General features: G+C 35.0%; 3 protein-coding genes across 11 annotated transcripts; 1 reads left to right on the forward strand and 2 right to left on the reverse strand.

Annotated features, from left to right (window-relative positions):
* Positions 1-2,565: 2,565 nt before the first annotated feature.
* Positions 2,566-9,528, reverse strand: LOC108220782 (lysine-specific demethylase JMJ26). The gene is made up of 12 exons (XM_017394643.2): positions 8,715-9,528; positions 8,123-8,235; positions 7,297-7,390; positions 7,064-7,205; positions 6,583-6,646; positions 5,712-6,486; positions 4,569-4,898; positions 4,002-4,361; positions 3,522-3,594; positions 3,355-3,440; positions 2,844-2,963; positions 2,566-2,714 (listed from the first exon to the last, which is right to left on the reverse strand). The coding sequence occupies exons 1-12, from the start codon at positions 9,378-9,380 to the stop codon at positions 2,649-2,651; spliced, it is 2,889 nt and encodes a 962-aa protein (XP_017250132.1). The 5' UTR covers positions 9,381-9,528; the 3' UTR covers positions 2,566-2,648.
* Positions 9,529-10,709: 1,181 nt separating this feature from the next.
* On the forward strand, positions 10,710-21,880 carry LOC108219993 (lysine-specific demethylase JMJ29). Of its 6 annotated transcripts, XM_017393612.2 has the most exons (14): positions 10,710-11,584; positions 11,700-11,812; positions 12,236-12,335; positions 12,430-12,571; positions 12,954-13,017; positions 13,108-13,870; positions 14,756-15,085; positions 15,274-15,705; positions 16,816-16,888; positions 16,971-17,056; positions 18,941-19,060; positions 19,188-19,249; positions 20,758-20,839; positions 20,924-21,880. In XM_017393612.2, exons 1-14 carry the CDS (start codon positions 10,862-10,864, stop codon positions 21,665-21,667), a joined length of 3,834 nt encoding a protein of 1,277 aa, XP_017249101.1. In that variant the 5' UTR covers positions 10,710-10,861; the 3' UTR covers positions 21,668-21,880. The 6 variants fall into 6 exon arrangements, with proteins under 6 accessions (XP_017249101.1, XP_017249102.1, XP_063950619.1 ...); XM_017393613.2 differs by lacking the exon at positions 20,758-20,839 and having other exon boundaries at positions 20,905-21,880; XM_064094549.1 differs by lacking the exon at positions 20,758-20,839 and having other exon boundaries at positions 18,960-19,060; positions 20,905-21,039.
* Positions 21,881-65,284: 43,404 nt separating this feature from the next.
* On the reverse strand, positions 65,285-67,063 carry LOC108219960 (uncharacterized). 4 transcript variants are annotated; one of them, XM_017393565.2, is made up of 5 exons: positions 66,835-67,063; positions 66,262-66,324; positions 65,984-66,170; positions 65,683-65,890; positions 65,285-65,596 (listed from the first exon to the last, which is right to left on the reverse strand). In XM_017393565.2, exons 1-5 carry the CDS (start codon positions 66,981-66,983, stop codon positions 65,520-65,522), a joined length of 684 nt encoding a protein of 227 aa, XP_017249054.1. In that variant the 5' UTR covers positions 66,984-67,063; the 3' UTR covers positions 65,285-65,519. The 4 variants fall into 4 exon arrangements, with proteins under 4 accessions (XP_017249054.1, XP_017249057.1, XP_017249056.1 ...); XM_017393568.2 differs by having other exon boundaries at positions 65,984-66,167; positions 66,831-67,063; XM_017393567.2 differs by having other exon boundaries at positions 66,831-67,063.
* Positions 67,064-72,089: the final 5,026 nt, after the last annotated feature.

Here is a 72,089-nt window from a genome sequence, read left to right on the forward strand (position 1 = left end):
GAAAAAGACAAATAATTTCTCTGAATTTTATTCTCGCACTAAACAGAATATTAGGCCCTACCATCTCTCATCCCTATTAAATATCATGCTTTATCATCATTTTTATTGATAATTAAAACATTACTTCGTATACATGAATATGGATGACAATACTGAATATAACAAACCGGAGATATAATGAGAAAAATGATCATAAATTTGTATAAAATGCAAAACAAGGAATCATATATCATATATATCGGATATATTTGTTTTTATCTTTTTCATAGGAATAAGATAAATTTTGCATATATAATAAGTGCTCCACATTTTATTTATAAAAATAAATCTTTTATTCAAGAAAAAAGTTACTTTCATGTTTGTTCCAAAAATGAGTAGTTTATTTTTGAAATATAAAATTAGCGAAACATGGTGATTATCTTATATTTATGAAATTATTATATATCGTGCATCACTAGTCTAGTATAATTAATAATATTTTGGGATTGTAAATTTTTATTTCATTTATGAAATCCGAACGAATTTTAACAATAATGCTCCTATTTTATATATGAATCATCATATGTTTACTTTGGAATGAAATGATATAAAAGTTAAACGCCCAGGTTTTTTAAGAGATAAAGCAAGTGAATGCAGGTGAAAGCAAATGTGCTTTTATTTTCATCTCATTTTTGAAGTGAAACTTTTGGAGTGAAAAGATGCTATATTTGCATCCACGTTCACTTGCTTTCCTCCTTTTAAAAAACTCGGAGCACAAACAAGAATGAAAGCTATATAACTTTATTTCATTTTCATTTGTTTTCCTCCCTAATTATAACTCGGGAGTAGGGCGAAAAAGTTAAAAAGCGATTGATAGGGGTCTTCATTAAATATAAAATAATCAAGACACACACATATTTTATATTAAATTTTAATAAAGATGCTTGCCTCCTTAGAAAAAGGAGGATTACAATTTTAATTTTAATTTTGATATCGGACGTGCAATTACAATTTTTAAAGGGATGGATTTTGGATCAGAGTTGACCGGATTAGAGGATTAGTTTGAAAAAATTTTGAATCACGCTAATGAGGTGTATTGAATTGAGATTTTAAAACATTTTTTATGAAATCTGAGAGTATTCGATTGAGATTGTTTAAAATCCATTAAAATCCTAAGCTATTCAATTGATCTTTTAAATTATGCTATAAAATTTGGTGGTATTCAATTAGGATTTTAAGTTATGCTTTTAACATCTTATGGTTTTCGATTGAGATTGTTTAGAATCCATTAAAATCTGATGGTATTCAAATGCTCATAGATTTTTTTAGATTTCATTAAATGATGGGTTTTGTGGCAATCTTCGGTGTATTTTAAGTTGTTTAAAATCCCCCAAAATCCATGAGATTTTGAGTCATTGTGCTTAAATCCTAAAGAATCTGGATCAACTCTGAATCCGCACAAAATCAAAATCACATGTAATCCATAGACTAAGCTACCTCCCCCATCTCCTCTCCTTTAGGGTTTTTCCATTTTCAAGTAAATTAAGGGGTTTCCACTGGTTTTCTCTGGTGGAAAGCCCCAACCCTTTCATTTATTATGTACCCTCGTTAATTTCCTCTCAATAAAATCCAATCTTTTGGATGTTTGCGTGACTCTCCTCTTGGAGTGTGTGTTCTGTCTCTCCTTTTGGAGTGTTTTGTTATATTTTTGTCTAGTTGTGATTGGGTTTAATTTAGTGTAGGATCTGTTGAGAACGAGCTTATTGATATTTTTCATGATCTGCAAAGACTGTATCGATTCTAGGACGGTGGTGATTATTGCAAGAGCTCACATTTCACAATCAAAGATTGTTCATTCTTCACGGGTTTACACTTTCGACATGTTTATAGCTAGTATCCAGCATGTAGATAACTGGGGTGCTTTCGGCAAATCTATAGCTGGTGTCCGGCATATAGATAGTTGTGGTGCCGCTTCTCCAATCTCAATTTATGCAATTGGTGTTTCTGAACATTGGGCTAACAATGATTTTTACGTGATATGATCAATTGCGATGTTACTATTTCCAGAGATATTGGTGCAATTTGGATCGCTTGGAATGTCTTTGATTTTGTTTTTAGCTTCAAGAATTTTTAGATTCTATGTGCTAAACAATCAGGAAACAAATCATCTAATTGTTTTTAGTATGTTATTTGTTTTAAAACCTAGTTGTATCGGTTTTTCCGACTGTATTATATTTAAGTAAATGAAATCTTCTTGCATTTGTAAAAAAAAAACAATCCATTAAAATATCAATCGAATATACCCCCTAAGAGTCGTTCGCTGTTTTCCCGAAACGAGGGTTTATTTCTGGAAAAAGTATATAGAATTTTATTTTTCTTTGATTTTTTTTTGTCGAATATGAAACACCTATTTAATAATTATATATAATCTTATTTTATTAAAAAGTGTATATTTAGAAAAAAATAAGAACTTATATTTATAATTATTTTTATACTAAATTAGTGGCCAGACACTCCATTTCATAAATGGTTAGGCACGTTAGAATCATATATTCTTTGTAAATGAAAGAGAATCTCGTACTCAAATTGGAATATGTATGTCAAAATCTTTATTAATCAAGTGTTCATCGCTTTTGAACACACAGCTTCAACATACTCAATACACTATCTCACAAATGTAAGGTCTGCAAGTCCATCACTGCTTGTCGGATAGCAAAGATAATCATTTTCTTGATCTGTTAGCAAAATGAACTTCACCCGTCAGAAAGAGAAAGAAATTTTACATAGAATTCAACTAGTACTATCACCCAACAGGTTTCTAAACAAAACCAGAGGCACTAGAATATTAAGAGGCAGTTGTATACCTCCAACTTGTCATCTTTGGCACTGTGATTTCGAGGGAGCAGACGAATTTCTTTGGCGAATCGAATGCACTCACTAACATTTTCAGGTGAGACGAATTCCACTGAAACCTTAATGCATGACTGTAAGCATTCAAATATCATTGTGAGAGATCAGTGGATATAGCACTTATCACCATACGTGCATAAAACTAATATAATTCATAGTGATTTATTCATTCACTCATACCTTGAGAAAGCAAAGAATTGAAGGTGTATGAGTTCTACCTGGTGCTGGAACTTAAACATTCTAATTTAAAAAGCTACTCAAACTTAGACATTAGACTTAAACATCAAAGTTATTACTTATGGAATCATTAAATTAAACAGACAAATATCACATGAATATCTCACCCCAAATCAACTCAAATTTTGATAGGCCTAATGGTAGTTCTTAAACAAACAACTACCTGGAATGGGTAACGCTTCTGATTGTTTTAAAACGAAACAGGGACAGGAATATTAAGTGATTTACCTTTAAATTTCTAACTTGATAAGGACATCCAGCTGGTATTAATACTGCATCTCCTAGTTTTTGGACAAATGTCCATGGTTCTATTCCTACACAGCACAAAACATATATTGTAAGCAAATACACACCCACATTTAGCAGTTAACACGCATTTTGTATGTCGGACTAACCATATTCCTTCTTCAGCCTTCTTTTATGCTCCATGCTCAAGTAACACGTCTGGTCATGGATGGGGTGAACCACCTATTTTACCAAAGTGTTAGATACTCATTCATTTCTACACTACACTCTGATAAAGAATTTAAAAAAAAAAATACAATCACATCTAAGTTAATAAGTCCAAATCACTTGTATCTCATTCGAATGAATCTTTTAAACACCAAATATCCAGCCTTTTCTGTAAAATACCAGTATAAATATTATGATATAGATGTGACTATTGACCGCATGAAATTTGAAAGATTCAACATCACTTTATATCCTGTTTCGAAACAATCTATAACAGTGTAAACCATCTTGTTCAAGAACATACCAAGTTACTGTCAAATTATCATCATAGAAAGAAAGACAAAGATCGCTGCATCTTGGAAATCTATACTTCTTAAAACTTTACTGCAGTGCGAAAGAGGTAATCAAGACTGTACTTTTACCTTGTCTAAAGGAAGGCAATATATGTGCCTGAATTCTTTGTAATATTTTCTTAAATATTCTTCCAGTTTCAGAGAATCTTGCCTCCTGAAGATGTCCCATAGAGCACCACCCTCTGGGTGATCAATTCCCTCTATATTGTTCTCCAAAGACGAAGAAACCATATTCCTCGGATTTTCTTCCGATTCTTTGATCTTTTCCTCGTTGTCATCTTGTTGTTTAGATCCCAGGCCCTCTGACTTCACCACTGTCCCGTGAAATTCCATTTCATCCTGGGCATATTGCAATTGTTTTAACTTCTCTATATTGGCCCTTTGATCAGATGTCGGAGTTACTTCTTGAACATGTGTCAGAACATATACCTGTAACATCACTAATGTTCAGTTGGAAAAAACTACAGAATAAAGATTCTACGTATTTTAAACCAGAAATTTACCTAAAAATGATTTTTTTTTTAAATCTTCTGTTGAAAAGCTTTACCATGCAAATCCAAGCTAATTCATGAAAATTGATAATAAACATCGATGTTATGATAAGATATATTTATAACTACTGAAACACAATCATACCGCATCAGACATGTCACAATGGAGCTTCGTCACAGAATCACCACGACCGAGCTCCTGAGTATTTCCATAAGCTATGTATGTCTTAGGCCCCAGATCTGGCTTTAAAGATTTCTCCGGTAACTTGACAGCAAGATTTAAGTAGCCACTGCGTGGATTTGTATATTCCTTGAAGGGCAAACTACTGAGAAACTCAACACAATGACGTGGCAAGTGCTCATCAAATGAACTGGATGGGGGCCAGTCCTTCAGCTTCAAAATTAAGGGCCACCCGAAACTAGTAAATTGACCTTCCTGATAACCATTGAAAAAAAGTCGTGCACTAACATCCAGCTGCACTCCATAAGAACAAGTGACAAACATTTCACAGGTTTGATTATTAGCAATTTACAGAACCCCAAATTCACAAAACAGTTAAATGTCCATATCTGCAAAAACTATTATAGGTGGCTAAAGTCTGGCAAGATACACATTTCATTTGTATGTACATTATAACTATAACAATGACAATGGTACTGCATGATGAGGTGGAACAACGAGATACAGTTCCAAGAAACTGCATGTACATCTAGAATAATAATTGTGATGGTCTGATATAGTGATATTGTTATTACTATCTTATACTTGTAGCAGACATTTGTTTTTTTGTGAGGAATTTCAGATATTTGTTGTATCTTAATAATGAGAGGGAAAAGTGATTTAAGGACAAACTACGATTGCTTTCGTAGTACACATAGATCCTATGGTGATAGACTGATAGTGTACGATACAAGCTGAATTAAACAACAATTCTCTTTATTCTAAAATCATGGGACTACAACACAGTTATTAGAGCTTCATTTAAATGGCCAATTACATTACACAAGAATATATCCGGAAAAAAAATACCACATGAGACATTGCCCAAACCTGAAGAACTCCATAAAAGTGTCATTTTCCTTTAAAGAAATTTTAAAAGGCCAAACATGACTAACCCAATATACTAAAGGGGTGCAGAGAATGTAAGCATCCAATATATAATCACACACAAAAGTAGACAGGACAAGAGTTTCGAAATTAATTTTCTGAAGGATTTGGACAGTTTGCACTGGAGATGCATCAGTTTTTAGTAGAAAGTAGTCTATAAACACGGGAAAACCAACTGACCTCGCACCATTTTAAGCAATCAATGGCAGCCACATCCAGTAGCTGGGGACGAGTCAGGTTTTTAGGCTGACGAAGTGCGCGCCACATGACCATTGGTTCCCAACTTAAACCACATGTTAACTCAAGCACATTCTTGACAATTACAGGTTCGCCTTTGAGCCAATGGTACTGGAAATGACTCAAGTCATTGGCCTGAAGTTGTACAGCAGTTGGACAATACAGATGATGGTCACTGGAACCTTCTCGAGATGCAGCTTTCAGTAAATTCATTTTGTCGATGCCAATTTCACTCTCTGAATCAAAACAGGAGCACTGTTGTCCAGGAGTTTCAAGGAAGAGTTTGTGTTTGCCTGATAGTTCCTCAGCAGCTACCAGCAAGTTGGAAACAAAATCCTTGTCGAAAATACACTTCAATTCTAATATGCCTTTACCGCAACCACCCAAAGTTTTTGGGGGACAAGAAATCCTACCATCTATACAGGGTTTCCACTCAGTTTTTGACTTTAAATGATCCTTTTCACTAGTATCATCGCCCAATGTTGACTTTTGCTGACAACCTTCACCAACAGTTTCATCCAATTTGCATGATCTATGCTTTGGTTCACTAAAACCATGCATGTATGGGGACCCTGGGTCTTTAAATTGCGTTATCACTTCTTCTGGAGACTCTTGCAGGCAGCCATCACGGAACTCCTCACAACATATTAGGCAAAGATCATACTTGCAACTTGAACAGCTTCTGTGGAAATCAGCAACAGAGGTTCTACAATTGTCACTGCAACATATATCCATAAAACTAAGTCTTTAAGAATGCCAGGAAATAAAGGAAGTAAAGCTTCATAGTAACAAGAGACAGCTTCTGTACACCAACCAATACATGCGCTCATCCAACCCACATTTAGCCTTCTTTACTTCTAACTTGGATATAGATACTCCTGTTCCAAAAATTAAATGTTAATATCGATATTTTCCACCATTTCTAAAACAAGATCCAATGCATCAACTTTAAGTCATAAGTAAAAAGAACCGCTAATCTCAAATATAGAAAGAAAACTAGACTTGACAGGAACTAAACTTACATCTAACCAGAATAGCAGCCAAGCAAGTAAAGAGTATAGTTGGACAAACAAGATGATATAGAAAGAAGCAGTTTAATATTTAAACACAGTTAACATATTACTTTGCCAGATAAAAAATCTAGTTGAAATCATTACAGTCAAACAATTTTGTCAAATGAAGTCATGGAACACAGTACTACATAAATCTATGTTTCTTTGTAAAAAAGAAAAACTAATTTTAGCCAGAAGAAAAATATATTAAAGGCACCGAGTATCTGAAGGCAAAGAACTTACCTTGAATCTTAGCTTCTACCTGCTTTTCCCTTATCTGTTCCTCATTGAGTTGTTTCAGGGAGGGAAGAAGCATCGGAATAATATACTTGGAGTATCGAATTTTTTCTTCATTGGTAAACTTTAAATCAGCCATTGACTTGTCCTACGAATATATTTCATATGCATAAATTATATGAGATTTAAATAAAATTAACATCAAGAACTACTCCAGGTGATTAGACCCTGATACCCACCTTTTTCGGCAACCGCAAGCAACTTTTGCAGTTACAGTTGACTCTACAAACAGGACAGAGCCTGGCAAAATCATCTTCAGTCATCTTAGGGTACCTATATAAGACAGTGAGCTACATCTGTCAATTTTCATCCACTGGACAGCATCCGGCTCAAACAAAATGAAGTTTTCCTCGACAAAAAATAGCACAAGAAACAAATTTGCAGAATTTTAATGCTCTTACACATTGGTGGCTGATTGAGTGTTTTTCTAGTGTCCACCACGGGATGCTAAGTCCCCCACATGGCACCTTGAGTACGGAAAACCTATGTTATCCAAGTTGCCTCGGATGCATGCTATTAGGCATTTTTTACAGCCACCACATGCATAATGGTTACTGGTTTGCATATTTAAAAGGCCCCGATTTTTAGTTAGCATTTAACATGTTGTCGCTCCACTTATTAAGAATCAAAGGTGTTAAATTTGATTTGGTGCTCAGTGGCTATATTTTAACGTGCGGCTTTCCTACTTGTGCTAGCTAATATGTTATAAGACTTGAGCATCGCCTATAATGTAATTACTCATGACTTGTTAGTTCCTGATGACATCTCGAGTACTATTGATGTTTTTATATGATTCCTATGTGCTTTATTGCTCATTAGTAAATTATACGTACATAAACCTGTCGCTGATGTTTACAAATAAAAGACACAACAGACGCTGCGTCATATTGTTGTGAAGGTCCTCAAGTGACATGGCTCATAACAAAGCATGCTTTAACGAAATAACACATGTGCACTGGAATCATATTGAACTACTGAAAAAAAAAACCAAGAAAGATAGGGTACCATGTGGTCATGCAGGGAACACAATATCGCTTCCATATACAGTTATTGCATACCACGACCCTGCCTTTGTCATTCCTCTGGCACTGGTGACACATAGTTGATAACGGATTCCCCTGTTAGCATAAACACCCAAATAAATTTGTAAAACTTATAAGCAAAACCCATAAAGTATTAACATAGAAACATGGATTATTGCGTCACCTAACAAATCCCTGTCCCTGTATACGCACTCCTGTATAGAAACATGGATTATTGCGTCACCTAACAAATCCCTGTCCCTGTATATGCACTCCTGTATTAGGTACTTAAAAGTCATATCTCAACTAGTTTTTTTTTCTTTTTATACAATTTGTGTAACAAAAATTAATGATTTGACGTAAATTCTTATGTCTTAGATCCGTATATAATGTATCTGATTCAGTTTGCATGATATAGTTAGTTTTGTTATTGGCTTTTATTATCCAATAATCCCCATATTTTTGAATTTGCTGAATTTCTACACACCCTTTCTCATGCTTCTTAGGTATATATAGACACATAATGTTGAGCATGTAATAATGAGTTATATAACAGAAGAGTGAGGCAAACATACATTCTCATCTGTCATTACGGCTCCCTTTCGCTTAGAACCAGCAGACTTACAAACTCGACTTGTCAGGCCATCTTTCCCTTTTTCCTTATTGTTTGGACCCCTACTCCCTATCTTCTGAATTTTTTCATCATCTTTTCCCATTGCACTATTCTTGCGTCGCTTTGGTGAAGACGGAGCTTCCTTCGGAAAATATCTCTCGTGCTCTTCACATTGGGGGGCCGTAGCCTCCGTATCCACATCATGTTCATCTTCAATCTTCTGATCATCATCCTCAGCACCACCATCATCATTATCATCACTAATAACAATCTCATTGTCCTTATTTTTACTTTTATGATTCCGATCATCATTAGCATCATCTTTACCACTACTACCAGCAATGATCTCCTTGCCCTTGATTTTATTTGCACGATTCTGATTTTCTTCATCATCATCACTACTACTGACAATACAAATTTCTTGACCATCTTTGCAAAATTCACTAGTTCTGCTGATATAATCTCTAACAATGGCATCCAAATCAAGAACAGTCCTTTGATCCACAGGTTGAACACTATCTCTCACAATCTCCTCGCTTTTTTTACCCAAATCGTCAATTCTTTTCATCTTATTTTTGGGTCTCCCTGCTTTTCTTTTGCTTCCTCTTTTGTTCCCGTTAGAATCCATGAGCTTTTCTCTTGATTCTTCACCTTTATGCTTCTCAAATTTCTCACTGTTCTTCACTTATTCGATACGAGAACAAGGGGTTTAAGAGGAAGGATTCCTTTTGGCAGATTTTGTTTTGTTAAACCTAGGACTCTAGGATGGACTTGGTGGCAGCTACAAATGTACCTTATTAAATTTTCTTGTACTAGCTTATAGGTTTGGATGGTAACTGATCGGATGGTTTCGGATATTTGAGATATCTAAATTTAAATTTAAATTATTTTTAAAATCCAAATCTAAATTCAAATCCAATCGGATTTCACCTATCAAATCCAAATCCAAATCCAAATTCACGGGTTTCGGATCGGGTTCGGGTTTGTTCGGGTTTATCCAAAACATGAATCCTGAAATTTATATAGTATTGTAAAAATATTATTTTTGATTTTTTCACCCTTAAATTTCATGATATTTAAAACTAAACTACTTTAATAATAAAGTATTACACATTAATAAAATCTTGAACCGTATTTAATAATTTCTAAACACAAATCTTCACTATATGGAGTATGAAATTTTAAAGCAACTCATTAGTTAAACAAAAAAAGTCACTATAACCCAAGAATATACACATTCACACTCTACCTATATATATAAAAACAAAATTTAGTAGATTTAAAATTGAAAAAAGTATATTAGTATACATATACATATACATACATACATATATATATATATATAGGCACTTGCTCAAATGAGAACTTTCTTAAAATGAGATATGTAAAATTAATTTTATTCGGTTCGGTTCGGTTTCTATTCGGTTTTAAAAAAATTTAAAGCCAAACCGAAATTATATTATTGGTTCGGTTTTTATTCGGTTTGGTTATTAATTGGTTCGGCTTTCAGTGATGCGTTTTCGTTCCGTTTTTTATGATTTCGATTTTAGTTTCAAATTTTGTTTCGGTTTTACTCATTCCTATCATTAGATGCTTCGTTTTCACAGTGCAAAAATTCAAGATACTTTTACCCTAAAATTTGGCCTAAACATGCTCTCCTATATTTAATAATATAATTTTTAATTTTAAGCATGTGTTATAAAAATTGAATATAATTTATCTTTTTCTTAAATGTTTGAAAATAGCAACTAAAATTTGAATTTTCCATTTATATTATTACAACAGATAATAATATCTGATTCAACTTCCTATTTTTATTATCGGGTTAACCTTAACATTTAAAAAATACTATGTATACTTTAAAATAGAATAAAATTGTTTTTTTGGAGTTATTCTTGAATAGTTTGAGTATAGTATGCGGCGAACGTTGGTGTTACCTTAAAAAAAAAAGGAAGCAAATAATTGAAATGAGCATGTACATTGTGTGTCGAGTAAAAGGAGCCTTGCTTTTACACTGATCCCGAGGGTGAAGAAGCCTCAACAAACCCTTCCCCTTACTTTTGTTTCTAACTCGTAAAAGATTCGTTTGTTGAGAGAAAACAAGAGAGAATGAGTGTGTTGCATAAGCATGGTGGTGATGTTGATCGAAAAGAGAGAGGAGGGAGGCCCGGAAAGATGAGCAATGTGGGTTTAGATGGTTTTGTTCAAGAAAAGCAGAGGGTTGTTCTTGATTTGGAAGAGATTGTTAGGGCTTCTTTGAAGAGATGTTCTGATTTGGGTGGGAAGGATATCGTTGTTATTAGTAGCAGTGATGATGATGATGGTGGTGGTGGTGGTGGTGGTGGTGATGGTGGTGGTTGTGGTGATGATGGTGGTGGTTGTGGTGGGAATGTACTTCCTGGGAAGGTGGATGAGGGGGACAAGGGGCTGGCCGGAATGAGTAATGAAAATGATGATAATAATGGCAACATAGGAGGCGAAGCTCCGAATATCGAGGAAAGTGGTGCCCCAACTAGCCCTAGTCCAGGAGGAAGAGATGAAGTTTGTAATAGTGTTAAGAAAGCTAAAGTAAATCTACAAGGCACTGGGATAAGGAGGACTCATAAGGGAATAGGAGGGTATACTGAATTAGTTGAGCAGTATTTTCAGGAGGATGATCAATCGCGGCGGAGAAAACGCAATAAGACTTCAATTATTAAAACTAGGAGGCCAAGTACTAGTAGGAGCAATAAGGAAGCTTGTAGAGGTGAAGATGGTCCGGTTGGAGCTGCAGCTTCTACAACTCCCCATGCTGTGCAAAAGCCCAAGGGAACTGCAAAAATAGATGAGAATGTATTTCATATAAATCATTATTATTATAATTACTATTAAGTTTATACTACGGCTTTTTGGATTTTGCTTTTAACTTAGACTTATATACTATATGTCGGTGTTTATGATTATATAGGGGTATTCACTATCAAATATGTGCCATCAGTGCCAGAGGAATGACAATGGCCAGACTGTGACATGCACTAATTGTAGACGGAAGCGATATTGTGTTCCCTGTATGACGAAATGGTATCCATCTTTGGTGCTTCTGTCTTTTCAGTTTCTATCTTATTTTTATATACATTTGGTGCTTTGTTAGACCATGCTTGTTCCTGGCTATGGGAACTTTAGGACCTAAACAACATTATGGCAAAGTAGCATTTGGAGCAAGTCCATTGCTAGATGCAAAATAGCTATAGCTATTTCTATAATATAGCATCAAAAAGTGTTTTTTGGTGCTAAAATAAAAAAGTTGCACCCCAATGCTACTTTTATTACTAGTTTCAAATTTAGCAACTCAATATGCTTTTGGTATTTGGTGACATACAATGCAAATAATTGTTTTGAAATTATTACTTATATTTATATGTTTCGCAAATACTTCAATTTGTTTCAAGCTGGACGCCGTCCAGTGGATGGAGTTTGACAGGGTGAGCTTAATGTCTTCTGTAGGTACCCTAAGATGACTGAAGAAGATTTTGCTAGGCTCTGCCCTGTTTGTCAAGTGAACTGTAACTGCAAACGCTGCTTGCGGCTAGAGGTCCCCAAAAAGGTTCGGATCTTTGGTTCTCAACACTTGTAATAGCTATTGATTATTTCCGTTGTCTGAAATGTCACTTATTATACTATTATCAATTTATGTGTAGGACAAGGAAATATTTGATTTGAAGTTTACCACTGAAGAAAAAGTTCAATACTCTAAGTATATAATTCGGATGCTTCTCCCATTTCTGAAAGAATTCAATGAGAAACAGAAAAGGGAGAAACAGATAGAAGCTAAAATTCAAGGTATATATTGCTTGACTTCAGAATTTCGGTGGCTTATATATTCATTTTAGTGGCTAAAGCCTTTAAGTAGTCTGGATTTTGGACAAAGAGATGCGAAATTGTATGATCACTGTCTTGCATGAGTTCATATGACTAAGCTGTGCAACTTTAATGATCGTACCAAAATTTTATATCTTGCTAGGTGAGTGTCATCTGTTCATATGTTAAAAGGCTTTTTTGTACATAAATTATCTCGCCTTTGCTTCCATACTTCTGAACCCTTGTTATTCTGGTTAATACTTGAACACCAATATATACAAGTTCAGTTACAGCCAAGTCTAGGTTCCTTCTTATATATTCGATGTATGTTCTTTTAAAGTTAATTATTTATTTGTTTGCACAGGGTTATCTTATTTAAAGTTAGAAGTGAAAAAGGCAAAATGTGGGTCAGATGAGCGTCTGTATTGGTAGGTATGCAGTCCTGTTTCTTGTTAATATGAAGCTATATGTACTTTTCTGGCATTCTTAAAACTTGATTTTATGAATGTTTGTTGCAGTGACAATTGTAGAACTTCTATTGCTGATTTTCACAGAAGTTGTTCAAGTTGCGAGTATGATCTTTGCCTGATGTGTTGTCAGGAGTTCCGTGATGGCCGCCTGCAAGGGTCTGAAGAGGAAGTCATTTTCCAATTTGAAGACCCAGGGTCCCCATACATGCATGGTATAGGTAAACCAAAGTCAAATATAATTAGTGGCAGTGGTGAAGGTTGTCATCAGAAGTCAACACTGGGCATACCAAATGAAACTAGTGACAAGGATCATTTGAAGTCATTAGCACAGTGGAAACCCCATAAAGATGATAGAATCCCTTGCCCCCCAAAAACTTTTGGTGGTTGCGGTGAAGGCATATTAGAGTTGAAGTGTATACTCAAACAGGATTCTGTTTGCAACTTGCTGGTTGCTGCTGAGGAACTTTCAGATAAACACAAACTCATCCTTGAAACTCATGGGCAAAAGTGCTTCTGTTTTGATTTGGAGAGTGAAATTGGCATTGACAAGATGAATCTACTGAAAGCTGCATCTCGAGAAGGTTCCAGTGACAACTATCTGTACTGTCCTACTGCTCAAGCCAGGGACTTGAGTCATTTTCAGTACCATTGGCTCAAAGGAGAACCTATTATTGTCAATAATGTGCTTCAGTCAACACGTGGTTTAAGTTGGGAACCAATGGTCATGTGGCGCGCATTTCGTCAAATTAAAAACCAGAATTATTCCCAGCGACTGAATGTGTTTGCCATTGACTGTTTAAACTGGTGTGAGGTCAGTTGGTTTTTCCTTTTTTAGTTCACTATTGCTCATTGTAACTGGTTGGATAACAGAATAATATGCTTTTATCCCTCCTTATGTATATATACCTGAAAGTTGCGTTTGATGGTGATATTACGCTGTTTATGCTGATAGTATGCTGTTGATGCTGATTTTTCACACATTTTGTTAGAAATATAGGACAGACTGTGATTGCGAAAAAACAAAATAGGTTACTAACAAACCTATTTACTATAACAAAACTGTATCTCTGGCATTTATCTCGTTTAGATTATAAATTTTGAAATTCTTGTCTTGGTTTACTTGTAGTGTGATTATATATCTGAAGATAAATTTTAAGAACATCTGAAGTATCTTGGGATAGTCATGTTCCCCCCTGTGTAATTAATATGAGCAAATTGACACTCTTAATGAGTTTGTTACATGTAATCGACGTTGGCATACGGTTTATATATATATGAAATAATTGGACATGCAAGTAAGAGGACTTTCGGAGAAAGTTCGGGGTCACACCTGTTTTGGAGAAAGTAGGAGTGCTCTACAACTCTCTACACTTTTCGAGTGGAGGTAACTTCTACATATTACTCTTCATGTCCCTGACCCTGCTCTACAAGCGGAACATGATATTCTGGGTATGTTGGTTTCGTTTACATGTAGTTAAGCTTTCATGTAACTGTGTCGTTGCCCCCCTTACAATATTATTGCCAAGTTGTGAATACAACTGAACCCATGAAACCCATAAATTTTGTATGTTTTCAGAAGTTTGCTACTTAAGTTGCTTTTTCAGATTTCCTGTAATATTATTGCAAGTCTTGGGGTCTGTGAGTTGATAATTACTGCAGTTGTCAATTGTTTGTCACTTGTTCTTCTGGAGTGCAGGTAGAGTTTAGTGCAGTACAATTTTTCAAGGGTTATCAAGAAGGTCTAGTTGATAGCTATGGCTGGCCCCAAATTTTGAAGTTGAAGGACTGGCCCCCGTCCAGTTTATTCGACGAGCACTTGCCACGACATTGTGTCGAGTTTCTCAGTAGTTTGCCATTTAGGGAATATACAAATCCACATAGTGGCTATCTTAATCTTGCTGTGAAGTTGCCACAGCAATCATTAAAGCCAGATTTGGGGCCGAAAACATACATAGCGTATGGAATGGCTCAAGAGCTCAGCCGTGGTAATTCTGTCACAAAGCTCCACTGTGACATATCTGATGCGGTATGATATTAATTCAGTATTCAGAACTATAGCTTATCATAAGATCGATGTTGTTATCAAATTTTATAAACTAGCTTCTGTTTGAAAGGTGAATCTTTACATCAGAACAAAAAATATTATTTTTGATGTCAATTTCTGGTTCTGTGCTATACTTTTTGTTCTTTTTGGGCTGAATTTATATGGTACAGGTATACGTGCTGACACATGTTCAAGAAGTAACTCTTAAATCTGCTCATTGGGCCAAGATAGAGGAGTTGAAACAACAGCAAATTGCACAGGATGAATCAGAATTTTGTAGGACAATATCGAAGTTGGAGGAGAGCCTAGGATCTGACAAAGAAGTTGCTGGTATTATTCGTGTTAACAAAATAAATGGTGAAATGATGAGCCAAAACTTCATGGAACACCAGGATGTCGACGAGGAATATATTAGAAAATCGAAAGAATTTGCTAGGAATATGGATGTTGGATCTTCGGATAACAATATAGTGGGGATTGAACACCCAGATGGTGGTGCTCTATGGGACATCTTTAGGAGGCAAGATTATCTCAAGCTGGAAGAATATCTAAGGAAATATTACAAAGAATTCAGACATATATATTGCCGTCCTTTGGATAAGGTAAAAATAGTGTCGTGATTATTTTTTCCATACCACATTAAATTTTTTGAAGTTAATGATTTCCAAGACGCAAGCATGCAGCAATCTTCTTCTTACTTTCTATTATGATACATAAAACATTACTTGAATAGTTGCTTATGTAATTTCTGGTTAGGTTGAAAAAAAATGATTATAGTTTGTACAGACTATCGTTATTATATCTTCTCCAATAGGCTCTTTAAACAAGCTTTTAACTTCAAATATAAAGAAGATGTCTAAAATTAGTGCTCCAATAGGCTCCCAAAAGCTCTTTAAATATTTAAGAGCCTCTTCTCTCTCCTCTTTTTTAAAGAATATCTAGGTGCTCTTAACTTTTTATTTATGAATATAATATACACTTCCCTCCAATTCTATTCACTACCCGCCACTTTTATCTCAAACTTTTTCCTCAAATAAGAATAAAATATAAATAGAGAGCAAGTATAAAGAGGAGCATTGGAGTGCTAATGGGGCAAGTATGTTTCTCATCGTCACATTATTCAATGTATTATTACTAGGAGCCACATATTTTATTATTTTTATAAAGAATGATATAGGAGCCTGTTGGAGATGCTCTTATGTTGTTGCAAAACTTTATTGATGATGTAAAGTGATGCTAATACTTCTAATATACTGACAATTAATAGTCACAAATGTTGAATCTTTTGATTTGTGTGACAATCAATGGTCACATGTGATCAATTTTATATCCCTTTTTAATATAAATTGAGTGAAAATCAGATTATTATGTTTACTGCTACGAGATCATTGGAACAAATCATTGTCACAAGTTGATGAAATTGCCTATGCCATTTTATGCTATTTGTTACGTCACTTGGAAGTAAAAAGATTATCTTCCTGCAACGTTCTCTTTGCTCTTCATCTGAGATTAAGTGTGTACAAAAGTTATTCAAATTAGATACAAGAGCCTTGATCTTGTGAAAGTAGATGTTATAATATTATGTAGTTGGATGTTCCTTCAAATTTTAAATATATTGTAGCAATGCATAAGTATTATTCTGTTATGCTTTAGTTGGTTGTCCCTTGAAAGTGCATTGCTATACATGATTATTTAACAGTTTCAAAGCACAGGTGGTTCACCCTATCCATGACCAGACTTTTTACCTGACTACAGAGCATAAAAGAAGGCTCAAGGAGGAATATGGTTAGTTTGACGTACATATATAATGTGTTAAAAGCTACTTGTGGGTGTGTATGGTTACAATTTATGTTTTTGTGTTTTTTAGGAATAGAACCATGGACATTTGTTCAAAAACTAGGAGATGCAGTATTTATACCGGCCGGATGTCCTTATCAAATTAGGAATATGAAGGTAAATCACTTCAAATTTTTGTCCGTGTTTCGTGTGAGTTCAATAGATGACACATCACCGTGCCTGTCAAAATATAACTTGATTTGGTGTTGTGTTACCGAATATGACTTTATGTAACTTGCAAAATTTTAAGTGGTTTCTTTTGGATCTGTTGAAGAACTAAACATGGTAAAAACCATGTCTGATAAAGCCATTTGATCCCTATATGTTTCCTGTATGAACTTGGTTTAGCCATATCTTACTAACTAGGGTCCTATAATCATTACCATCTATGTAAATTGCACCTGTAAAGAATTGTAGAGAAAAGTTCTGTGGAGACCTATATTTATTTGGAGAATTGGAGAGCAGTTATAACTTGTCAGCCTTTAGATCATTTTAGATCCAATGGTGGAAATTAACCCTAATAGATTTATATACCCACATTATCCATCTCAGTACACTCTCACGCCACAACAATATCTATCACTGGTCATTTCCCCAGCGTGCTGATAAACACCATCACGTTGTGATTCATCGTGTCTCACATTCCATCTTCTCTACTATGTATTTACGGCAATCAATTCGTTTTTTTTATCGACTTTGAAATTTCTTTGAGATCTGATTGTTTATTTTCTAGTAATGTGGCTTATTTTTCAAATTCATTGATTTTCATCTGTTTTTAGTAAATATGCATGTTGGAACACATTGTTTGTACATAGTTTTTCTGCTTTATGAATATAGCTGAACAATGTTTGTTCTGCATACCGTTCTGCTCATCCACAATATATCTTTGCTCGTCCTGCACATTTTTGTATTTGCAGAATAAAATGTTCAGCATATTGTTGTGTTTACAGAATGAAACATTATGCATGCCGATGTTTGTGTTCTTAATGTTGAAGATGTTAATGATCAGGAAAACATTAAAAAAGTTAGTAATTTGAATAATTTTTGAAAATGATGATTCAAAAACTTGTCTGAAAAAATGGAATGCTAGGCGGAGTAGATTGTGTTGGCCGAAGGAGATGTAGTCTACTAATTACATAACCTATTCTATAAAATTTTGTGTCATTATACGAGCAGTACATAGTGTGCTGCACTGTGTTTTGTGTTCCACACATTTATCATTGAATTGTCAGCGGGAGTTGACGACTATTATTCATCATAAAAAAATTGGTAGGCGAAGGAGATGGTGACCGGAAATTGAGTGAGATAGTGTCAAGCTTAGTGGAATAAGGGTATATTGATGTTAAATCAAATGGATCTCATAATTGATACTCCCTCCGTCCCATAATTTGTGTCTCATATACTTTTGCACGAATTATATAATTTTAAAAAAAATAAAGATTCGGATCTTTAAGTTTCATATAAATAAAAGAAAATTTCAAAATTATAATATGTAACTATGTATTTTTTACACCTTAAAATGCCTAAAAGGTCAACAACAGAGACACAAAAATCTTATTAAAAAAAGTAAACAGAATCTTTTGTAGAGGACTGAAGTCTAATTACAGCAGTCCACTTGAACTTGAGTCTTGACATCGACTGAATAAAATAAGATTATTAGCGTAGCTATATAAAGGGAATAATTTGGTCTTTTTTATGCCATATGCTCCCCTTTTGAGATTAAGATGCGATATTCCACCTTTTTGTTGGACGATTACCAGTTCATAACAATAGAATGTTTAAGTCTTTGTAGTAGCTTGTAAAAGTAGAGATTTTAAATTCCAAAGCCAATGGTAATTGTTTTTCTGTGAACTCTTTTACCTTCCACGCTTGCTTTGTTGGGGTGTGAGTAAATAAATAAATGAGGATGAATTTTATACGCAGTCAGTATTCTGTTTAAGGCACATGGGGTGCCCCCTGCTCCATCTGCAAATCCCTAACAATGATATTTGCATTTCACAGTCATGCATAAATGTTGCAGTGGATTTTGTCTCTCCTGAACACGTTCGTGAGTGTATTCATTTGGCAGAGGAAATTCGTGTGCTTCCTCAAAATCACATTGCCAAGGTTGACAAGTTGGAGGTATACAACTATCTTCATATTTTAGTGTCTTTGGGTTTCTTTAGGTTTTTCTGGGTAACTGTACGATCTCATTCCTATTTGAATGTTTTTTTCTTTGGCTACACATTTGGACTTTGTGTTGCAACAGATTAACAAAGTGATATTCTATGCAATCCAACAAGCGGTGAGGGACTTGAAAAACTTACACATGTGAGATTTTAATTCTGCTGGTTATTTTTGTGCCTAATAATATTGTCTTTACTGTGGGATACTTCATACTTGTGTCTTCATCGAGTACTTTTATGGTACTTCATAAAAATTGTGGGGACTAAATCTTCCGTCAAATTCATGTGTTGATATTGTCTTAACAAATATTGTTTACATCTATTTTTACTATCGGAAGATGAGAAGATATTTATATTTATCTGACATATAATATGCATGTTGAACTCAATAGACTAATGTTTTCTAACTGAAAAAAATCGTCATTGCTGTTGTCCAAAATAAACCATAAAAATGACAAAAACTGTTTTACCTGAAGTAATTGTGATCCTTGTACATTTCGCAGTCAGAGGTCATATTACTAGTTGCCCAAAAGAGAGTTTCTCTCCTCCAAGTTCATAATGGCAGGAGTCCAGCCATAGATGGTCCGCTTGAGCTATATAAATCTTTTATATTTTTTAAGAAAGTTTCAAGTAATATACAGTACTCTTCTTGATAAGTGAAAAATGTATGTTAAAGTAGTAGCCATACTGTCTCCTAGCTAAAGGAGGGCACTTCATTTGTCTAAGTAAACCATCTAGGTCTCAGTAAAAAATACTTAGGTATTTTTTTAACTGGATGTAAAAACTAACCTATCCAGAAAGATTATTGATTTATCTGCAAGGCTTAGGCTAGCGGTAGCATTAGCGTCACCGAGCCCGGTGAAGGCAAATGTGTTCTTGAGTATTTATATTTCTTGTAATTAACCTTACCCAGAAAAGGAAAAGGAAAAAGGAATATGGATATCTGCCAATGAGATGCCTTATCCTGTCTGCCTGGACATGATAAATAATTCAAGCGGTAGTCGATCAACCAAATTATTTTCATGGTTATAATACTATCAACTGCAAATGATTGTTAGTAATTTCTATTTTACATGGTTTGACATGTGGTAGAAGTAGGTCATATGTGTGATCTAGCAAACCATGGGATTTGGGCCATTTGGCTGATAATATAAAAAACAGACAAAAAATCTGCAGCAATTTAAAAGTTATTATGGTGGTGAAATCATAAATGCCCGCAGGGCAGGTCATCCTGTTGGAAAACAAGTAAATGGTGGATCATCTTTTAGTTTCCAGTATTCTTGTGTATATACTAGGAAATGCTCTGATATAATCTATATATCTCATCTATATGATTCCCTTCACATAATTGGATCGTTATTTTCCTTCTAAAATTTTCCAAACTGTTATGTTTCACCCGTGGTCCCACCACTTTTTGACATGCTTGCTTTTCTGACCGCATGAACTCCACTTCGATATAAAACTAAGTAGGACAGCGTTATATATTTCCTAACCTGGTCATATTCTCCACCATTCATATGTAATATAGTTTGGAAACTTGCTAATTTGTATTGTTATTATGCAAGGGCATGTCTGATACTGTGAAGATGATTAAATCTTTTGCTTGAGCACTTGTAATTGTAATACTGAATGATCTTGTCCCTGTAATTCCAGTGAAGAAGGCATCCAGACATGTAAAACATCTAATTTTCTGTCTACTAGATCCAAATTTGACTGTGGAAATAATTTTGTTGAGGTAAACTAGTAAATCATTCTTCATATACTCTTTTTGCTTTACCTTCTATTTACTCATCCTCACAGGTTTTATGATGGGCTGCAGGTAGTTCCTCATACTACGAGCTTGAGTCAGCCTGTCAATACTCCTCCTATCTTGCATGCTTCTCCTAACAGCTCTCAGCAAACTTCAAGATCAATTTCTACTGAGACGGTCGGACACTCAAAGCAGTTGGAAGACAGGCTAACAAGTAATTTATCCGATAATATGATTCCTCAAATTCAGCTAGATGAACAGACCATCTGTTGCTACGAGCAGGTGCTGAAAAAGTGTTTATCTGGAGACCTTAAAGATCTTGGTAAAGACTCAGGACATCAAGAGTTTAATAAAGTCTTGACCAGTTTACTGGCTTGTCGAAAGATTCCTTCCAAATTACATCAGGCGTTCATATCTCTACACAACGACTTGCCAAGCTTAGCTAGGAGAGCCTTCGAGCTTAACAAGGTCATAACCCAAGGCATGTTGCACAGGACCACAATGAAGGAACTGGAAAGTTGCTTGACAAAATATCATAGTTGTGAGGATCACCTGCTAAAGCTGAAGCAGGAAAAAGAATATAACATGTCAGAGATTGCTAGGCTTCGGGCCAGGAATCAAGTCATAGACTCTGACATAACCAGAATTGCTGCAGAAGCGGATGCCTTGCAAAAAGCTTCTGCCTCCCAAAGCCTTGAAGTAACCAACCTTGGTGTAGGTACCATAGATGAGACCGCTCTCCAACTTTCTATCGATGAATTACGCAACATGGAGGATGAGTGGAGAAAACGTGCTGCGATGTTGAACTTCTAATCTAATTCTTGCACAACATTAATTTACGTATTTAGTTTGCTTCTTATAAAAAGGATGTGATGCTTCACTGTATAAGCTTCGATACTGGAGTATTGTTGTTTTTTGTTAGAGCCAGTGAAGAGAAATTTTCACATTAATAGGGACTGTACTTTTTGGAAGCCAGGCTGCGGTTAGAAAGTTTCGGTGGAAGAGTATTAATTTTGTTTGAGTGAAGCTTTCAGAAAGTTTAGTACTTTAATTCACTGTAAAAATATAATTAAATATTGGTTGTCTGGCATATAACTTGTTTATATTAAGTCGTCGGTTTTTTCTAATGTGTCACAAACATATGTTAAGTATTGAATTTTATAAATTTAGCTTAATTTTAATTGGCTCGTACTTAATAATGATGGATCGTTTGTAGATACAAAAACTACATCAATCAAAATGAGTTGAATGCATAGAATTTAGTGTTTAGTGCTCACTGGCACACTACAAAGATCGTTATAAGGCTTTTGAACACAGGTTAAAGACACTGCTGCTCTGCTAACTAAATCTTTTAAAGTTTTGGAGTTTAAATGTATGGAGTTTGGACAAACAACTTCCATGCTTCTTCGGCCACTCCCTGTAATTGCTTGCTTCTCGAGTGGCTCCCAGAATTTTTTTTTTTCTTTGGATATTGTTAGATTCTTTTAGTTTGCATTGGTTTTAATTCTACAGTGTGATGTGATCTCTATTGATCTTTTTTATGAAATAATTGTAATTGCATTTAAATTAAGTCAAACATGAGTACATCTAATAATAAGTTGGGAGCAACATCATCGCAGTAAATCTGACATAGAACGAGACACTTATGCTAACAGATGAGTGACTTCATTTGCACAAAACGCACTAACACATCCTCAAAGTGCCAGTAGCTTAGAGTCCATGTCGAACACACACCTTGTAAATCCATAGCCAAGAGAGCGAGCGCCTCTTTAAAACTTAAAGCTTCAGGTGACCATGATCCTTTCACCTGCTTGCTTGCACATAGCCCTCAAGAATTCTCCCTTGTTATTCCTGATGATAACTCCTCCAATGCCAATTGCTCTTGTATCAACAAAAGTGGGTGCATCATCAATGTTAATATTTACCCAAATTCTGTTGCGGTACCTGCCATCTCCAACTGAGCTGCCTTCCAGTAAATTCATTGCAGCATGTGTTGTACCAAACACAGAAACTTCAATTCTACTCCACACCCATGTATTACGGCGGTTCCATATACTCCAACATATTAGTGCTAATAAGACATATTGATCCTTTGTTCCACTACTAACCTACCTTTTAAAATGATCTAGAGTTTGACTCCCCTGGGATGGTTTGAACCCAGTAGGTCATGCCTGTTGAATCCCATACTTTCCTTGATATTAAACAAATCGTTCAGGATAAATTTTTTCCTGATCTTCTATTAAGTCACAAACTTTTATAATTTCTAATTCAGAAGGCATACTTGTTGTAATATACATTTTCAGCACATGGTAACCAGGGAATTTAATTTCCACACAAACGTATCCTCACCCGTGCCAATGTTTCTTCGACATCCTTGCTTCACCACCTCCCAGCTCCAAAAATACTACAGCTTGGATTTTCTCCCAAATTTGCATTCAAGAAATTAGTGTTTGGAAAATATTTTGCCATCATAATACTCGTAACAAGAGGGTTGCATTGTTTAAAAACCTCCAACCTTGCTTCGCTAGCAATCAGAAGCAGGGGTGATGAAAAGGATCATAAAACGATACGAAGAGTTATGAGGACAAGCTGTGAATTTAGTAAATCTACGATCACTTTTAGTCCAAACACATCTGCAGGAAATAGGGAGGTTGTTTGTGGTGTCTCCAGGAAAATACTTAGGACTACCAATGGCAGTAGGGAGATGGAAAAATAAGGTGTTTAGTTTTTTTAACTGATCGAGTTCGTCAGAAATTGCAAAGATGGCAGAATACAAAAAATTCAAGGGCTGGGAAGTGTACTCTTTTGAAAACCACAGCAGATACCAAACTTTTGGATGAACTTGATGCTCATTCCACTTGAGATATGCACTGCGATTCAACGCCAAATGAATGGTGATAAAACATATATTTATATATTCCATAATTTTAGTATTTTATAAATAATCGGGGTTTTACTAATTGATTTGAAGTAATTAATGATAGGAAAATAAATATTCCTAATGTTAGATTAAATCAATCTTATTTGGGTCTAATGATGGAAATTTGAAATTTACGGATAGTCTGCAAAGCAAATCTTGTTTAGGCTATAACTAAGTTCTAGGCATCAGAATTGGATCAGAATTGGATGATTCAACATCTCATGCGAGGATAATGGAATTCTCCGAAAATTCAAGGTGTTCCAATACTCAAAATCCAACCGAAGAAGCTGCCTGCAAACAAGCTTGAAAGTCAGCCTAAGAATTTTTTTTCGATAATCCAACTTATTTTAGGAAACTAGATTTGTTTTTCAAGGAAACCATTAAAACCACTATTATCATAAGATCCCTCTTGTTCCTATTTAGTCCCCTTCGTTTCGAGGGTTTGTATTACAGAGATATCAGATATTGTTTTGTATGTGAGAGATAAAGAGAGATAGAAAGATTTGTGAGAGAATTTGAGCAAGAATTGAAGAGACTCGGTCTAAGTTTGAGATATTTCGTCAAGTTGTATTTTCTTAACTCTATACTCTTGTGACCTGATTTTTCAATTGTTATGGGTAACTAATCCTCTAATATGAGGATTGGGGAGTACTTGTTGGCTTAATATTTGTAGTTGATCTAATATTGTGATTTCTCTGCTTGTGTTAATCTATCATTGAGCGCTTAAAACAGTTATAGGAGTCGCGAACCTATAATTGTATTCATACGATTTATAATGAATCGGGAGAGGATTTATATTTCTTGTTCATGATATGACTAATATTAGGCGAGTTGTGAAACAAAAAATCCTTAGTTCATAATAGCTTATAATTTGGTTTTGATTGATCATGAGAGTGACCTCAAGGTTAAATTATAGGTGTATCTTGGGAGTGAACATTATAAACAAAATAACGGTTGTTTTTAGCAAAGTAGATACTCGTATATCACAATTGATTCACATTCACAATAGCCGGCAAAGAAACCTAATTATTGGAATTTTTTTCATCATTAATTCATACTTTTAATTGCTTATTAGTTTAATTTAGTCGATAGTAAAAACAACATTTTTTTCTCTAAACTTCTAAATACACATTGATTTGATATTGTATTTAGTCCTTCCCTGAAAACGAAGTTTACATAAATTTACTACAACAAATGGCTTGTGATGAGGTAGTAAAAATTATAATAAAGGAGTACGTTGGATGGCTTGGGAGAGACATTGTACTATCAAAGAACTAGAGGGTTTGGATTTTAAAAATTATTTGCATCAGATTAGAGCATCTGTGGACTATCAATCAAGCAATAATTCATAGAGCATCTCTGGACTATCAGTAAAGCAATAATTCATACTGGCATAGTTATATTTATACAGACACATGAGTAAGGATTAGTGCTACCTGATATTCTGGATTAAGGAGCTAACTTAGCTTGTAGATTGTCTTCTCCCTTGAAGCAATGCTGATTAATCTTGATCCTTGCATATTTTCTAGTTTACACATTTCATCTTCTAGAACTCTACGCGAGTGTTTGAGTGTAGCTACAACAAACTTGTAGAGAGACGTTTCAAACTTTTAACAGAAGGAGTTAGTTATATTACAACTCAAAATTCAGTTGTTAAACTAGTGTCCTCCACTTCTCTGAATTCAAATCTAAATTATAGTCATCCAACAGATAAAAGAGACAGAGTTTACTGATTGAATGTGTTTTTTACACTCATATACACATTTGTACGGTGTTTGTTCATGAAAAAAAGATGAATGATCATGATCATGAAGGCAGCACGAGTAGCACCAAAAAGGAATTGAGATGACTTAGTTTCCACCACGCATGTATCGTAAGTTTTTCTACAAAAAATGCAACACTTTACTATAAGTTTTTATTATTTACAAACAACATATTAATGTCAATAAAGAAATAATTTAACTTAAATAATTTATGATCATTTTATCTGAAAAAAGTAATATTAATTATTACTATTAAGTTCAAATAGTATTAGTCGTTTCGCTTTTGTTCAAGTCAAACACGTAATCTTTACAAATTTAGGGGCTAGATATATTATAAGTCAAGATAATCATAAAATTAAAATAATAGTACTTTTTTATTTATTTATCTTTTTTTTGTTTAATATAAACTAGCTTAAAACCCGTGCAATGCACGGGCGGTTATAATATTTATTATTTTATCGTATATATTTCAGATTTAAGTAATTTTATTGAAATTAAAATTATGATAGAATAATGTGATTAAATAAAACTTTTATTTAACAACTGAATAAATTCTTAATAGTTAAATCCTTCAAACAACTAATTTAAAATTAAGTCAAATATATATTTTAATAAGAATGTTAAAATATATTATATTTTTTATATGGTTATAATTTAAGAAGACACATAAACCTATATATAAACGACTCAATCCAACCTTTTAATATTTGGTTATTAATAATATAGAACCGATCCTTAAAATAGAACCATAGAAGTATAAAACATATTATAAGTTAAAGAGAATCGTACTAATAGGAAGAGGAGAGCATGCTGTAATTTTCAATTGATGCTGCTGTATAATTATAATAAGAGGAGAAAATAGGTTACCATGTTTATTAGTGTTCTCAAATCTAAAAAGGAATCCAAGAGTTTTTAATAAGACAAATATAACATGAAGATGATATGTGTTGCAATAAGCCATGAATCGTGGAATTGGTTTTTTCCGTTCGTACCATCACATTTTTGACTTCTATCTCTTTTTTTTTTTTTGAAATAAAAGTACTTGCATTATAATTAAAGTGCTTCAAGAGCAAGATTACAGTGAATAAGTTCAGGAGCAGTAGAGTCCCACTCCTGAAGACCTGACAAAGAACCTGCCGCCTTTGCTAACAAGTGGGCAACACGGTTCGCAGACCTGGGCACAAACACTAATAACACTTCATCAAAGTGTTTCATTAATTCATGACAATCTTCTGCAATGAGATCAAAGTATGATCGACCCCTAGTAATCCTATACTTATGGTTTTCCACATAATACCCTCATGTCATTTAAAATTTAATAGAATTGATTTCAGATTGTAAAATAGATTGGATGTTTGAAATCTGTATTAAAAAATGCATGAAATAGACCTTTGAATCGTGTAAACTGAGCAAAATTGAGTGAGATATTATTTTATCGTATATATTTCAGATTTTAAGTAATTTTATTGAAATTAAAATTATGATAGAATAATGTGATTAAATAGAACTTTTATTTAACAACTGAATAAATTCTTAATAGTTAAATCCGTCAAACAACTAATTTAAAATTAAGTCAAATATATATTTTAATAAGAATGTTAAAATATATTATATTTTTTTATATGGTTATAATTTAAGAAGACACATAAACTTAGATATAAATGACTCAATCCAACCTTTTAATATTTGGTTATTACTAATATAGAACCAATCCTTAAAACAGAACCATAGAAGAATAAAACATTAAAGGGAAGCGTACTAATCCATAACACTAACCTAATTTTTAGTTTTGTGGTTTAATAGACAATAAAAAATATGTTACTATATGTTATAATATTATATATATATATATATATATATATATATATATATATATATATATATATATATATATATATATATATATATATATATGTCTCCCGTGTTAATTGTAGAAGTTCGGTTTTTTCAGTCAGTAAATCTTAAAAAATATAATGTGTTTTAGTTAAAAAGATAATTACTATATTGCTCGATGTTATTTTAGAAAAATTGCGTTTTTTTATTTAGAAAATATAAAAAAGATAACATATTCTAGTTTAAAAGAATAATTAGTTATATAGATAGGCCCGTATTTCGGCCCAAAGCTAAAAATAATAATTAGTTATGTCGATAGGCTTGTATTCGGTCCCATTACCGACCTACCAAACTTTCAATGTTTCGATTTTAATAGTATGTGAATCTTAAAAAAGACAACGTATTTTAGTTAAAAAAGATAATAACTATATTGTTCGATGTTATTTTAGAAAATTTAGTTTTTTTAGTTAGAAAATATTAAAGAGATAACATATTTTAGTTAAAAAGAATAATTAATTATATAAATAGGCCTTATTTCAGCCTAAAATAAAAAAGGAATGATTAGTTATATAGATAGGCCTGTATTTCGGCCCAAATATTGACCGATCAAACTTTTAATGTTTCAGTTTTAATAGTGTAATATAGATTTTGGCCCAAAGTTAAAAAGAATAATTAGTTATACAGATTGGTCCGTACTTCGGCCCAAGTATCGACCAACTAAACTTTTAATGTTTCAGCTTAAAAAGTTTCAGTTTTAATAGTATAATATAGATTTTGGCCCAAAGTTAAAAAGAATAATTAGTTATACAGATTGGCCCATACTTCGGCCCAAGTACCGACCAACCAAACTTTTAATATTTCGGCTTTAATAGTATAGTATAGATAGAACCAATTCTTACAATGGAAACATAGAAGTACAAAACACTAACCTAATTTTTAGTTTTGTGGTTTAATAGACAATAAAAAATATATTACAATATGTTATAAATTAAGGAGGTTCGTGGACCGAATATGAACCGGTTTATCAAACTCGATCGACCAACTGAACTTTTCATGTTTCTGTTTTAATAGTACAATAATATATCATAGTATAGATTTGTAATATTACTCTTAAATTTAGATCAGTGGAGTATTTAAAAATAACGTTAATATATTTTGATCGACAAATATCACCATTTATTTAATAATTATATTATTATATTTATATATATATATATATATAGAGTTAAGTTCTATGGAGTACAAAAAAATTTGGAGTATTGGAGTACAAAGTTTGATAAAATGTAATCTAGTCATCTCAAATTTCAATTTTTTTTGTCCAATAATATTTGTAAATATTTGACAACCTGCACATTATGTTCTGCAACATAAACATCGTGATCAAATGGTAGAATAATTACTTTTATAAATCATAGGACTCTATGTTCTGCAATATAACTAATAAGCAGAACAATAATCTTAATACTTGTTAAAGTTGAAAGATATTAATGATTAATTGACAATTATGTGCAAGACAACTTATAAATGATAGATTATATCAAAATTTGGATAATCAAAGATATTATATATGATCAAACTAAAAAATTATGATTTGTACTCCAATACTCCAATGTTTTTATGTACTCCATAGAACTTAACTCTATATATATATATATATATATATATATATATATATATATATATATAGGGGGAGGTTCAAAAGAGACGGAGCCTAAGCGAGAGACATGAGAGACGTGATTTCTATCCGTCGGATCAGTCTTGATCTTGTGATCAGATGGGATATACTCCATACGGTATAAATACAATCAATTTATGTACAAGGGCAGTACATGGAACGTTTTGCACTATTAAATATCTTATACGTATCCTTAAGTGTATTGAGTGCACAATTATTACAGAACTTTCCTTTATTAGGGAGATAATGAATATAATTTACTCCCATTAATTAATTCCAATCTGATGATATCATTGATCTAATTAACATATTTTAATTATCGTTATATACATATCAGTCATAAGATTTTGTTAATTGTATTTCCATAATTAAAAAGATTGAATCTTTTATTGCCATCAAATTCACCGTTACAGTTCCATATAAAATACTATTCAAATTGTTTCCATGTATGTTGAGATCTTAGAAATATTACCATTAATGATACATTATATGTACGTCAATAATGCATATTTTATATTATTCTTACCATTTTTAAATAGATTGTATGAATATTAGGTGCGCTATTAACATAAATTAAAAATTCTACAATTAATATATTACCATGGATTAGATTAGTGATTCTCTAAGAGTTCTACTATCTTTTATATCATCAAAGTATTTTTTTGAAACAAAAATTAAAAATTCTTCAAAACATTATCTAATCAATTTAAACTATATCTATCACTAATCGATTTAAAATCCAACATTGATTTGATTTATTAATAAGAAGAACATTGGAGAAAAAATATTCTATTATTATTTATTGCATGAATATACAGTGGAACGCTATGTGTGGAAAAAAGATTATTCATCAATGGAATGGTTGTCACTAAATAAAACAAATTCTAAAAGAAGTGATTTTTTATCTTTTATGAATTTCATTATGAAGAATTTTTATCTATTTTAAATTTCAAATTAATAGTTCACATTAAAGAACACTATTGAGAATGCCTTAAAGAATTTTTAGTAAGGAATTTTAAGAACTCACTATAATAAAGATTATAGTAAAAATTATTTTAAATATTATTTTAACCATCTCTTCACGATCACCTTAAAGAATCTCCCACGAACACCTTAAGGAATCGATCTTTTGTTTATGTTTCCTTGTTTATATTTTTAGGAATCGATCTTTTGTTTATGTTTCCTTGTTTATATTTTTGTAGTACGATTTACTTGTTACAAGTGAGCTCCTTTCTATTCTTTTGAGGATTCTCTTCATATTCTTACCTCCAAAGCAAATGTTATAATTTAACAAATAAAGAAACAACTTAATAGAATCTGTATTTTAAAATAATAAAATATTGAATCTTACACTATAATATTTAAATATTGAATCTTACACCAGAACACTCAAATGAATCCATGATAAGATAAGTGAAAATATAAACAAATATGAAAAATGTATAAAACTGAAAATTCATAATATTTACTTAAAAATTACATTGACTTTTATATTACAACAATTTATATATTATGCACAAACCTAAATATTACGGGGAAAAAAAATGTTGTTAGCTCATTAGAACCTTAGTATTTTTGAGAACACATTAATGAATCTCCATATTAATCAAAATAATAAATCTTTATTAGTAAAGTTTAAAAGAACATAACCATATATTTTTATTATATGGCTACGTAACAACTTAAAGATTGTCTACAAAAGAACATAGTGAATTAATATCTGAAAATTTTAAATTAGTAGGACACTTAATGAATTAATTTATTTATTTTTTAAATTTATCATATAAAATTAAATAAAGCACAAGGTGAATTTTTTTTCGTATTCGTAAGTAACATCTTAAAAGAATATCTATGAAATGAGTAAGAAATAATTTGAAAATATAAATTATTCCATAAGATATGTTACAATGGTGAAGAATTCATGGATCAATATAAATCTTATTTTAATAATTTAAAATATTTATATCCTGTCATCTAACTTTTAATAAAACAAAATATTTTGATTGTAAATTATTATCATGTGTTTAAGGAACACCTGAAAGAATCTTGTAAAAAAATGTTAGTAATTGAATAATAAAAAAATGTAAATTTGTAGGTAAAATATACTACAATGGTAAATAATGAATGAGATTTTCTTCTTTAACTCATAATAATAATAAATACAAGAGATTTTGTGGATATTTAAAATAGACCTTATTGATATTATTATAATTTTAATTTTTTTTAAATTCTCATATCGAAATATAATTATTTTTATCACTTTTCACGAACACATTATAGAATCTCCGTATAAATTAAAATATTAAATCTTTAATACAAACTTTATCAAATCTCTATCCACCTTCCCAAAAAATTCATATATTTTTTCTCACCCAATTATTATAATAATAAATTTTATGAGAGATTAATTTGTATATTATTAATTTGAAACTTGAATTTGTTTTTAAAGACATAAAATTAATATGACTTCACAAATTTTTTATTGTTATATAAATTTAAGAATAACTAAATTAAAGAACTCACTAAGGAACTTTAAAAACTCACTATAGTTTAAGATTACTTAAGAGAATCTTTATAAAATTGGGTAGAATTTGTATTAGATCACTTAAGAGAATCTTAATAAACATAAGTGTTCTGTAGTTAATTTTTTTAATAAACATAAGTGTTCTGTAGTTAATTTTTTTTAATAAACATAAGTGTTATGTAGTTAATTTTAATATAATTTTTTTATTATATTCTAGCAAAATAATATTTAAGTTATAATAGAAAATTGGGTAGAATTTATATTAGATCACTTAAGAGAATCTTAATAAAAATAAGTGTTCTGTAGTTAATTTTTATAAAGAATAATATATATGAAAAGAACATGTTATTAAATGATATTATATGAACAAATCGACTAGTGAAATACTGAATTTTTTAACAGAATCTTAATAAATAAAAGCTTTACTATAATAATAATAAAAATTGTATTTAAATTTTATGTTATTAGTAGACACCTTATTACAATCTTAATAATATTATTAAAAATCATTAATACATAATAAAATTATATTAAAAATCTAGTGTTCTAATATGTTAAATTCCTTAACAAAAAAATTCTATCAGATATGCTACAAAGAATTTTTTTTGAAAACCCAGAATTTCATTCAAAAGAAGCAAAGTACAAAAACGAGCAAATAACAGTACAAAGCCAAGCTATCAGAGTAACATGATACTATAACAGAACCTATATACTACAACATAACCTGTCACATGAACTTACTTAACCAACTAACTGATCTTACAGACCCAAAAACTCAAAAACTCAAAAACTAGAAGAATACATTAGATAAGCATCCCCAAATTACTGAGAATTACCATCACACTTATCAATTTCCAACAGAACTTCTTTCACTTCTGTTAACGGAGGAATTTGGTAGTTAACAAAATTCGAGGTTCGTGGCCGGAATCAAGATCTATGACGGTGGCTGAGCGGTGGTGATGAAATTTTAGGGGTGGCTGAGATTAGGGTTTCGAGTTGCCTCCAGATGCTCCCAACTCGTGTCCCCCTAATTTGCCTACGTGCCCCTATATTTATAGGGGATCAAGCCAGTACGTAGTTCTTTTCTCCCTAGGAAACCTAAACCTAATAGGATTAGGCTTCCCCTTCTGCTATCTTCCTCCTGAAAGGGGCCCAATACGATGAGGCCTAGTCTTGGGCCTTGTAGACTCTCGAGCACCCAAGACTTACCCCAAATGCAAGGACGCTTCTCTACTCCCCGATAGGGACAACCCGCCAGACTACAGAGATAGAGCCTTTCAGGGTATATCTTCGAGAAGGTTCCACAAGCTCCCCGACAAGGACAACTCGCCAGACTACAGAGCAAGGCCTCCTCTAATCTTCATTCTCTATCTCCCAAGGAGGGCAACTCCTCAGACTACAAGGTAGAGTCTTCGACAAATTAACAGTAGGATCTATACACACCCAAGGGCGTCCCCCTAGGTAAAATATGTCCCATTCTGCCCTTCAAATGACGATCTTTCTCTGTAAGCTTCAACTTGGCGCGCCCTGAAGATAAGGCGCGCCCAATCTTCTTGAAGTGGTCTCTTCTGACTGACATGTCTAGCTTGGGCTTGGTCCACTCTTGAGTCCATCATAGTCTTCTTTTATGGGCCGGGTCTTCATAGTGATTTTTGCGTATAACAACTACCCCCCAGATCTTGGTGGCATTGAAGATGTCGACGAGATCTTGATGTCTTTCATCCCCTGAGATGTCCTATCTTCGTTGTTCTTTGCTGATGCAGAAGATGTTGACGTTCTTTAACTAGGCGCGCCATATGTTGAAGAAATTTCCTATGAAGCTGATGTTGAAGGAGTTGTTTGAAGATGAAGATGATTCTGCCTAACGGAGGTGAAGGCTGTGTTTGCTTGATAGAGACAATGGCGAGGTTGTTGAGAATGAGGCCGCGGAAGCCGAGGCTGAGTTGATGAAGATGAGGCCGCGGAAGCCGAGGCTGAAGGAGAGGCCGCGGAAGCCAAGACTGAGTTGATGAAGATGAGGCCGTGGAAGCCGAGGCTGAATGAGAGGCCGGGGAAGCTAAGACTGAGTTGATGAAGATGAGGCCGCGGAAGCCGGGGATGAAGGAGAGGCCGCAGAAGCCAAGAATGAAGGAGAGATGAGGCTGCGGAAGCCAAGGCTGGAGATGAGGCCGCGGAGGCCGATGTTGGAGGAGAGATGAGGCCGCGGAAGCCGAGGATGAAGTAGAAGAACATGCCTTCTACCACGTCTTAGATGAGGATGAGGCGCGCCCTTCTTATCCAAATCCTTCTTCTAATCTGTATGATCACCCCCCAGTTTCGGAGTGTGAGCTTGACTTGAAAATGCAGGTTGGAGAAGACAGTGCTGCGAAGTTGTGTTGTGACGTATACTTACTCTGAATCTTGAAGACTGGAGTGTTGGACGTGTCTCTGTATACAATATATATACACAATTATATTTAGCAAAATAATAAGGTTAGTATTTACCTCATGGCGCGCCCTGTTAGGGGAAGGCGCGCCTCTCGATAATTCCAAGAGAACGGTGTTCGGGGGAAACACATTCATCCTGAGCTCGCCTTACGAAATTTTTGGAATTTTTCTCTGTCTAAAAATAGCTCAGTAGCTCACTAAAATAACATATTAGGTTAGAGGTACACAATATTTATTACATAAACGCCACACACAAATATATCAATATATTTGTGGTATAATAATAATAATAATCCATGCTCGATGATAGAGGTATATAATTCGATTATGCATAAAATATTCAAATTTAAAACATATACATTCAAGAATAAATGTATGCATGACAAGAATATATATACCAAATGAAAATTATAACTAAAAATAAAAAATACTTATCTTTTTGTTGAACATGTGAATCATCACGTACCTACACTTATATCAATTTAACTCTAGAATAATATTCTAAATATTGATTAGATTATAATACATGTGAAGTAATAATTTCATAATCAACACAGACATACCATATATAAAGATGCATAAAATTTAATATAGCACTTATCTCTTATATTTTTTATGGACCGGTCCAGGAACCAAATCTTTTAAATACTATCGTCCATCCGCTTTATCAATTTTGAACCTCCAGGCTCTATCATTCATTTTCATCCTGTAATAACTTTTTCAAGGTAAATAAAATCCATGTCATGTCTTTAAAACAAAGTTAATCATACATAATTTTCAGAATATGCATCATATTTAATACCGACATGCTTAACTAATAATCGAAATTATATTAATGACATAAGCGTACTTGATAATATATACGCAAATCAAAAATTACGTTAAGCATTTACATTTAAACTGCATATATAAAAACACGAGTGATAATGCATGACAGAAATTTATGACATATTAATATTGCATGATATAAATTTATACGTTGCAGAAACAAACTTATCTCTCTGCTAACGGGGATATTTCGGATGCGGCACTTTTTATCTCCTGATATTGCTCCACCCCATATATGATATATATATATATATATATATATATATATATATATATGTGGACGAAAAATTTTCTTAACCAAAAATCAAGTTAGCAGCATACAAACAATAATCTTTAAATTATATCGCAATATTTTAAACATAAAATTCATGAGCGTTAGTTCATATGATATATCCAAAGAAGATATTAAAATATGTTTTTTTTTTCTTTAAAACAAACAAGTACGAGAGATTATTTTAAATACTTGCGGCAATTTATTTATTTTTATCGAGATAGACAACTTATCTGTAGCGAGTTGGCTGTTGGCCCCTTCAAAATGTGCACAGTCTGACTTTATCTTCCCTTTCATTCTGTAGTTGTTTTGCTCTCGCATATCTCCCGCGCTGATGATGGCAAATGTTCTCTGCTTTTCTTTTCAAAGACGCAAACATAAAAGAAGACTTTCCTGCTAATGCTTAGCAATCAAGTTAATCACGTGCATGTTTATAAATATAAGACTAAGCAATATAATTCAAAAAACAATATTCTATACTATTATATGCAATAGATTATAAGCAATAATAAACGGAACGACCTCATATATGTGCATGGTAATCTAAAAGAAGTGTGTGTTACATAAAATTTAAAATGATCGAATATTGAAATAATATGAAAATAAACGATGCATAAAATATAAAATATATATGAATAATCGGTAAAATATTAAATTGCATTAAAAAGAAAACTTATCCTTATTTGAAGCTGATTTCAGTTTGTTATGAATTGAACCTCTGTTGCACTGATCCACTTCCTTCTTCTCCTTTCTTTTCAAAAAGGCTCCATGGAATGCTTTATCTCGACATCCAGACTACTTTAGTGGGTTGCAGACACCTGCCCGTCAGAACTTTCTTTTTCCTTTATTCTTTGTGAACTCACCTCTTATTCCAGGAGTCGATTTCGAGTCCATCGAGTATCACCCGCTTTAATTCTCTTCAATTAAATATATTTACAACGGTTTGGAACCGATCGTTTTGTCTCTCCATGCTAGCTGTAATTGGTTTTTTTTTTTTTTTTTTTTTTATCTAGGCCATGTCCCAGTCTCTGTAGAGAACCAGTAGCCAATGCCCAGTATATTCGACTATCTGGCTTGTACGTTGTCAGCGGCTTGCTTCCACATTAGTCCCATCTTATTTTGTTTCTTCATCTCTATATGTTGCACACATAGTTTATATAACCCTGTCTGTGCTATAAATCTTCAAGCAAATATATTTTTTAGTCCAACCAGGTTAGCCACATATAAACTCTCAAGTTGAATCAATTCAACTATGAATTGAAAAATAAATTTTGCATATGCATTATAACAACTATAAATTTCTTTTTGTAGATTTTATACCAATATGCTTAATAAAAATTACTGACAAAACTGATTCGTGATTCACATGAATATAATCAAAACTCCGTGCACGCATAAACTTTCATAATAAAATTTGAATATGGAATACTTATCTGTGAGAAGTTAACGAAATCCGAATTTAGCACATGAGATTGCTTTTTATGTCCGAAGCTTCGGTCGCAAACCAGAGACAAGTTTTACACTGGTTTTGTCACATGCCTGGGTGCTTCTTTATTCTTTTCCCAAATCATCGAGTAACGTTGCTGGACCTGTTCTAGCATGCATTTACGACGCTTTCATCCATATATACAAACCTTCGCTCTGCTATGATGGTCGCTTGTATGCCGTTCACCGGTTGATTCTGTCCTGGACAATACACACATTGAAATTACAAATAAAATAAATAAGAAAGAAAAACTTATCTGCCGCATGAGCCTGGTTAATCATGATTATCACGTGGCTTATGACGATCGCCAAGTTCTTTTCCGTTACACTCGTGCATACAAACTTCTTGTCTTTTGTTGCCGCAAATCAGAGCCATTGCCAACACCCGTAACAAGCCCGAGATCTATTTGCAGGTTTGATTGTCCTCCTCAATCAAAAAATAGCCCCTCCTTCTAGCGCCAATTTGTTAACGGAGGAATTTGGTAGTTAACAAAATTCGAGGTTCGTGGCCGGAATCAAGATCTATGACGGTGGCTGAGCGGTGGTGATGAAATTTTAGGGGTGGCTGAGATTAGGGTTTCGAGTTGCCTCCAGATGCTCCCAACTCGTGTCCCCCTAATTTGCCTACGTGCCCCTATATTTATAGGGGATCAAGCCAGTACGTAGTTCTTTTCTCCCTAGGAAACCTAAACCTAATAGGATTAGGCTTCCCCTTCTGCTATCTTCCTCCTGAAAGGGGCCCAATACGATGAGGCCTAGTCTTGGGCCTTGTAGACTCTCGAGCACCCAAGACTTACCCCAAATGCAAGGACGCTTCTCTACTCCCCGACAGGGACAACCCGCCAGACTACAGAGATAGAGCCTTTCAGGGTATATCTTCGAGAAGGTTCCACAAGCTCCCCGACAAGGACAACTCGCCAGACTACAGAGCAAGGCCTCCTCTAATCTTCATTCTCTATCTCCCAAGGAGGGCAACTCCTCAGACTACAAGGTAGAGTCTTCGACAAATTAACAGTAGGATCTATACACACCCAAGGGCGTCCCCCTAGGTAAAATATGTCCCCTTCTGCCCTTCAAATGACGATCTTTCTCTGTAAGCTTCAACTTGGCGCGCCCTGAAGATAAGGCGCGCCCAATCTTCTTGAAGTGGTCTCTTCTGACTGACATGTCTAGCTTGGGCTTGGTCCACTCTTGAGTCCATCATAGTCTTCTTTTATGGGCCGGGTCTTCATAGTGATTTTTGCGTATAACAACTTCCATTAGGTCCAAGTTTGGGAGAACAAAAGAAGCGTGCACTTCCACCTCGAGTTCATTCCAAGCCAAGAGGTCATATTCACATTGGGTCATAGATTCGGACAATTTCATCTTCTGTAATTTATTGATAGTCAGTTCTTCCTGGATATTCTTGATGGCTAAATTGTTGTGCACTTTTTTTGTTTTGGTCTAACTTAACATTGGCTTTCTTGTTCAAAACTCCAAGCAAGAGTGTCAAACGACAGACTAGAACCAATTCATCACTATACCATATCGCGATCCCCGGTCCTTATCAGAGCACCCATTGTCATACCAACAAACTACGGAATCATGGAGAAAAAAAACCTATGTGAGCACCAGGCTCTAAACTGCTAACAAATATTCGTGTAGCAGAGATCATGCAAACCAAAAAAAACAACCCCACATTAAGTAATCAAGCACAACCTCCTGCGTTGACCAAATAAACAAATAAAACCCCCAGCCTCATGACAAAGACCAACAACTGACTTGTAGAAAACTGAAAAATTATTCCAGCCTTCATAACAGAAGATAAAACCATCCAAGGAAAATACAAACAAATACTCAGCCATGCAAAATACACCTCAGAAATAGAGCATAACCCGAAGGCAAGCCAAATATACATTTATGAATAACGACCTGGTCCAAGCAAAATAATCTGCCAACTGAATTAACATCTCCGGAAAATCGAACAGCTAACTGAATTTTAAGGCATCTCCAGAAAATTGAAGACACAACCATACACAAATTTCCACTTCCTTTCCAAAAATATACTTGCAGACATAATATTCTCCCAACATGGAAAAAAAAGGAAGACATAACAAGGAAAGACCCAGACCCAATATAGGCTGCCAACACTCAATTTCGAGGCAACCCTAAAATCAACCTCTCATCCCTGGACAAAAAATACATAAGAACATAAGATACACGATTCTTTATAATGTTCTCCAAGTAGTTCGTATAATTAGAAAACTATACAAACTATATTTCACATCAACAAAGTAAGAACAAACCTTCCTTCATCCATGACCGCCACAATCGATGATGTTGATATAGAATGTAGTATAGAATCAAACCCGATCGAATAAACCCATAATTTTTTTATCACAGAAAGTGTGGACAAAACCTCCACAAGATCACAAGGTCTAAATCTAACAACCGGCATCTAAGCCCTGTGCAAAACATACTTAAAAACAGAAGATACAAGATTCTCTATAGTGTTCCTTGAATAAAATCTTATACAAAAAGTAATACACACCCAAAAACAAAACCTTCCTTCTTCCATGTTCTCTGCAGTTGATGGTGACGCTAGAACAATGGATTTTGATGCTAGAGCCTCTCAGCAACCTTCTTCTACGCTTTTAATACTAGTTTTGTGTCTATATCACACTCTTGGAGATGTTAGATGCTTCCAAATATAGAATCCCATGATTGACGTCCAGTATCAACCCCGATCTAAATCTTTCCTTGCTGGATAGTATACGAGTCGCATTTGTATTTTTCTTACAGTATAACGTGATTAGTGATTGACAAGCGTGCCCCTCATTGTATTATCTGTATAATCTGATAATCAACGGTTGATATCTAGTCTCTTTAGTCTCTTGATAAGGTGCGTCTCCCTGGAACTTGACCCATATATATATATAGATATATATATTAGAAAAAGATACTGTGTTTTAGTTAAAAAGGTAATTACTATATTACTCGATGTTATTTTAGAAAATTGAATTTTTTTAGTTAGAAAATATAAAAAAGATAACATATTCTAGTTTAAAAGAATAATTAGTTATATATATAGGACTGTATTTCGGCTCCAAGTTAAAAAAAATAATTAGTTATTTCGATAGGCATGTATTCGACCTAATTACCCACATACCAAACTTTCAATGTTTCGATAATAGTATAGTGAATCTTAAAAAATTTAACGTATTTTAGTTAAAAAAGTTTTAACTACATTGTCCGATATTATTTTAGAAAATTGAGTGTTTTTAGTTAGAAAATATGAAAAAGATAATATATTTTAGTTAAAAAGAATAATTAGTTATATAAATAGGCCTTATTTCGGTCCAAAATTAAAAAGAATAATTAATTATATAGATAGACCCGTATTTCGGCCCAAATATCGACTGATAAAACTTTCAATGTTTCAGTTTTAATAGTATAGTATAGCCTTAAAAAAAATAGTATAGTATAGATTTCGGCCCAGAGTTAAAAAGAAATAATCAATTATACTAATAAGCCAGTACTTCAGCCCAAGTACCGACCGACCAAACTTTTAATCTTTCGGCTTTAATAGTATAGTATTGATGTCAATTGTATGAATATTATAATAATAACAATCACAATAGTGGTGGTGGGGTGTGTGGGACTCAAAACCAAAAAAATAGATTAAAATCAATTGTATAAACTAAAATTTTGATTTTTTTTCAATTTAGATTGGTTTTTTTTTTTGCCAGAAATTTAGATTGGTTTTGATTTTATATTAATATCATTAAAAAGTTTGGTTTGAGTTTAATTTGATCATTCTTCGTCAATAAATTGAATTGAACTAAATTATAAACAAAAACTGAATATATATAGCTATAATATTACTTATATATGTGCAAAAATATTTTTTTATTAAATTAGTTATAATTTATATATTCATTTAACAAGTTTTTTGTTGTGAGAATACACAAAGGGAACTAGTAATTAAAACATATAATCTTGTGGATTATAGTCATTTTCTCAAGTATTTAATGGGGCATGTTGTTCAATCGAGTTTAAACCGATTTTGATATTGTAAGCAGTAGTGAAACTGTACAACCATTTTATATAGATCAAATAATTTATTATGATTTTATCTAAAGAAAATATTAATTAGTTACCATTAAGTTCAAATGGTATTAATCGTATCGTTTTTGTTCAAGTCAAGCACATAATCTTTATATATAAATATATATATAGGGAGAGGTTCAAAAGAGATCAGAGACTAGCACATTGATTCTATTTTGATTTTGTGGTGTATATTTTATACATACATACTGATATTCTTCCTTGCTTAGACTCTAGGGGTAGTATATTATATTTTGAAAAATACGCTTATGCATATATCAATTATACGATTTTGTTAATTGTACTTCCATAATTACGAGGATTGAATCTTAATTACCATTAAAATCACCGTTACAGTTCCTTATAACATACTATCCAAATTGTTTCCATGTATGTCAAGATCTTAGAAATACTACAATTAATGATACATATTTTGCATTAATCTTACCATTTTTATATAGATTGTATGACATATTCTGCATTAATCTTACCATTTTTATATAGAATATATGAAGATTGAGTGCATTGTTAACATAAATTAAAAAAAATACAATTAATATATATAAATTACATTATGCAATTTATAACAGATTCGTTGGAATATTTTATGAATATTTTTACACATATTAACAGATTCTAGTAAATATTCAATGGAATCTTACAAAATCATTTTAAAAGATTACTTAAGAGAATCTTTACAAAGATCACTATAGTAAAGATCTGTGCTTTCAAAAAAAAACTATGGTAAAGATCGTAACAAAGATTATTTTACAGATCATATCAAAGATTATTTTAAAGATCAAAATATAGATAATAATAAAGATTCTTTAAGATGATCGTGATATTATTAAAATGTACATATAATATTTTACAATCTTTCGAAAATATTGCCTTAATATTTTTTGAACCTAAAAATTTCTTAAGATTCCTTAAGCTGTTCGTGAAGTGAGTGTTAAGGATTATATATTTTTGTTAATTTAAGTTTGAATTCCTACTTTTAATAATTTTTAAATACATAATAAAAATCATTAATGTCCTTTTACCACCAGTTAAAAGTAGATAATATTTTTTTTAAAAAAATTAGATATTAACGTTATAAAATTTAAAAAATAAAATATTTCAATAGATGTTCAAATTAATTTCTCATGAATTTATTATTATTAAAAATGTGAGAAACTTTATCCAAACTTTTGGGAAGGTAAATAGAGATTTGAAAAGGTTTGTATTAAGGATTTAACATTTTAATTTATATGGATATTCCATAACGTGTTCGTGAAAGTGATAAAGAATATTTATATTTAAATATGAAAATTAAAAAAATAAAATAAAGTTCAACTTGTAATATCCGCAAAATCACTTGTATTTATTACTATTATGATTTAAAAAAGAAAATCTCATACTCTCGTTAAAGTTAAAGTAATTTTTACCTTCTAACTTATATCTTTTTGATATTAAATTACTAACTTATTTTCCCAAGATTCTTTAAGGTGTTCTTTAGACTAGGGATGGCAAAATTATCCGATCCGACGGATACCCGATCCGAAACCCGAATTTTTGGATATACCGAACCCGATTTTTTTGATTTGGATTTGGATATGGATTTGATTTTCGTACCCGAAATTTTTTGGATTTGGATTTGGATTTGGATATGACCTCTACCGATCTGAAACCTGATCCGAAACCCGAAATTCATACCCGAACCCGATCCGAACCCGAAACCCGAAAAAGACCCGAATATATATATATATATATATATATATATATATATATATATATATATATATATATATATATATATATATATATATATATATATTTATTTATATATATATATATATATATTTATTTATTTATTTATTTTTTTTAGACATATTATTTTATGAACAATATATTATACACATATGTGTTGTTTTGAAGTTCTTGCTTGTAACAGATTTTAGAAACAAATGATTAAATTATGCTAAATGCAATCTAGGGACCAGGATGTTGAATTGGTTTGATTAATATGTTTGGAATATTGTATGTTATGGATTCACAGAAGCTAGATATTAAGATGTGCCGAGTCTGCCCTGCAGGATTAATTGTGGATTTTATTTTCGGATTTCGGATATCCAAATCCGATTATTTTCGTGTTTCGGATATTATCCATATCCAAATCCAATTATTTTCGGGTTTCAGGTAATATCCGAAACCGATCCGAAATCCAATGGATCGGATTTGGATATCAAATTTCGGGTATTTTTCGGGTTTGGATCGGGTTCGGGTATGGATTTAAAAATCGGGTTTGGATTTGGATATTGCCATATCCGATCCGATCCGACCCGATTGCCATCCCTACTTTAGACACCTTAAATACACTTCTGATATATTTTCTTTCAAAATATTCATTATAATTCTTCATATTTAATATGTGTTTATCAGATAATTTTTAAATAGAATTTTACCAAATATTATAAAAATATTTTTTTTATTAAACTAATTATAAGATTCGAATAAATTGATACTAAATATTTTGATGTAAAATTTATAAAAAATTTGTGGATGTTTACGAACTCTAAGGATGCCCCCTTCACGAACACGGATCACCCCTTGCCGATGAACCAATGTTAGCAGTATGTGAAGAACAAATCAGCGAGGCGGTGGGCGTGCCTCCAAAGAAAGTCAAAAAGTTGTATGAAGAGGGGATCTTCATGGAATTGGATGAGCCCTCACCCCCCAAGGAAGCCTCTGGGGACGCCCCCGCCGATCCAAAGGTAACCCCGCATGAGTTTGATTTTGATCTGGACCCAAGATTACCCATGCATGTGCAGAATACGGGACCAGCCGAGGATACAGTTGAGGTGCAAGTTAATTACACCGGGGAGTGATGGCAAGGTCCTAAAAATAGGATCCAAACTAAATCCGGAGGTAAGGAGCAAGTTGATAGAGTACCTGAAAAATAGCCTCGACGTATTTGCTTGGACCCACGAGGATATGATAGGGATCGATCCAGCCGTTATATATGTGCCATCACCTAAATGTTGATCTCTCAAAAAAGGTGCTAGACAGAAGAGAAGACCCATCAGCGGAGAAAGAGTCGAGGCCTTGCAGGAGGAGGTAGACCGCCTCATGAAAGCAGGATTAGTGAAGGAGTCATTCTACCCAAAATGGTTAGCAAACCCCGTACTTGTCAAGAAGCCTAATGGAAAGTGGCGCATGTGCATAGACTTCACTAACCTCAACAAGGCATGTCCCAAAGATAGTTTCCCGCTCCCTCGTATCGATTAGTTGGTAGATTCGACAGTAGGACACGCCCTCCTCATCTTTATGGATGCCTACTCAGGATATAATCAGATCCCCATGTATGAACCTGACCAGGAGCACACCTCCTTCATCACCGACAGAGGTCTGTATTGCTACATTGGTATGCCGTTTGGACTTATCAATGTTGGGGCAACTTATCAGAGGTTAGTTAATATGATATTCAAGGACCAGATTGGAAAGACAATGGAGGTATACGTATATGACATGTTGGTTAAATCTAAGAATGATGTCGACCATGTTACCCACCTGTCAGAGATGTTTGATATTTTGAGGAGGTACAGGATGAAGCTCAACCCACAAAAATGTGTGTTCGGGGTTGAGTCGAAAACGTTCCTTGGTTTCATGGTTAATTAAAGAGGCATAGAGGCCAACTCGTCGAAAATCAAAGCATTGCTAGACATGAAGTCCCCAGTTACCGTTAAGCAAGTGCAAAGCTTGACGGGGAGTGCAAATAATTTTTTAAGGCCATCAAGGGCGCGTCCAAAGATTTTGAATGGACGGTGGAGTGCGAAGAAGCTTTTATAAAAATCGAGAAACATTTGGGCGAGCCCCCTCTCTTGGCCAAACCTCAGGAAGGTGAGACGCTTGTCCTTTACTTGGCCGTTTCGGATTATTCCATCAGCGCTGTGTTGGTAAAGGAGGACGAGGAGGGGAACTCCCCGATTTATTACGTGAGCAAAATATTGCTAGACGCAGAGACCCGCTACACAAGAATGAAGAAGCTAGTATATGCCTTGGTGCATGCAATCCGGAAACTACGACCTTCCAAGCACATAAGGTGGAAGTCATGCACAAGCCAGAGGTGACGGGTAGAATGATGAAGTGGGCAATCGAGTTGGGGCAATTCGACCTAGATTAGAAACCGAGGACCGCCATCAAAGGGCAGGCCCTAGCAGATTTCACCTTAGAATTCCCTGAAGACGGGGGGGGGGTCCAGGCTCTTGATTAAGTATGATCCCGACCTACCATCACAGCAGACGCGCCCTAAGGAAGAGATACCGGAGCTCTGGTGGATATTGCAAACGGATGGGGCTGTGAACAATGAAGGAGCAGGAGCCGGGATAGTACTGGTAAGTCTGGAGGGGCATAGACTCCTGAATGCAATTCACTTTACCTTCCAGCTCTCTAATAATGATGCAGAGTATAAGGCCCTGATTGGGGGTGTTAAGACTAGCCCTTGAGATGAAGGTGAAGAAACTCATTGTGAAGGTCGACTCTATTCTGGTGGTTGAGCACATCAAAGGCGGGTACCAAGCGAAGGGACCCAAGACAGCCATGTACATCAAATGTGTCCAAGGATTGTTAGACCAATTTGAGGAGGTTCAAGTGAACAAGGTGCCTAGAGAGTTTAATGGGGATGCCGACGCCCTCGCAAAGTTGGGATCTCAGAAGGACGTGGCCTTTCTAGGGGTGATCCGTTTGGAAATACAGGAGATACCTAGCATCCCTGAGCTTAAAATAAGGGAAGTAGAAGAGAAATATGAGGGTCCGACATGGATGACCCTAATTTGGGACTTTATCAGGGAGGGCAAGTTACCCGAGGACAAGGCCGAAGCCCGGAAATAGAAATACAAGGCGGCCAGATACGTGGAGTAGGATGGGAAGTTGTAAAAGAGAGGTTTCAATCAGCCGCTGCTCAAATGCATAGACGGAGAGGAGTGCACCTATGTAATGAGAGAGGTCCACGAAGGTCTCTGTGGAAACCACTCAGGAGGTAACCCCTTAGCCATGAAAATTCTGAGATAGGGGTACTACTGGCCGACTTTGAGGAGTGATGCCTTCAACTTTGCCAAGGCATGTGATAGGTGCCAACGATTTGCCAACTTCACCAACAGCCCAACCACATCCTTAACCATCATGACCAGTCCTCGGCCTTTTGCCATGTGAGGGATAGACCTAATTGGATAACTCCCTAAAGCCAAGGGAGGTGTGAAGTATGCAGTCGTAGCCGTGGATTACTTTACCAAATGGGCGGACGCCGCGCCCTTAGCCACCATCACAGCCAAAAAGATAAAAGATTTTTTTTAACTCTATTGTGTGCAGGTTTGGAATTCCTGACAAGCTGATCTCGGACAACAGAAAGAAATTCGACAGCAAGAAGTTAAGGGGTCTATGCGATGACCTTGGCATCAAGAAGGGCTTCGCGGTGGTGTACCACCCCCAAAGCAACAGAAAGACGGAGGCGGTGAACAAAATCATTAAGCATACCTTGAAGACAAAGTTGGAAGATAGCAAAGGAAACTGGCCAAAGGAACTGCTGATGGTGCTACGGTCTTATAACACGACCTCTAGGACAACGACTGGGGAATTGCATTTTGTGCTAGCTTACGAATGTGAAGCCATGGTTCCAATCGAGGTTGGTGCAGGATCATTCAGGAGAGACTACTTCGACCAACTCGACAACGATGCAAATTAGAGGCTATACTTGGACATGATCGAGGAAATCAGAGCTACATCACAACTACGCCTGGACGCCTATCAACGCATGACGGCTAGGTACTACAACAGCAAGGTGAAGACTGACCCCTTTCAAGTCGGGGATCTTGTTCTCAGAAAGGTTGTACTCGATAACAAGAATCCCCTACATGGAGTCTTCAGGGCTAACTGGGAAGGCCCCTACAAAGTCAAAGTCATACTATAGAAAGGTACCTACAGACCGAAGGACCTAGATGGAAAGCCTGTTCCAAGACTTTAGAACGCGAAACACTTGAAGAAATACTATCAGTAGCCACAGGCTACGTAGACTAGCAATGAATAAACATCATCCCTAGTCTAGGGTAGTAGTACACATAAGCTCTTCCTTAAGCTAAGGCCCTTGCTAGTGTTTTTATGTCCCCTTGGAGTTAACAGCTCTCTGGGACGAGTGCGGTTTCATACTCGAGCGCATTAGTATCAGATTATTTAACTATAGGCCAAAGGCCATGTTATGTTTCAGTTATCTTTAATAAAGACCTAGAGCCACTCTTTTCCCCGTAAAAAGGTGTGTGCAATGTCTCATTGTTTAATAAATGAAAAATTAAAGCGCGTTACTGAAATAGCCCAAAGGCTGCGCCCTCCCTTGTGGCAAGTCACAGGAAGCCACGAGGGGCGCGCCCTTCCCCCTTGCAACAGTTCATATGAAATATATGTGGGTGTAAGGAAAAAACGCGCCCAATCTTTGTACGCAAAATATGGACCATAAAACCGAGGGCAATTTGACAGACTTACAGGTTCAAACATCTTAAGCTTTAAAAGGCGCGCCCTCTGTTGAAGGCGCGCCCTCTGAAAAAAGGCAGTATATTACACTACTAAAGAAAGCATGATTAAATGTTACGGCGTGCCGGCCAATCAGAAGACTGAATATATAAGTATTTCTTTAGGCGGAAAGGGATGAAGGACGCGCCCTTTGAGAGATCATAAACCCTAAAGGAAAAGTATGTAAACAACAACGCTAGATAATCAAAGGCAACGACAGATGATGCTAGATCATAAAAGGGACGCGCCGCGTACAAATAAAAAAGAAAGTCACACATAAAGGGAAGGCAATGAAAGTATCCAGTATGAAGGCGCGCCTTCATACTTGAATAATTTAAAGCAAACAAAAATCTTAGTTTACAAGCTGTAAGGTTTTACAAAGGACCTGCTCCTCAAATATGTCAAATAACTAATGCATGTCATATTTTAAAGTCAGGAAATAGATAATAATAAAAAGCTTAGGGCGCGTCCTCATTTTGGTTGTCGCCCCCATGTCGCGCCTCATCCGTTGGAGCCTCCTTAGATTTGCCATTTGTTCCTCAAACAGAGCAGGGTCAGTGTGTGCACTCACCTCACGTACACTCAAAGCTGTTTCACTAGCCTCACGTGCATGGGTATCGCTCGGTGTTTGCCTTACATCACTCTGTTCAGTCACTCTTCCTGCTGTACCTGTATATACTACCAATGTCCCCTGAGATGGGTTCAAAGGTAGTGGAGTAACAAATTGTCCTCCGGACGCCTGTGAGGGCAGATTAACTTGCACGCTGCCAAGTTCCGCCTGATCAGAAAAGAAAGGGTGATCAGCAAAGTTTTCATATATAATACATTGATTTTGAAAATCTGTGCACTCAGTAAACATAGTAACCTGTGTATCTGTTTGGGCTGGCACTAGCGTGAGTGCTAGCGCAGTGCTTGACTCTGTACAAGTTACCGCGGCCGGACGGTCAATTTCAATGGCCTCATCCTGTAGAGAGAATGGGTCCAGAGACTGTTTATATGCCATTTCAAAATCTGAGCCTTGTTGGGAAGGCAAAGATGAGGCTACAGTTGTCTCCAAGGCTTCCACCCTTTGCTTCTTGGAGGGAGACAGACCTGCGGGTTGACTCATTAAACTACTCGAACTCCGTTTCCTTGCAACTTTACGAACAGGTTGCATTGAAGTGTTGGTTGATGTGTTTGGAGAAACGAGAGTTTGTTGAAGTGAAACATCAGCTAGGTTATGAACCTGTGTGTTGTCAGGTTCAGTGCTGGTAGGCTGGAAAACAAAATCAAGGTCACAAACAAGATCACAACCATAATCTGACGTATCAACATTAAAATTAGATGAGAAGTTAGTAAGTACCTGAGCTACCTGTAGGTCCTGACGGAAGGACTGCAGCTCCTGGTTGATAGGAGAGTCTGAGGGAAGGGGGTGTGAAGTAGATTGTGTTTGTGGTATGATTTGGGATTGTGTTTGGTATGGGAGAGGTTCAGATGAAGATGGTTGATGCTCAAAGAGATCATAATCCAAATTTGATCTTCAAATGAAGGGATAGATTGTTGTTGTTGATGGATAGGGGAGTGATATGATGATTGGTTGGATGAATGGTGTGAAGATTGTGCTTCTTGGGATTGTTGAGGTGAATGCTGTTGTTGTTGTTGTTGTTTTCGATGGTGTTGTGCAGGTTGTTGAATCTGCAAGGGTTGAGGTTCTTGAGGTTGCTGTTGCTGTTGTTGTTGTTGCTGTTGAGGTGGAGGAGCCACTTGAAGTTGATAAGGTTGCATTGAAGTATTGAACATTTGTAGCATGTGAGGAGTGGTGATTAGTGGAACATTGGCAAATTTATTCTTGTTGTCCAACTGAGTCATCAACTTGGAACAGGCACGAGGAACTGGTGCCACAGGAGAATTAGAGTAGTGTTCCTTCTCAGCGTCAGTCAATTTGTCATTCAGAAACAGCATAATAAACCTTGGATAAAAGCAAGAGACTTTGGCATTCTGCTCAACAGATCTGTTTCTCAGTGGTCCCAACTTGGTAAGAATGGATTGGAGTATAAGCTTACCAAAGTTGATCGGACGATTAAAAGCAATGCAGAATCCAATCTTCTGAAGCAAGGAAGTTATAACGTTGAAGTTCTTGCGAGTGGTAGGGGCAAACACTTTAGCCAAAGTGTCGAAGAAAAGGTCCCACTCGGGCTTCAGATTGCTTTTCAACATCCTAGGCAAATTTATTTCACCCTGATATAATATAGTCTGAAAGAATTGGGTGATCTCAGCTTCAGTAGGGAGTTCAGCAAAATTCTCCCTCGGGAATCCCAGTATCCTATTCACATCGTCAGAGTTGATATGAATGGTACGTCCTCCATGTATATCTCCAGATTCCCGATAATTATCCAACAAAGTAGTATTCAGGGCTGTCGAGTAGGAGTTCTGCATGAGCTGTAATAGCAGTGCTGACGAGCGACTGGCTATTCAGAAAACGGACCCACGGTCTAAAGCGAGCCAAACTTGCTTCCGGGTCAAAGAATCCATTCAAATTAGTCTCCTCAATTACGAAACGACCGGCCATTTATAAAATTAAAAATTGAATTGAGTGAGAATTTTTCAAATACTTTACAAATTTCTCACAAATTTCAATTAATAATTAAATATCAATTAATCAATTAATTAATAATTCGATTTAAATGGATAAAATCGAATTAAAATTTAATTAATCTTAAAATGGCACAAACAGAGTCCCAAACGCGGTCTTAAGCTCCACTTAGTCCAAAAATCCCCAAATTAAGCTAATGAAACCCTAATTACGAAATCAAGAATAAGGGTTTCAACTCAAACTACCCAAATCTGCCACAACTCAACTGAAATATACAAACAACAATCACAGGATCACGGAATCGGACAAGAATCGTTCAGACTCGGTCAAAATCGATGAAACTCGGTGACTCAGTCTAACTCGGGTTCGAAAACACAAAATTCCGGCAGCAATTCGACTGTGTTTGCAATTAAAACAAGTAACCAGCAAGTGTAATACACTTGTAAATCGAAACCAGCAAGTTTTGGGGTTAAAACTTGAAAACCGAAGCTCCAACAATGGTGGTCGAGTGTATGTAGGCGTGTAGGAGATGATAAGAATGAGGTATGACTTTCCAAAACTAAGTCATACAAGATACAAAAGACGGTATGACTTATTCAAGAAATGTCATACCGAAATAATGAATATGACATTCACAGAGTATTCGGTATGACATTTCTATGGAATGTCATACCGACGGAGTTGATGGGGCACAGACAGAAAAAAAAGAAAAAAAAACTCGGTATGACATTATTGAGAAATGTCATACCATGTTTAGAAGTGTACTGAACAAGCTACAGGCGGTATGACTTTTTCTGAAAAAGTCATACCGCGTGCCAAAACATATATTTTAATAAAATAAAATAGAATATTATGATTTTTGATTATTTAAAAGTCATAAAACCTTTTGCATATTTAATCAAAAATTTAATACACATGATATATAATGTATTACACATATATTTTGTAAAATTCAACTTTAATTAAATATAAATACTTATGAATTTAACTTTAATTCATTAAAATGAATTAACTTAAAAACAAATATTTATGCTTAATTAATTTTGAAAAATACAAAATAAATACATATAATTATCTAAATGCACAGAGAATATTACAGGGGAGTATGCAGCACTTAGAAAATTATAGAGACATATATGAACATGCATAATTACATAGAAAATTATCAGATAATTCACAAACAATTATATAAAATCTAATAAAATAGATATAATTACACAGAAGATTCACAAAAATATATAATAATATATAAAATACATATAAAATATATACAAAGAGAATCATGGCATATTTAACATCCTTAGCTCACAAACCAACTTAGAGAAAGTGAATTCATCAAGTGGTTTAGTGAAGATGTCTGCAATTTGATCAGCCGTGGGTACGAAATGTAACACCACAGTACCATTCATGACATGTTCTCGAATGAAATGATACCTGATATCAATGTGCTTGGTCCTGGAGTGTTGCACTGGATTGTTTGAAATGGCTATGGCACTGGTGTTGTCACAAAATATTGGAATTTTGTCGACAGAAATACCATAATCATTTAATTGATTCCTGATCCAGAGAATCTGAGCACAGCAACTGCCAGCAGCTATGTACTCAGCTTCAGCAGTCGAAGTGGACACTGAGTGTTGCTTCTTGCTGTACCACGAAACCAACCGACGTCCTAGAAATTGACAACTTCTAGACGTACTCTTTCTATCAATCCTGCAACCTGCATAATCAGAATCTGTATAGCCGGTTAAGTCAAAACCAGTATTCTTAGGGTACCAAATACCTAAACCAGGTGTACCCTTAAGATATCTAAAGATTCTTTTGACCGCTATAAGATGTGATTCTTTAGGATCAGCCTGAAACCTAGCACATAAACATGTTGCAAACATAATATCTGGTCTACTAGCAGTGAGATAGAGTAATGAGCCAATCATACCTCGATAGCTTGAGATATCAACTTTCTTACCAGATTTATCCTGGTCAAGCTTAGTGGCAGTGGCCATGGGTGTCTTTGCCGGTGAACAGTCTTCTAGATTGAATTTTCTTAGAAGATCTCTGACATACTTTGATTGGCAAATAAAGATTCCATCTTCCTTTTGGCTTACTTGAAGACCAAGAAAGTAGGATAGCTCACCCATCATACTCATTTCATAATTACTCTGCATTAACTTAGCAAATCTCTTGCACAAGTTATCGTTAGTAGAACCAAATATAATATCATCAACATATATTTGAACAAATATCATATCATTATCATGCAATTTGTAAAAGAGAGTTTTGTCTATGACCCCTCTAGTAAACTTATTTTCAATCAAAAATTCAGAGAGGGTGTCATACCATGTTCTTGGTGACTGCTTGAGTCCATAGACAGCTTTGAATAGGAAGTACACAAAATCAGCAAACTCTGGATTTTCAAAGCCAGGGGGCTGTTCCAGATATACTTCTTCTTCCAGCTTTCCATTCAGAAATGCACTTTTCACATCCATCGGATAAACTTTGAAGTTGGAGTGTGCAGCAAATGCAAGAAATATTCTGATGGCTTCAAGACGGGCAACTGGAGCATAGGTTTCATCATAATCAATTCCTTCTTCCTGAGAATAACCTTTTGCAACCAGTCTGGCTTTGTTTCTCACAACAATGCCATCACCATCTAAATTGTAGACTTTCCTTTTGGTCTTGGAACCAGGGCCCAGACTTCTTGTCTCTCAAATTGATTGAGTTCTTCTTGCATGGCAAGAACCCAATCAGGATCAGCAAGTGCTTCATCTATCTTCCTTGGTTCTAGTTGAGATAGAAATCCAGAAAATAAACATTCGTTAGATGTAGCACTTCTAGTCCTTACACCAACATCAGGATCACCAATAATCAGATCAAAGGGATGATCTCTGCTCTAAATCCTTTCCCTTGGAAGTTGTGTCCTTGATGATTCAGCAGTATTATCATTAGGCTGATGTGTATGACTAGTTGATCCACCAGCTCCCCCTGAGTTGTTGCCAGGATGACTTGATGATCCACCACTAGCATCAGTGGAATCTCCAGCATTATTGCCATTTCCTCCACCATTGCCTGGATCATTATCATTGTTGTCATCACCTGTTGCAACCTCAGGTGGCACATCATCATCTGAATCAGAATCTGGATAGTTGTCAAACTTCAGAGATTCAGATGGATCAGCAGTTTGTAAACTTGGTAGTTTAGTGTCATCAAATGTTACATTGACACTAACTTTCACTGACAGAGTATCAATTACAAAAACTCTATAAGCATTATTTGTATAACCAACAAAAATTGCTTCAGATGCCTTTGGCTCAAACTTGTTCAAGTTCTCTTCACCATCCTTGAGAACATAACACTTGGCTCCAAAGACATGAAGATGTTTGACATAAGGTTTCTTGTTGTTATACAGATGAAATGGAGTTTTCATATGATCTTTATTGATCAAAGTTCTATTCTGGGTATAGCAGGCAGTAGACACAACTTCAGCCCAAAAGTACAGTGGAAGCTTTGATTCAGCAATCATAGTCCTTGCAGCTTCAATCAGTGTACGATTCTTTCTTTCGACGACTCCATTTTACTGAGGAGTCCTTGGTGCTGAATACTGCCTTCTAATTCCCTTTTCAGAGTAAAAGTTGATTAGAGTTTGATTCTTGAATTCTGTGCCATTGTCTGACCTTACAGCTTTGACTGGCACACCTTTATCCAATTCAACTAACTTTATATGATCAATCACTGTCATCGGGGTTTCATCCTTAGAAACCAGAAAGTAAACCCAAGTAAATTTCGAGAAGTCATCCACAATGACTAAGGCATATCTTCCACCATCAATAGATGCAACATTCACAGGGCCAAACAAATCCATATGTAACAAATGAAGTGGATCTGTAATGGTATTGATGGTTTTGCCTTTGTGAGATGCTCTCTTCGCTTTTCCTTTTTGACAAGCTTCACAGAGATCATCAGTTGAGAATTCCAGGGAAGGCAACCCTCTCACTAGATCTCTCTTGACTAGAGAGTTCATGGTTTTAAAGTTGAGGTGTGAGAGCTTCTTATGCCATAACCAACTATCTTCAGCAGATGCTTTGGCGTAGAAACAGTGAACTTCGTTTCCTGGTCCTGAAGACAAATCAGCTACGAATATATTGCCTTTCCTTATGCCACATAGTGAAGGACGCTTATCCTTGATATGTTTAATGATACATATCTCCTTTTCAAAATGAACATACGCTCAGGAGATTATGTTGAAGTCCTTCAACTATTGCAATATCTTCTATGATGATCCTTCCAATTTTGTACTTGCCATATCCCACAGTACGACCTTTGCTATTATCAGCAAAACTGACTGTAGGGCCAGCTCCTTCTCTTATGTCTTCCAGCAGGGATTTATTGCCAGTCATGTGCATTGACGCTCCACTGTCAAGCACCCAAGTAACTCGAACAACTCCACTGGCACCCTGCAAAAGACAACTTGATTAAACCTTCTTTGGGACCCACACTTGATTGGGTCCAGCAAACTTAAAGAATTGATTTCTATCAGGTAATACAACAGAGCCTCTTGAAGTGATACTTGGTTCTGATTTGACTGAACTTACTTCCTTAACAACAGCCTTATAAACCTTGGTTTTAGGCTTTGGAACATAAGTCTCCTTCCTCACACGAGGAGGACTAGCAGTCTTTGATCTAGCATGCTTATTGTTTGTGCGTTGTCTAGGAGACGTGTTTTCATTTTTAGCATGCAAATTTCTAAAATAAGCAGACATCATATTGAAAGCACAAGTCATGCAATTATCAATACCACAACATTTATGACATGCATCAAAAACAGGAACAACATGAATATCAGTCACAGTAGTAGGAACATCAATAGATTCTACTCTAACCTTGTTAACAGATTTAAAGTTCTCAGTAGAATGACATCTATTGTTCTTGTTCTTACTATTCACAAAATTATTAGGCTTGTTGAATTTAGTTCTCTCAGAGTTGACACCTAAACCAGCTTTAGGCAACCTAACATTGCCTTTCACTTTGATTGGTTTCAGTGATGTCAGGATCTCATCTCTCTTCTCATTACTCTCTTTCATTTTAAGGTCTTCCTGTTTGAGTTCATATCTGATGACAACAGGAGTTTCTAAAAGAGGTTCAGCTTCTGAGGATTTAAAAAGGGGTTGAGGGGAATCTTTCAAAACAAAAGGAATTCCTCTCTCCTCAGCACTCTTCTTAAAAGGAGTAATGTTACTAGCCTTACCTACAGATTTGTTATAGTCAAAACCTATTCCAACAGTTCTCTTGATCTCTTGTTTATCATTAAGTTCTTTGACTATAGTGGAGGCATCCTTAAAGGCTTTACATTTCACTTTCTCTTCATCTAGCTGAAGTCTTAAAGCAATCTCACCTTTCTCTAGAACTCTGACTTTAGCACATTGTAATCCTAAATCCATAGTCAGTTGTTCTATTTTAGGTTTTAATACGTTCATCTCATTCATTTTATAAGCATGAATATCTAAGACTAGTGTATCAATTTTAAGATTGGCAGCTTTCAACTTTTTAATAGCATCATCTCTTTCGAGTCCTAATTGCATAAAAAGTTTAGGGCATGTAGGATCTACCTGAAAGCTTCCAGCAGGAGGAGGTGAAGATGATCCAGCATTAGCCATAAGAGCAACATTCCCTAGCTGCTCCTCTTCATCACTATCTGTATCATCCCAGCTTTTCCCTTCTGCCAGATAAGACTTGCTTTTGTAATTTTGATTTCCAGAAGTACCCTGATGCTTTCTCACAAGTGCATCATACTTCTGCTTCAGCTCGTCGTAGGAATCTTTTCTCTTTCCTTGAACCTTGGGCTGTTTGCATTCAGTTGCAAAGTGTCCTGGTTCACCACAGTTGAAGCATTTGAACTTGCTTCTATCCACCATCCCAGTCTTGTATCCTCCTTTGCTCGTAGAAGATGAATAACCTTCTTTATGAAACCTGTTCACAGTAGGTTTGTACTTGTAGGAGGGATTCTTCCTGAATCTCATGTTTCCAAACTTCTTGGCAAACAGAGATAGAGATTGATCTTCTAATTGTTCTAGCTCTTCCATTGTATAGAACTCTTCGTCACCACTGGAAGAGGCAGTCTGACCCATCTCAGGTACAACAAATTCCTGAGTGGTTTTAGAAGGAACAACAACATCCTTCTTCTCTTCCGGTACAGGTGACTCAACAACTAGAGCTCTCGAATGGTTCAGTGTTTTACCCCAGCCATATCTCTGTTTACTTTGAACTTGTTCAAGTTCATAAGTTTTCAACACTCCGTAGAGTCTCTCCAGAGATATCTCATTCAGATCTCTGCTTTCCCTGATGGCAGTGATTCTGTGTTCCAGATGTTCAGGAAGTGTTAAGAGGAATTTCATGTTGACCTCTTTCTTGTCGTAGTATTTCCCATTTAAATTTAGATTATTAATCAGATTATTAAGTCTGATAAACACTTCTGAAATCCCTTCTCCGGGATTGGAACCAAACTGTTCATACTGAGCCATCAGTATCTCTTTCTTGTTTTCTCTAACTTCATCTGAGCCTTCATTGATGATCTCTAATGTATCCCAGATTTGTTTGGCGTTCGTACAATTAACAACAGCATTGTACATTACTGGATCTAGAGATTCCACCAAAATTAGTTGAAGAGCGTCATCTAAGTTCATCTGTTCACCCTCTTCATCTGTGTACTCATGAAGTTCTTTCGGAATGGTCTGATGAGGTATTAACACACCTTCTTCTTCGTGTGCTAATATGACTTTCATCGGAATAGAAACACCCTTGTTTAATATCCCGATATATTTTCTGTTGGCTGTGCGGAGGAATAATAACATGTGCCTTTTCCATAGGCCAAAGTGTTCCTTGCTGAACGGTGGGATTTTAATGCTACTGATCTTTTGTGTACTCATGTTTAAGGATTTGAAGTGAATAGTGTTTGGATGAGATTTGGATTTTTGAAAGAAAAATATTTTAAATCAAAATTAATTTTTGGAATAAAATTAATTCGAATAAAAAATATTTGGACGTTACAGAGTGTGTATAAGATCTGATACGGAAAAATGGTATCAACCGCTCTGATGCCAATTGTTAGGTCCTGAAACGATTGTAGAAGGGGGGGTTGAATACAATCGTCACTAAAAATCGCGGCGGAATAATCTAATTTGAATTAAACTTTTAATCAGATATTAATTAATTAATATAACAATGTTTTAAGTCGTTATATAATTAATAAGATTCGTTTTAATGTCCACTAAAGTTCGTAGAATAAATTCGACAGGATGTATTCGAGTTTAGTGATTAAAACAAACGAGTGATCAAAGCACAGAAAACTGTGGATATAACAATTGCAAGTTACAAACAACTTGAAAGTTTTTACAATGCTTGAACATATTAATGAACTTCTTCCAGTGGTGTGCAGCAGCATCCTGAAATTCTTCAGACATATAATTTCAATAAATCACTTGACGTTCTTCGTACGGATTCCTTCAACAGTACTTGCTATTTACCTTGCTTTCTTATCAGAGTTGAGTTGGTACCTCTTTAATTACAAATAGGCTAAACATATGCCTTTCAGTTAGGTTCTCCTCAGCAGTGTTCCTCCCACTCTCAGCCCTTGCAGCACCTTTTACTGCTTCTTAGAATCCTTCTTAAGCTGGGAGTTTTCTTTTTCCAAGTTGGAGAGGCGCGTCTCCTGGGCAACCTTGGCATCGTCGCGATCCATGTTGTGAACAAGTATCTCACAACTAGCTTTAAGGATCCACGCATCCTTTTCGGTGTCAGACTTGGCGCGCCACGCCCTCAGCTCATCGTCAGAAACGATCGACTCACCAATCTCACCAAGAGCTCTGGCGGCGAGGCTGGTGGACTGGGAAGTGTTCTGCCTTTTACCTGCTCGAACTTTTTTGGGAACCCGGGTCTCCTCAGGAGTGGGATCGGACTTGTCGGATTGTTTCTGAGGGACAAGAACGGACGCGCCCCATTTGGATGAACTGGGCTTGGGGGACGCGCCCTCCCCATGTCTGCACAAACAAAATAAGAAAAATGTTAGCTTCCAGACAAGGGACGATAAAAGGGATAGAATAAACAGGCAGATCCAACATTAATGAACAGAAGTAGAAGAAATCATAAGCATATGTAAATATAAGCAGTTATATAAGAAAAAGGAAAGGCGCGCCCTCAAGTGGTATTGTAAGAGGGCGTGCCCATAGATTCCTTCGTTGGATAATTGACCTGGGAAAGGTTCCCTGGGACTTTTCTTAGAAATTTATGCTTCATATTGGTAAGGGTTCGCCACCTCTACAGGTCTTGAACCCCACTTTGGTGCCTATCTTTGAAGAGAGGAACCCGGCCTTAACTAAGGTGGGAGTGGTAACCAAAAGGGTCATGTTTTTCCTCTCATGGGGGAGATTCAGAATGCGTTGTACCCTCTCCAAAGCCGCATCATCTAGGGACGACATCCCACGCTCCACTACATACGGAGGAATATCAGTTAATAAGAAAAAGTAGACACCTGGGGTAAGGGGAGGCACGCCCTAAAGCAAGCTGAGAATTATACCAACCTGGAGAGATGTTGAATTGTGTCCTCACTCTCTTTGTGATGTAAGCATAAAAGAAAGGCTCTTTCCATTTTTGATGTGAGAGGCGCGCCCCTCACTAAAACCTTTGTTGTTGTGTTGATTTTGAACTACAAGAAAGAAGTAGCCCAGAGAACTTCTAGTGAGACGTAAGAAGTAACTCAATTCTTCCATGGAGGGCGCGCCGTAACCTTTGTCTTGATAAAGAATAAATAACACTGCGGCCAACTTATAAGATTTGGGAGATAGCTGGATGGGCGCGATGTCGAACCACTTGCAGATTTTTTCGAAGTAATCATGTAAGGGCGCGCCAACCCCCAAACTAACATGCCGTGGAGTCAGCACTGTTCGAGGAATCCTGTGATTCCCGATATCAAACCGGTGAGGCCTCATTTCTTCTAGAGGGACCACGGCAGTTCCTTCCTGCTCATAATAATCCATGGTCTACTCCAGTTCCTCCCACGAGATGGTAGATGACTGGTCCACGCAACTCAATTTCCCTTTATTCTTCTTTATCTCCTCTATCATTTTGGATGAGAGATCCATGTCCCCATACTCACTCCAATCTATATCTTTTTCCCATTCTGCAATGGGAGGATGCTGATAAGGTTCAGGGGAGGTTTCCGAAGAAGGAGGGATTGCAGTGTTCTGGCCTCCGAGCGTGCCCTGATAAGCGTCCTCCCCCATGACGTCTTCATCGGAGGACGCATCCTCTTCTCCCTTGCTTGAGGCCTCAAAATCTGAATCCCCATCACTGACAGGGGATGGGTGTTGTGTTTAGATGACGAAGATATTATTTGATACATTTTTCCCTTGCCCTTGCGGGAAGGAACGGACGCGGCTTCCGGTTCCTCAAACCAATCCTCAAATGATGAGTCGTAATCATATGGGCGGCCATGGACGGTCTGTGATCTAGTGACTTTGTTATGGGGAGCAATAGGGATAATGGCTTGAGGAGTGGATGAATGAGAGGATTCCATGTCGTCCTTGGCTAGGTCGCATAAGATTTCTCTTTTAGGTCCTCATGAATTATCTGAGAAGGTCGTGGTGGAGATGGAGAAAAATACTGAGGTGGTGAAACAGAATCCCAAGTCGACCAAGGAAATCCCTGAATGGATGAAAAGGAGGGGACGTGCCCTCACCTGCCAGCTGAAAATAAAAAAGGGATGTAAGGACGCGTCCATTTTGTAGCGGCAATTTAGTCGAGATAATTCCAAATAGTTGTGGCTATTTGAAAATGCTACTCAGCGACGAAAAGGGATTGTGTGAGGAAAGAGTTTCAAGATAATCAAGTACGTGCCCGTTAAAGGGAAGGCGCGCCCCTGTGGAATAATTAGTATGACCATGCTTAAGTTTCTCACAACGAAAGCCGGACGTACACCAAGGTATTTTATAACTATCATAAGGCGTGTCCATAAATGGAGGGCGCACCCTCTTTTGTATTGTCGTGCATTCTATTTCCACTAACAATTTAACGGTGATTCTTAGAGAAATTTACATATCAAATCTATATACATACATATATATATATATACACAATCGTAAAGCAAGAACATGAAGAACAAGCGGACAACTGAAAGGTCATATGCACTGATCTACTAATGTATCGGGTAAAACTCGACAAAAATGGATGAAAAATGTACCTTAAAATAAGACGAGTAGTTTGGCCGGAGTGGTTTTGCGAATGGACGCCGGAAAAGTGCATAGTGTGCTGGAGAAGCCTCGATCGCCGGTGAGAGAAATAAACGAGTACGGAAATGAAGAAGATGAAGTATGGAGAAGGTGAAGATATTTATAGTGGGGGAAGGACAGCTGTCCCACTACGTGGGTTTTCAATTTTATTTATTTAAATCAGCAACGGGTAAATTGTTTCAAATTCTGATGGAGGATTCGACTGGCACGGCTAGGGGGACGCGACCGGATGGGAGGGCGCGCCCGTGCGGAGAAGGTCGTGGCATGAGGAGCGTTGGAATGCCAAATAAAACAATTAGCTGTTGTCATTTAGTTTCATGTTCAAGAAAAGAAAATTGAAGTATCACCTGTAGACTTGGGATGAGGAAATGGTAAAGATTCCTTTGATATTTTCAATAACCAATAAATCGAGGGAGTACTTGTTACGGGCATTTCTGGTCATTATTATAACTGGAAGGGCGCGCCTTCTCCGGGCGCCTTCCGGGAGGCGCGGCCCCTTGTCATAAAGACACGAAGACAGCAAGAAAGAGAGCGTAAGGGCGCGCCCATGGGGAGAGCGCGTCCCTTGATTCAGTATGGTCGCAATTGCAGCTAAATAACTTATGTGAGAGGATGAGTGAGTCTCGATGATGACCCTCACGGGGGATATGAAGACTAGTTACCAGGCTCATCTGGTAGTTATCAGGCTCATCTGATAGTTCTCGGGCTCATCCGGGCATGATCTACAATCCTCAATCCTGCTATATGCCGAGTTATCCCTCGTGTGGGGGCTTGAGGTGATCATGGATGAAGGCCCTCAGGGGTAACATGAAGGCCGATCATATGTCTGAATCCTGTATTCTGGTGAATTAGCCCTCATTGGGGGATTGAGACGATCGTGTAACTTGGCTTCTTATTTGCTTTACTTCATGATGAAGACCTTACCGAGGAGTGAGGACGCATCCATACACCTCAAGGAATGGTCGTGGCTCTCCCAGATGACTCCTCCATGTTACAAAGAGTCGTGGTTGGTATTATCTCTAGTAGTGGAGATAACGCTGTGTCCGTGATGTACTTGGACTAGGAGTCTGAGGTAGTCGGCCTCCAGGCTAATTCTAACTGGAGTAGGACTCTAAGAGATAAGTCACCGGCTTAAGATTGATCTTATCACCAAGAGGTCTAGTCCTGATCAAACTAGGAGTCTTGGTTCTGTAGAACTACGTAAGGCTTGATCCCCTATATAAAGGGGTACTTAGGCACATCGATGGGATATATCGGGAGTTGTGAGAACGAGAGCAGAAATATATTCTCTTGATCTCAGCCACACTCAAACACCTAAAACCACCACCCACGGCGGATTTTCGTCATATAATCACCACGCTGCACCTAATTCCGGCAACGAACCTCACGTTTGTTGATTCACCAAATTCCTCTATCAACACATAGTTGTGTTCAAATATTCCACACAGCTCACTAGATTTGCAACGCACACGGGAAGGTTTTGTCCTCCCACCACCAAATTTGATATCATGGTCAGAGTTCGAAATTCTCACAAAGGTGGCCAAAATAAATTGTATGTTGGAAGCTAGAGCTTTTCTTGTGAAATTGATATTTACGTTGATAAATTGAATGAAATATAATCCCGTAAAAGTTGACTTTTGTAAAAAGTAGGACGTATCTTCCCTGTTTAGAGATTAAAACTATGCCTGGTTGATCATTGTTACGAACAAACAGAGGATGAGAGTTGTTATCAATAGATTGATGAGTGTCTGTATGAGTCATTGTATGAATAGATAGAGGACGATCATTGATACCGTATTGACATTCCTATAAATCTCTATTAGTGAACTATACATCAAGCTAGTATAGAAGAAAAGAAGATTACTTCACTACGAAATGTGGTCTACAGATAGAACATGGAAGAAGAAGATTACAAAACTGATTACATTACAGTTATAGCTATACCGACTAATTTCTATTATGATAGGCTACTGTGCTTGTTAGAAATACCATAAAGCATGTAATCTACACCAAATCAATTTAACAACTATTGAACAATGATATCAAGCAGCAAACTAATGAAAACAGATGAGAAAAAACAGAGCACCAACACAATAATTTTGCAGAGTAAATCAAGAAGGTAAACAAGCAATTCAGAGATGAAAATATGAAATATATATATATACTGAGTTAACAGGGTTTAGAGAGTGGCCTGGTGAGGCATGTGAAAACACTGCCCTAAGGAATCGTGCCCCTCTCGTGTAAGGTTTTTCCGGCAACTCCTTAGCGGTACAACACCCAAATAAGTTAGCTCTTCTCGTACACGAACGATTAGAGATAGAAACAATGATTTTCCGAATGCTCCAAAATAACACCAAGAAGAAACTATGTATGTGTGTATATAATTGATATTTGTATGTATGAAATAAAGCCTTGAGCGATTGCAAAGAAGTACAGGACTAGCAACAGAGGTATGCAGGTTGTGATTGGTTTCCTGCTACATTTTCTACTACTAAAAACAAAGACATATGGCTTTTTTATAAGCTTAGAAAGTGTAACTCATATACATAGTAATTAACATACTTAAGATAAAAGATTATTATAATTTAAGATAGAATTTGTAACTGCCCACCAACAGGAGAAATTTTTATTGCAAAAGATTTGATAATTTATATCTAACAATCCCCTCCAAAAAATAAAATTTTAAGTAAGAAAAACAAAAAACAAAATAAAATAGAATGTGGAGCTCATTTTATTATGTATTCAATACGGGTAGCTTCCGGCTTGGAACCCGCACCTAGTGACATTTGTTGCAATTTGAAAAATCAAAGTGGACTACGCCTGGAACTTGATTCTTTCAACCAAATATTAACAAAGCACACATAATACGGAAAATCATTGTTAGGGCTTGCGCTGTAATGGCCATGCGCAATAACCGACTCATGAGAGTTTTAGAGATTAGCCTGTATCTCATAGTTGCGGCCACACAACTCCTCTCACATAGGTAAGTCCTCAAAGGTATTAGTGAACGGATAAATACCTTGAAAATTCTGCCTTAAGACTTATTAAGAGTATAAATACTCAACCTTACCGTTCACTTTATGAGCACTTCATCATCATAGGAATGGGGTAGAAGAATGTTCTACGTACATCTTCTAAGGAGTGTTACTCCTTATATTGAAGGCTCACACACAATCATCTATTCAGCTTGTTTCTACCCTTGGAACTTATTAAACAAGTAAGGTTGCCACTGTCGATGATGCATAATTATGGGCTTAACCCCATTTCCCTCGATGAATCTAGGATCTTTTTCCTAGACCCTTTGTCAAAGGATCCGATAAATTCTCTTCTGACTTCACAAAATCTAAGGTCACATAATCTCTCATCAAGCGCTTGATTGATTTGTAACGTATTTGCATATGCCTATTCAATTTAGCATTAACAGTTTCCTGTGCCAGCAAGTCGAGAACAACACTAGAATCACAATGTACATGAACAGGTGAAACAATTTCAAACAAAAATGATAAGTCAAGTAACATATTACGAAGGCCATATACATGGTAGTTAACATAATTAAGATAAAAGATTATTATACTTTAAGATAGAAATTTGTAACTGCCCACCAACGGGCTGTAAAGCAACGGGAGAAATTTTTATTGCAAAAGATTTGATCTGAATTTTTAAATTTTATTTTTTATAATTTAGATATTAACGACTTGATAATTTATATCTAACATTACTTTAGTCAACTAACTATACCTTATCATATTAAACACTTAAAAGACAAACTACATATCTACACATTATCAATAGTTTAATTCTTAAAGGCTCATCACTGAGTCATATGAGAAGTTCGTATCTTGTGGAGGGTATTATATATGCTTTTATACTTTTGATACAATTGACAAGTTCTATTGTCTTGATCTTACAACAGCTCGTTCTGACTTGATAGAAAGCTAATTAGACAGACAAAAGATTCCATGGATACTGATGAAATTGAAACTTGTGTGTGAGATTTAACTTGTGTGTGAGATTCCATGGATAAAAGGGGAGAGTGCAGGCCGGTTCGGTTTTTAAGTAAAATCGTAACTGAAACCGCATATCCTCGATTTTCAAAATTGAAATTCACTACCGAATCGTCGGAACCGGTTTTGGTTTTAAAAACATCGATTCGGTTTATATTAGATCGGTTTCGGTTACAAAATCGAATAAAATATAAGTAAAAAAAATATTGTAAATTAAAAAACCAAAATTGTAAAAACAACAAAAAATAAATATATCATAGCATATCAATATACAATATGTCATATCTGGCTATCTGCTGTGTGATGTGCCTACTTCTAACGAGTTGCACTTGCAACAACATTACTGCGAACTGAACGTATGGTATGGACTATGGACCTTAGATAAATTATGCCATTCCCATTTTCCATGTAAGGCCGCAATGACATTATAGGCATTGCCTCTGCTGAAATGGAATTTTCATCAGGTAAAATAAAAGAACAAGTTGAGAGATATGCACAAGTTTATGAAGATACAATGAGTTGAATGTTATGTACTCCCTCCGTCCCAGCCAATTCTTTACGTTTGGTTTGGGCACGGAGGTTAAGAAATATGTATAAAGTAGTGGAAAAGAGGAAAAAAAGTGGGTGAAGTGGTGGGACCCATCAATTTTTAATGAATAAAAGAGAGATAGTGGAGTAAAAGTAGTGTGAAAAGGGAGTAAAAGTAGTGTGAAAAGGGAGGAAAAGTTGGGAAGTGGTGGGACCCATTGACTATTTTTGGTAAGTTTTGGAATGTAAAGAATTGGATGGGACATCCCAAAAAGAAAACTGTAAAGAACATGGTGGGACGGAGGGAGTAACATTTAAGGTACGCGATATTCTTTTTACTTGTTATTTATGTAACAGAGATCCTGTGGTTGTTTGTTCTTACTCCTGCCGCAAGTGGTCATTGGACTTGTTTGGAAGTTAGAAATTTGGGGCAAAATTAGAAGTTTGGAGTGGTTTAGAAGTTTTACCACTAAAATCCGCTAATATAAGTGTTTGGTAATTATAGGATTGAAATATCCGCATGTAAATTACGAAAGATGGGACTTACACAATTGTTTGTACAATTCTTCTTGAGTTGTTAGTCTCCATAAACTATAATTTGTGCTTTTTCATAAAGGGTAGTTACTCTGAAGATGGTGGGATGGATGACCGTTAGTGAGAAGAACAATATACAGGAAATTAGATATCCGGGAAGTGCAAAAGCTACCAGGTCAACCAAACAATATATATCACTTCCTGGGAACTTAATAAAGACCAGAACCATAATTTATTTAGGAAGTGAATTCCCAAGTTATACCAACAAGCAGTAAGACAGTAGTTTACGCTACTTGAAATTTCAATTACAAGAACATAATTGTATGAATTAAAGTAAACACCAATCCAAGCAGGAGGAGCCTATCGAGTTTGATAAATAACAAGATGAGAACAATCACTCGAAATCAAAACATAATGCTTGGCGAATGGTATTCTTCTCCAGCAGGAAGCCAAAATTCAACATGGTCAAAAGCTTGGGCAACTGCAGGGAAGAAGAAAAGGTAAACATAAGTCAATTTTATAAAGAAATGTACATGAACGAGTATTTACATGTGCATAGAATTCTACCCGGAGAAGGACGAGGTTTCAAGATGCAGCACTTGAGAACTTCATTAGCTGAATCACCACATGCCACCAACTCGGCAAAAAAGAGGTCGGGAGAGGAATCACTGTTTTTAGGCTTAGCAAAGAAATTGACATAAGCATGGTATCCATGCCATTCCACATGATAGAAGGGAAAACTTACTAAAGGGGCAACAAGCTCGTAATCGGCACCCTAAAATTAGATAATCAAACTCAACTGGATTAGTACAAACAATATACCTAGGAATAAATATACCAGACAGAAGAATGAAATTTAAGAGAGTACATGATTTTCATTGTAACTTGTCACTGCAAAATGAGCCCAGCAAAGAGTTTGCCTATAGAGCATCTTCATACCAGAGAGATCATCTGAAGGAGGAAACAAAGAAAGAATGTGATAGAAACGAAAGCATCCATCCCTATCAAAGACTTGTGACCATTCTTCACGACTAGAATTGTTTGAACTTTGGCTGCTAATGACAGTGCAAGAAAACAACATCAGATAATACAATTTGCAGGAAACAGAAAAGAAGAAAACCTATAATAAAAATATAAAAACATTACCCCTCAGATAAAGCAGAGTTAGAGTCATAGCCAACACTGAAGAAAGTTGTCAAATGTTGTGGCCTGCAATAAAATCAAATTGAAAGAAAGAAAGAAATTTATAAAAAAGAAGGGTAATGGAATGCAACAAACGGAAACATGTTCGAGTTGCAGGCATAAGAAAAATAGTTGACTGATAATTCTAAGATCTAAAGGAGAAGGGGGGAAACAGAGCAACCGAATGACATCAACTACAAGCGCTTATTAGTATCTTAATTCAACCTCAAAGAAACACAACTTTAAAAGACTATGGCAAAGTAATTGTAAAATCAAGAGCAACCCTATAAATCAAGTCTCCCAAAATCACAGCAAATTGTAAGCCTAACAGAGTGAATCTACAAGCAGAAACTAACAAGATATGTTTAAAGGGGCTGACTTTAACCTAAAAACTGTAATTAACTACAAGCTTGTTTATTAGGGTCTGATCTCAACATCAAAAATTACGAGTTTGTAAACAGAAATCAGGGCATCATTAATAATCAACAAAATAATCAAATAAATGTAGAAATCAAAAGTAGAAGAACACAGACAAACATAAAAATCTCCGGAACACAGAGACCCTCCAATTGTTCAACTTTGAGTTGACGGAAATGTTTGAAGAATCGCCTGGATGCACGAAAATCAATCGCATTCTCTATTTTTTCAGACAACTCGGCCGTCTCTCTCTCGCTCAGCCATCCCATCTTTTCGCTCTCTCTCTCTCTCTCGATCTCCCTCTCTCACACCCCTTTTCTTTTTCAACTACCACCGCCTTATCTGTACTACCTGTCCATTATATCTATATTATACTATAATATAAGCCAAATATTAGTATAATTTATATTCTTATATTTTGTTCATATTTTTTGATTTAGTCATTTTTTTTAGTAATTTTTCTATTATTATCTTGTTAAAAATAAAAAGAATCACACTAGAAATCTATCTCTTAATAGATAAAAGTTTTAAACAATTATAAGACTAAAAATCTATCTCTTATAAGAACAAATTTAAAATACACTACAACACTAAAAATTTACCTCATAATAAATACAAGTCTTAAACCGATCCAAAACACCACAGGCATATAATTTTTGAGCCTTTGGCTTGCTTTATTATAATGACGATAAAATAAAATTTTAAATATATGATTTTGAATATTTTTTTCAATACAAACATGAATAATTACATATTTTTTCTAACTCTAATCGGTTATACGACAAATATCTTTTTTTCATACATATGATGATATACGAAATATGAAAAATATGATTTAAAATTAATTTCATAATAAATTATCCCATATTAATAACACAAAAATATTTTAAATAGATAATAAATTTGTAAAAACTAAATTTTGTGAGAAAATATAATCTGTTGGTTAATATAATTTAATTAAAATTCAATCAATTAATATTAAAATACTATTAAAATGATTTTACAATTTAAATTATAAAAAATAAAATACGAATTATATAACCGTCCGTGCTTCGCACGGGTTAAAGGCTAGTACTATTATCTTTTGTGTATTTTCTATCTAAAAAAATTCAATTTTCTAAAAACAACATTGGACAACATAACTACTCTTTTTAACTAAAACACATTATTTTTTTCAGATTCCTAACTAAAGATGATATGTCCAACTAAATATATTAATGATACTTTTAATTACTCCATATTATCACTTTTACAAGTGATATCGCAGATCTATATTATCTATTTATACTATACTATACTATATATTATATTTTTATTATTTTTTAAAACTGAAATATTAATATATAACGTGTTCCGATAAATTTTTATTATCAGCTGGTCGGTATTATTCTATGAGTCTTCTTAATATATAACGTGTTGTTAGGAATATGTGATGCTTGATGATGCAAATTAATGTTAGTTAAGTTTAAATGTAGCTGATCAATTGATGGCATGCTTAGTCAGTATCAATTGATGAGATTAACCCATTAATGGATGATGTGGTACTATAACAAAGCTGAAGCATCTTATCGATTGATACATAGCAGAATAGTATGATTGTAAATTAGCAGTTGATCTATCAATGGATGTATGGATAGGGTGACATAATTGTAAATATTCGAAGTCATGTAATCTGTCCAAATGAAAGCATACTCATATATGTTGAGCCCAATGAAAGGAAGTAAGGAGTGGCCAATAACTACACAAATCAAACTGTTGCCTCCTAAAGCTAGGAGAATGCCTGGAAGGCCAAAAAAACACAAAAGGAGGGAAGCTGATGAAGTTGGGAGTGGTTGTAAATTATCAAAAAAAGGGATTACAATGAAATGTAGTAGGTGTTTGCAGATTGGACACAACAGGGCCACTTGTAAAACAGATGAAGCTGAGGTTCAGGAGAATCATAGGAAGGCTGTAGAAGCTAAAAAAGCACAATCTGAGGCTGCGAAGGCACATTCCATAAGAAATAAACAAGATCTGAGAAAACAGAATAAATCACAGGTATGATAGCTAAGTTACATGTATTTGTCATTTGTCATCTGTGATTAACTAATCCTAGTATTTGTTTGTAGACTGTAGCAACATCCTCATCAGAACAAGCGCAGCCAAAAAAGAAGTTCAAAGTAAGGCTGGTGATCACACATAATCAAATGAACAACCTCCTAAGGATTCAACTCAAAAGAAAAGGAGGGGAAGACCTCCGAAGGCCTCAACTACAATACTTCAAACTAGTGGAAGACCAGCTGATATGGGAGTGCTAGTTGGAGATGATGGACATACATACTTGTCCTCATCAACAACTACAGTTAGATTGACTAGCTCACAGCCATGCACTCCAAATCAGGGTACAGAGGAGGTACAAAGACAAGCGACTTCAAGTCAACCATCTCAACAGAACTGATTTTTTGTGGCAAAATATATGATGGTTGCACCTTTTAAGTACTAGCTATTGTGAGACTATGTAATTTTATTTACTATGAGACTATGTAATTTCTTTTGGTACGAGACTTGTGTTATCAAATTGCAAATGAAAGTATGAGACTATGGTCTCATTTGATAACGGGTGAACGGAACAATGTTAACTGGACGAGTCTTTCTTCTTTGGTTAATAACGTTTGATTACTCATTTTGATTACTGAACGACACAAAATCTTTCTTAACGAGTCACTCCAAAATTTTTAACTGAACCCGTCCAGATACTCTTGTCGGTGGAATTTCTGCTTTTATTTATAAAAATTTACTTCATGCAAGATAAGCACCCATTCTAATTGTATATTATATTAAATTCACATTTTATGTAATTTTAATAATATTATATACGTAACTCTATTTTACATAACTTATTAAATAGAATTTTTTTAGAAACACTAAATTATTATATAAAAAAGATTAAATACCTAATTAAATTACAAATATATATACATATATACATGTGAATGCTACTTATGATTAAAAAAATAATTAATTGTTGCATGAATTTTATCATGCAAATATTATTATAAATAAATGTGAGATAATTGATAAAAATAAAAAATAATTTATCTTAAAATAATATAATCATGAAATTAGTTTATTACAATTTTTTATCTTAAATAGGATTAATTTAATAATGTTCTATATAATAAAAATAAATAAATAATTTAAGTTTTAGAAAAATGTAAATATTGTTGTTCAGATATTTTGACTTTATTTTATCAAATGACCCTACTCTCTGACATCCAGATTTATAATTCATTCAGAAATTTTAACCATTCAGAATAATTTATCCAGATTTAACAAATGACCCCTATATAATTTCATTTGCTATAATTGATTTTGGTGTTATATTATGAAGTTATCATTTGTTTCTTTTGCTTTTAGTTTCTTATCAGTACCAGACAAGAGCAGTGAAATAGCAGAAGAATACTGGCCGACTATGTAAAGTAACGAGCGATCAAAGAAATTAAAACATTAGTTCAGTGGTAGGTTTTTTAAAAAAAAATAGTTGAGTGACAAAAAAATTGATTTTCCCTTATAAATATATGTATACGACACATCAGCATAACACATCAGCGAGACAGTCCACGTAGGCGCTTTATTTAACGGTCAGAGGTCAAACTTGATGGAATGTGGTACAATCCAATGCCAAAGTAACGTTAGTGATAAAAAAAATTAAAACATTAGTTCAGTGGTAGGTTTCTAAAGAAAAAAATAGTTGAGTGACAAAAAAATTGATTTTCCCTATTAATAACACAAAAATATTTTAAATAGATAATAAATTTGTAAAAACTAAATTTTGTGAGAAAATATAATCTGTTGGTTAATATAATTTAATTAAAATTCAATCAATTAATATTAAAATACTAATAAAATGATTTTACAATTTAAATTATAAAAAATAAATTACGAATTATATAACCGCCCGTGCTTCGCACGGGTTAAAGGCTAGTACTATTATCTTTTGTGTATTTTCTATCTAAAAAAAAATTCAATTTTCTAAAAACAACATTGGACAACATAACAACTACTCTTTTTAACTAAAACACATTATTTTTTTCAGATTCCTAACTAAAGATGATATGTCCAACTAAATATATTAATGATACTTTTAATTACTCCATATTATCAGTTTTACAAGTAATATCGCAGATCTATATTATCTATTTATACTATGCTATACTATATATTATATTTTTATTATTTTTTAAAACTGAAATATTAATATATAACGTGTTCCGATAAATTTTTATTATCAGCTGGTCGGTATTATTCTATGAGTCTTCTTAGTATATAACGTGTTGTTAGGAATATGTGATGCTTGATGATGCAAATTAATGTTAGTTAAATTTAAATATAGCTGATCAATTGATGGCATGCTTAGCATCTTATCGATTGATACATAGCAGAATAGTATGCTTGTAAATTAGCAGTTGATCTATCAATGGATGTATGGATAGGGTGACATAATTGTAAATATTCGAAGTCATGTAATCTGTCCAAATGAAATGAAGATCGATCGCTAGTCACAAAGTATCAATGGCTAATCAAAGGAGCTTATCAATCGCTATTTCAACCCATCAATGGATAATTCAAAGAAGACTGTCAATCGATAAATCAAGAAAGCTATCAATCGATAATCCAAAGAAGACTATCAATCGATAGTTCAAATATCAGCAAGATTAGCAGTTAATGATTAACAGTTGACAGTTACAAATCAAGAATAGGACAAGAAGCACATGGGTTGATGTGACAGATGCTGCACAAGTTTTGGAAGCTAAGCTCAAAGCAGTTTAGTCAATATTGAGAACCTCGAAGCCATCCATTTCTGGAAAAACAACAAGAATTTCAAGCTGCCAAATGCTGTATCAAGTCCAAGAAATTCCATATTTGTTTTGGCTAGAAAATAGGAAGGACAATACTTTTGTAGACTAGATTTTGTTTGTAGTAGTATATATGCACTTTGTAATTTACATTTCAAAGTATCAAACACCAAGAACTGAAGAGCAAAGCACTAGAGAAAGTTAGCAAGAAATTGTAAGCTTCTGCTCTTCATTCTTCTGTAAGCAGCCAAGTATATTTTACTTGGAAGGTTCTTAATATAAAATCTCTTAGGTGGATCAAACAATCCACCTGAAATTTTTAAGATCCTTGTTCTTTAAATTTCTGTTTTAGTTTTATCTATCTCTTGTGTTTTGAATATAATCTGTTGGACAAAAGTTTGATAAAATTTTTGTAGATTGTATTCAACCCCCCCTTCTACAATCTAACTTTTTGTTTGCATTGTCTGAATAACACGTGTTCCAATAAATTTTTTTTATTGTCAATTAGGCCAAAATATTTAAAATTTCGGTTAGCGTGAT

The sequence above is a fragment of the Daucus carota genome, chromosome 5, assembly GCF_001625215.2.
Source record: "Daucus carota subsp. sativus chromosome 5, DH1 v3.0, whole genome shotgun sequence".
NCBI lineage: Eukaryota > Viridiplantae > Streptophyta > Magnoliopsida > Apiales > Apiaceae > Daucus > Daucus carota.

Coding starts and splice junctions, on each gene's coding strand:
- LOC108220782 (XM_017394643.2), bottom strand. CDS start 9,380: ATGGATTCTAACGGGAACAAAAGAGGAAGCAAAAGAAAAGCAGGGAGA. Junction 6,487..6,582: donor TTGGATGAGCGCATGTATTG/GTTGGTGTACAG, acceptor TATATGTTGCAG/TGACAATTGTAGAACCTCTG. Junction 3,441..3,521: donor AAGGCTGAAGAAGGAATATG/GTTAGTCCGACA, acceptor TGTGCTGTGTAG/GAATAGAACCATGGACATTT.
- LOC108219993 (XM_017393612.2), top strand. CDS start 10,862: ATGAGTGTGTTGCATAAGCATGGTGGTGATGTTGATCGAAAAGAGAGA. Junction 17,057..18,940: donor ATCAAATTAGGAATATGAAG/GTAAATCACTTC, acceptor TGCATTTCACAG/TCATGCATAAATGTTGCAGT. Junction 20,840..20,923: donor GTGGAAATAATTTTGTTGAG/GTAAACTAGTAA, acceptor GATGGGCTGCAG/GTAGTTCCTCATACTACGAG.
- LOC108219960 (XM_017393565.2), bottom strand. CDS start 66,983: ATGGGATGGCTGAGCGAGAGAGAGACGGCCGAGTTGTCTGAAAAAATA. Junction 66,325..66,834: donor TGTGTTCCGGAGATTTTTAT/GTTTGTCTGTGT, acceptor ATTTTATTGCAG/GCCACAACATTTGACAACTT. Junction 66,171..66,261: donor AACTCTGCTTTATCTGAGGG/GTAATGTTTTTA, acceptor CACTGTCATTAG/CAGCCAAAGTTCAAACAATT.